The sequence below is a fragment of the Uloborus diversus genome, chromosome 3 (genome assembly GCF_026930045.1).
Source record: "Uloborus diversus isolate 005 chromosome 3, Udiv.v.3.1, whole genome shotgun sequence".
Taxonomy (NCBI): Eukaryota; Metazoa; Arthropoda; class Arachnida; order Araneae; family Uloboridae; genus Uloborus; species Uloborus diversus.
The window spans coordinates 10,457,062-10,515,907 of NC_072733.1; the positions used below are offsets into that span (position 1 = coordinate 10,457,062).

The 58,846-nt window shown below is 33.2% G+C and overlaps 1 protein-coding gene across 1 annotated transcript; it reads left to right on the forward strand.

Moving 5' to 3' along the window:
* Positions 1-17,747: 17,747 nt before the first annotated feature.
* Positions 17,748-51,684, forward strand: LOC129218269 (hormone-sensitive lipase-like). Its single transcript, XM_054852495.1, has 8 exons — positions 17,748-18,533; positions 18,612-18,848; positions 21,350-21,532; positions 34,263-34,367; positions 37,508-37,652; positions 43,709-43,927; positions 48,402-49,021; positions 51,137-51,684. The coding sequence occupies exons 1-8, from the start codon at positions 17,997-17,999 to the stop codon at positions 51,335-51,337; spliced, it is 2,247 nt and encodes a 748-aa protein (XP_054708470.1). The 5' UTR covers positions 17,748-17,996; the 3' UTR covers positions 51,338-51,684.
* The last annotated feature ends 7,162 nt before the right edge of the window (positions 51,685-58,846 follow it).

Here is a 58,846-nt window from a genome sequence, read left to right on the forward strand (position 1 = left end):
AGGTCGGATGTGGCCTGCGGGCTGTAGGTTGGGCATCATTGCACTGGGTAATATGAACTGGAATGATCACTAAAGGGTGCTATTTCATGTGCAAAGAACTCTAATAAAGTTAAAACAAGGTATTTAAGGGATCAAAAACAAGTTTTCTACACTAAATACAAAAAAAAAAAAATTATCTGGTTAGGAATAAAATTCACATATTGTAGTGGCGATTGGAACTAGATAAACCACAATAAACAAAATCAACTTGAATTCAAATAACTCTAAGGGCCTCCTTGGCAGAAGCTGAGTCTTCTAAGCCGGAGGCTATGGGTACGATTCCCACCTTGCCTTGGGTGTTCATTCATTCTCATGTATTGTAAAACTTTCATGTCTGTTGTCCTGAGAATAAAATTCGGAATAACGTTGCGGATTATTAGAGGTACAAAGTTTCACTACAATGAATAGCTAATGGTGTAATGAAATCGAAAGACTCTAAAAACTTCGATTACTGAAAGGTTATACAGGAAAATAATAAATTACTCCGCAATTCATGTTGTAACTCTGAGAAGTATGTGAGCAGAATTATTTTAACCAATATTCAAGGTATTAAAACAGTATGAAAATGAGTAAGGAATAGCAAACAAAAATTTCCATTCATAGGAACAATTTAGTACTACAGTCAAACCTCGTTAATAGGAACTCGACAAAGAAGCCCAAAATATTTCGTGTTAACCGATTTCCACATTTACCAGATTTTGTCGAAGCTGACAAGTTTTTTTTTTTTTTGTTTTTATGACTCAGAAAATATAGTAACCAAAGTACATTTGTACTAAAATGTTCGCCCAAGCATTTGTATTAATAGTTCAAGTAAGAAACACAAGTAATTCGAACCAGGCATTGGCTATTTGGGGCATTTCTTTACGACAGTGCATTTTCAAACATCTGATCGAAAGACTGGATTTTTGCTGCAGTATTGGCGGGTAAATAAACACAATTTATTGCTTTTAGACCATAAACCTCTACATCGGCAGAACAGTTGTCTTGAATCAAACTTCTTTTTTCACAATGAAATTTTAAATCTACGTTTATCAGCCACTTGGTAAAGATTTCACTGTTCATCCAAGTTTTTTTACTGTAAGCATAGTCTGCAGCTAAAGTTTGTTTTTACTTGAAGCAGCGAGATTTTCACAATTTCCCTACAACAAGGAGAGAAATTTTTTTCGCTGGCATTCATGTCGCTTGTGTCCAAGTGCAGATCTTTTAACTTTCGAAAGTAATTTCAAATAAAATGATGAGAATTTAATTTTTTCTTCTTCCTTTTTTTTTCCAAGACCTTAAAATATTCTTTGTCTTATGCGAGAATTCGTCTAAAATCTTTTCGTGTAAAGTGATAGATTTAACACTAATTTGTAGCTTTATCTGATGGGGAGTCGCATTTACTTCATGCGAAGCGAAATTTTGCGATAAGCAAGTTTGTGTTAACGGGGTTTGACTGTACTCACTATCACAAAGTAGTACATAACGTCTCATAGAACTGTTTCCAGGGTCACTACTTCAAATACGCCAGGCTGTCTGGGGCCAAGGCTGGCCCTTCATCAATTTGGTTCACAAGGGTCCCTCTCTCACATAAACTCATAAAATGTATAATGCTGTGATTCCGAGCCAGATCTCTAGTTTGTGACATAACCCTTCTCGGCGCTGCAAATAAGTTTTTCCATATGTAAACATAAGGAATGGCCAAGAGTAAATTTTGGCAAAGCTTTGTGCATTTTTCCAATTTCCATTATCTGTAAGAATTAAAATCTTCAAGGCGTTAGGTATTATCCTGGATGCCGGTCCGCAACACACAGAATATCAATCTCTTTTTTGTTACTTTTTACAGAAAACTGGATTGAAAGGTTTTACAAAGAATGATTCCGAAGCTGGTTTGTTTCAAATTTCTACATCATATGAGACTTTTATGTGTTAAATAATCATGACTTATTGGAACAAATTTCAAGCTGAATTAAAATCTTTCCAAAAAACAGTTCTACTTTAAGGCGGTATCTAACTTCTGGGCAAAATTAATGTGGAAGCAACACCTTTAACAAAGTGTTTAAATATGGCCAGTATAGTTTTGCTTTTAATAAATCACAGTAGTTTAATTTTCCTTTTTAACCCTTTTAGTACAGAACAGTAATGAAGATTAATTTAAGATTCTTGAAAAGTAAACAATAAAAATTTCAACAAGAAACATCTACCACTAAATATTTTGTACTTAATTTCAATTCATTCTCAACGAATTGATCTTTAACCAAAAGAAACTATGAAAAATGCTTTGAAACATTCAATGACCTATTTTATGAATGCTTTACAAATATATTATATATTTACTAAAAAATTAGAACTATGTACTTTTTTTTTTAGTTAAGCATTTTGAAAGGTAAAATATAAATGAAATAAAAGCATTCAAACTTACCAGATTAGAGATGTCAGATTTTCTGATTTTGTGTTGAATTACATAAAACTTACAATTTACTTACGTTATAGATTTCCTTTAATTTTTTGTATGTACCATTAAACACTTCCAACGCTAATCTATAGGCTTTCATTTTCCGATCACTTCGGGGATTTTTATTTTTCTTCCCCGATTAATTCAATGTAAAAATAGTTGTAAACATGAGCAGATTTATGCAATAAATTTGGTCTCAAGCTCTTTGAAATGTGATGCATCATGCATACATAATCATAAAAACATAAATAATAGTTATGAAAGCATTAAAAACACATCTGACAGATTTTCATAAATTTTTCAGCAACTTAATATCCTTTTCCGGCGAATTTCCTTTTCATATTTAGCGTTGCGGCGGCCATGTTGTTGTAAATAAACGTGTTTAAAGCAGTTAAGAGAGTTTTCGGAAGTCTCTTAATTTTAACACGCTTCCGAGCAAAGTTAAACTATCACATGACCGAACGACGTCATATTTTAAACCAACTTCGCAGTTAAACTAGTATAACTCGGCCAGTGTAAACGGGGTATGCGGTTGTTTTCTGGCGGTCGACTTGGTAGCAACCTGTGGCACCGCTATCTGGAAGCGGTTAGCGAGATCACAAACGTCACAAAGTCTATGTTGGCCAATCCAGTCGTGTTTCATGTTTTGATCGTAACACACGTGACTTGCCTATTATGAAAGTTACGCGTTGATTGGAGTGTCGTTTGCTGCTGAACTCATAGACTAATAATAAGAGTAGACCGAGCTTTCTCATTCTTGCTGATGAAGAAAATTGGTTCATAGATGTATCATGTGACTAGTGGAAGGGCTTGGCGAAGACTTTGGCAGCATGGTTGCTAGATGGCAGCATTATCTATAGTTTGGCACTCGACATGTATTTTAAGACAATGTGTTTTCATTGAAAAAAACTTCCAGGTGCAGAGATTGAACTGTTTTTCTTTTAGTTATGCATTATTTTGACATTAGTAATAGTTTTTGATCAGTTTTCGGTAACTTTTATTTCATTTCGAGCTGTCAGCGTTGGCGTGAACGAAATGGCGTAAACGTTTTGCGTTAACGCAAAAATGTACTAATCGGTATCTTAAATTGAAACTGTAGGTAAAAATCTTACCGTTTGCTGATTCTTCTTAGTCGCTTGCATCTTTTATTGCTTAGAGAGTTATTGAAATTGACTAAAGAAAATGCACAATACTATCTAAACGAAAAACTCACTATATTAACAAAATATTTACAACTTAGAATAACAAATTTACAAATCGGACTCCATAAAAGATCATTCTTCTGTGTTCCATAAATTCTATTTATTTTATTTCGCTGTGGCGTTGATCGTCTGCTACGATTAACGCCCGCTGTTGCTAGGATATCCACCAGTCACATGGTTTGGTTTATGAGCAGCAAAAGGGTTGCCATAGCTCGGTCTACTCTTATTATTAGTCTATGGCTGAACTAGAACTACCGCGGTTTAACCTCGAGCGTTCGGAAACACAGCTGTTCTACCGGAATTCCTGGAGAAATTCCAAATACGTCATAACCACACCGGACTAACGCGGTGTAACCACTGAACTGAATAGAACTCTGGAAGGATTACACCCCGCCGCCGCTCGTGGAGGAAATGAAGGCCAGCAACCCTAGAGGAAACGCCCCTACCCCACCCCAGCGGACACTCTTGACCATGGAGTCCTACGGAATTTTGCTCGACTTTAAATGCGGGCAGAACGTTTATTTTAATCTTTTCGAAAGTTACAAACGCAATAAGTGATTGAAAATTCTTCATTTTCTGAGCTACTAGGATTGATTTTTTTCTGTTGCCAACGATTTATTTTAAATTCTTTACAAAACGTAGTTCAATCTTGAAGATATTTTTGTCGCCAAGTTTTGTTTTTTCGTTTGCCGCGTCGCGAAGAGCGAAATTAAGTTTCGTTTTTCTTTTTTTTGTTGAAAATGGACTATGAAAAACAATATTCCGTAACCTGTTACGACATAACGTATCGACTAAATATTTTTTAATGACATAACGGATGTACTTTTTTTTAATGACATAGGTATAACATTCTTTTCATATACGAATAAATACCATGAAAGTTGATTTTTTTTTAAATAAAATTGGTATTATCACGCATTTCGATTTATATATATTTTGATATATTTTTATCACGCATTTTGCAAATGATTTTCTAATAATTTTAATTATATTTTCTTACATTAATTTTTGGGATAAATTAATAGTTTAGTTATTAAAATTAATTTATGATTTTAAACTAATAAAAAATAATTAATAATAAAACAATAAAAACATATTTTTAATAATATCAATTAAATTTTTTTTTAATTTTAAGAATTATTTGAAGCAGAATTTAAAGGGATTGATTTCATTTCTTAAAAGCAATATGATCTTCAGTTTAAAATTTAAAAAAAACCTATAATTTTCATAGAAAACAAATTAAAAAATTAAAATTTAAATCAAACTTTAAAAAATTTCAATTAAATATACAATTTAAATCTGCGCACCTTTGTATATTTTCATTTTTAGCTTACTTTCCCAGTAAAAGTCAGAGAAAGAAGAAAATATCATCAAAGGCTTTCTGCAACTTAAAAAATACATTGCGAAAAACGAAAAAAAGAAGTCAAAAGTAAATAAAATGGATAAATTAATATCGAAAAATTAAAAATTTCAAAGTAGGGTATTGAGATGGGGGAAAATGTCTGTCTGCTCTGTCCCCCCCCCCCCTATTACTTTTGAGTAAACGGTCCAATTTGAACAATTTTTTTTTTGATCGAAAGAGGCCACCTCATTCCCACATTTTATTTTTTATTTGAACAATTTTTCGTTCAGTTTTGAACAGTTCAAAAAAAAAAAAAAAAACTTCAAGGCAAATATAAATTTTGAACTTAGAGGCAACTTAGCTTCAATAAAACTTTGTAAGAAAGAGCTTTTGATGAGAAATAGATAATGTGTTTTGATTTGAACAATTTTCCGTTCCATTTTCAAACAGCTGTAAAACAAATTTTTCTTGAAAAAATAAAAACCTAAAAAAATGTTGGTGAGTGTTTCAGGGGGAATTAACTTTGCATAATTTTGGGAATTAACTTTGCATATATTTTCTTGTCATACGTGAAATGCTTCATGTTCTATTGTTAATATGATAACTACTTAAAACACACACATGAGTTATGAATTTCGATTTAAATCCACCTCAAGATGAAATCACCCAATTAAAAGTCCAAACTATCAAAGTGGTTACCGCTTACGTTTACCGGAAAAAAAATGTAAATCAATAATCCATTAAACAGCATTCATTATCTTTTTTTTTAATACATGGGTATGAAATAAAATTTAGTTTAAACTATTTATTAACAAAAGCTTCAAACAATTCAACGTGTTTCTTCCGAAAACTTAGCAGGATATCATAAAAATGCAAAATAAAAGAACTCACATGCTAGTTTCTTTGTAAAACAATTATATTAATAGAAACAGCAGGTAGTTTCAAAATGTCACCTCAACTGCATCATGGCTTTAAAAACAAATCTATATAACTGCTTTGAAATTCGCAAAAAAATAGTTTTTGCAGACCCGGATCTAAAAATTTTGGGCCCTCCCGCAAAAAAATCAGCAATGCCCATAATAGCCTACGGGATTGCTCACCTCCCCCTCCTCCTCCCCCTTAATAATGAAAAGAGTGATTGTTGTATATTTTTAACTGCTTTAAAATTTCTGCCTCCTAGATAGTTATGTGGGCTTTTTAAACCCGATTTTATGCACCTTGTAACAGGTATCTTTAATGTACCTTGTATCTTTAATGCACCTTGTAACAGGAGAATGGCCCTTTAAATGGGATGTAGAACATGCATAATTTCAGGGGTTCCGGGGGTTTCTCCCCCGGGAAAATTTTTGAAAAAGAGATATAAAAATCTGTATTATGAGGCCTTATATGGTGGTAATTGAGACTACAAATATGAAGAAAAATAGCCAAACAAAACGTTTTAAAAGTTATGCACACAATAATAATTGAGTTCACAAAAACGCGAGAATCGTCTTTTTGCATTTTTTAGGCAGGAAGGAGCTGAATTAGGTGTAGCATGGTAATCAGACACTTGCCAAATCGGAAACTAGGGGCTCGACCCTTGAGGAGTACTGAAATTGGAGTACTGTAAGTTTTATAAGAGTTTTTGGGGGACGAGGGGAAGTCTACCAAACTGACCGAGCACCTGCCTTGGTCCTGGACGGCTCTGAATTGAATTGGGAAAGAGAGCAGGAAGCCCTAATAAGTGTCGAAATTTATGTATGCTTTGCAGTTAATGAGAACTAATTGCTTATTCTGCATTTCTTCAAATTTTCACTCGTAGTTACCCAGTTAAGACTTTAAAAAAAAAACTTTCTTCTGTTTTACGTTGCAAAACGATTCGGGGGAGGGGTCCGCCCCCTCCCCGCCCCTGTGGATACGTCCCTAGTCTGCGGGTACGTAGATCCAGGTCAGAGTTTCTGAATTCTTCAATAAAACTTATGTATTATGATGTTATGATTTTCCTAATTACATGACATTTATGACATTTTACAGCTAAAATATAAATTAATTTATAAAAACTCAAATGAGGTATGGGTCTATTTAATAGCCTTGCCCTCGTGTTATAATCAGTATGACAATGTTCCTAATTAAAACCGTTCATTTTATAATATCTCAGTGATGTTATATTGGGTTTAGTATTTAATTCGTTTCAGGGGTGCCCATCCCCGCCCCCCAAGTTCAATGGCATAATTCCCCCCCCCCCCCCATTTTCTCAATCCTCTTTCCATTTTTTTAAATTTTTCACTTGTTTTTGCTCTTTTTTTATTGGATTTATTTTTTAAATTTATTTAATTTATTTAATTTTAAGTGCTATGGTGATTATTTTATCAGAAAAGTTCTGTGCTACGCCAATGACATACATACACACACACTAAATAAATAAATAAACAGAATGAAATAAAATAAAAAATTTAAAATAAAAATTATTCAATAAATTTAAGTTAAAAAAAATTAATCATTAAAAATTAATCAAATTCAAAAAAATAAATAAAAACATTAAAACAATCCCCCCCCCCCAAAAAAATCAAACTTTTGATTGCGCAACTTGCGCCATTATCCCCTCCTGTGGGCACACCTTCGCTTGAAATGTTAAAGATGTTTTACGTCCACATTCAAAGCATATTGGTGTATAATATTTATGTACCTAAAAGTAGACAAAAAGGCTCTAAGTGATCCTAAAAGAAACATTTAAAAATAAAGTCATGAAAACTTTGTTATGAAACACTGTATGCGGGGGGGGGGGTGCGCTATTTAATTTCCAGACCCCTCCAATTTCTGTATCCGCCCCTGTCACAGATGGACCGTTTTCTCTGAGGTTTTAACATTTTGATGCTTGTATAAGAGCAGTTATATGCACTACAAGTTGGTATTGATTGTTATAAAAAAAAAGGATTCGATTTAAAATCCAACACTGGAACCACATTGAACAATGCAACAATGAACAACAAAAGAGCCGTCGCCAAACGGCATCTTCGCCAAATATCTGCCAAAATAGCGATAAAGTAGCCACGCTAGAAGCTGGAACCACACCCGAAACCCTCTCCATGAAGGCGGCGAACGGCTTCCCCCGGTTAAGGGGAAGTGAGCTATCCAGAAATTCTAGTTCAGATCAGTGGGTGTAACCGGTGGATCGTTTCCGAACGCAGCCTTAATGTCTATCCCTAAATAATGTTATATTCTTCAATCCGATTGGTCAGAATAGCTGTCTGCCATTGGATAGGCAGATCTGAGCTAAGCAGACGTCAGGTAGAGTATTTCTTAAAAGTGCCGCCATTCACGAGCGAGCCGAATAGAGCCGAGCCATTCGGAGTCGTTCCATTTGGAATGGGATAAAATTGTAACCGCATTCACGACCGCATCCACACCGCACCGCGCCAATGTTTGTTTTGAAAATTGAAATAGAAAATCGCTATTCCTGCATTTATTTGAAATTATTTGGATGTCCTTGGTCAAATAACGTCAATTTAATGATAGCTAGTCCTCAAATAGCTTTGTATACGTTTATCTCCTGGCTTCATCAGCCAAATTTCTTCATTTATTTGTGTAAACGTGTCTTGATTTTTTACTAAGATGAGGTTAAGCATTTGTATTCACATGTTTGTATTCACAAGATTTTTCGTTGCAAGCATAGATCAGATTACCTTTTACTGAAATTCGCTAATCGTTCGCCACAACGATTGACGTTTCTCGAAATGTGCTATGCAAAACTACCTTGTTTAACAGACATGTGAAGGTAAAAAAAACTTACATTGCCCATTTTAAGATAATTTATTTCTTAGTTTTATAGCAACCAACAAGGAGAGAGCCATTAACTGAGAAGCATTTTCTAAGTCCTTATCGTGTACTCTTAACTTCATAAAAAAAGTCGTCTCTTTCTTTTATGATCTATTTGAAAAACCTGACACATGTGTACATATATATTTACAATTACTCAAAAAAAAGCAAACAGCTTGTCGCATTTGCTTTAATGCTGTAAAATATAAGTTTGTTAATGAGTTACTCCCCTAAATTAAAATTTTTCATTTCAACAAGTAATTATTTTACCTTCTCGTCCGCAGCAGTATTATATTTTTAATGGCAATTTTGTTCACTATGCATGCAACTGAAAAGGACGCATAACATGTTTATGGTAAGTGACATAAAGGGATAAAGAGAATTCGTCCCAATGGTCATACGATGGTGATTGCCTGTTAATTTAAATTTGGCTTTCGCTTTTGTTGGCTTTTAGGATGTATCCCTCAGTAGTGGAAGTAAAAAAAAGAAAGGTTTGTATAATTTTTGTTTTGCAATAATGACTTTGCTTTATCATGCACTTTCATCAGTGGCGCACACAGGAATTTTGCAAGGGGGAGGGTCCAAGGTCGAAAGCGCCATTCCTATCTCATACACCAATATGCCGTCAAACATATCGACTTGATTTTATCAGTGCCCGAAAATGGAAAACAGTAAAAAATAAACTTGAATAAGTAATTAGCATCATTGAATGAAATACACAAAATAACCAGAGAGCAAAATAATTTACACTTTTACATTTCTCATAATTAAAAAATAGATTCAAGTTCATAGAATCTCTTTTCAATTCTCTTTCTATAATGTCAAAACTAAAAACAGGGTTATTACAGTGTATTCATTTATAATCACCGTTGCACTTCTAAAAGGCAATGCATTATGTGAAAAGTGCATAATATTTTAAAAAATGTTTTAACACGAGGATTTTAGTTTTTCACTCATTGGAACTGAAACAATTGTTACCTGTGTTTGAAATTATTTCACATGCGGGGAATTTAATCAGGAAAAAAAAAACGAGCTATGGGAGGGGTCCGGACCCCACCCATACCCCCCTGGACCCCCTTGTGTGCGCCACTGACTTTCATACTACTTTTATATTTACTGTTTTGAAATGTTGAAGTTATGCAATTTTAATTTCTAGGAAAACAGTTTTTCTTCGTTTAATGATTTCTGCACAAAAAATTATCTTATAATTTTATGTTTCCTTTAGTTTGTGGTAGGGGCTATGATCACTTGTGATTGAAAATAGGACATTTATGAAAACTATTTTTATGCAATGCAATTTTTAGTTTTAATTTAAAAAGAAAAATTAGATTTGGTGTATGTACTTTATTATTTTTCTCTATGATATTGTTTCATTTATTACGGTCAGGAAAGGGTGGGGAATTGTCATAAAATCCTGCTTTTCAACTTATGTACGTAATAAATATTTAAGACTTCCTGTAAAAACTTCACATATGTTTTGAAACATTACATTAAGAGAACACATTGCATTAAGTTTTCAGAAGAAAAAAAAAATATTTTATTCACTTTCTTTTTCATATGTAGTTATGACTGCTTTACCCCATGTGGTGAGGTAAAAGGAGTGGTACATGGGGCAAGGTGGTCATAATTAAACAACAGATATACGACTATTTTAAAAGAACCATAAAAGTTAAAACGCTCGACACAGCTAGTTCTTTGAAAGAAATCGGCTTGATTTAATTAAATTATATACATTTTTAATGCCCTGTAGTCATAAGTTGGCTCATTAAAGATTTATAGATGGCTGATGCACCAAAAAAGATGCAGGAAGAGATGATTAGGGTAAACTCTTCATCATCAACTTTTAATGAAAATTTGACTATGTTGGATTTTAACGTGATTATTAATTAAATGACCTTCTCAAATACATTTGGGACATAATCTCAAAAATCGAGGTGGATGGCCACCAGTAGAGACTCCCTCCTTCCATTTCAATTTGTATAAAATTACATGAGAAAAATGTAAAACATATTTAAGTCTGTTTTTTTCTGTAAACACAATAGTCGATCTGTACTTTTATTTTACGATTAGTTAATAATTGTGAACTTAGAAAAGTGGAGACCAATGCGTCTTTACTTTTGAAAGTGTGGAAGCATTCGCTAGATGGAAAAGTAGTAAGTAGTAACTGATTATCTTGATTATTTGTAGTTAGGTAATTAATATGAAATAGTTTTTGCTCTCATGCATCACTAAAATCTCCCGCATAGTGCTTAAAAATATTGATTTCTGTAAGTTTCAGTTGTTTTTTTTCGTTTTGAATATGTTATTTTTTTTATTATTCATTTGCAAATGTTGATTCGAAAGTTTGTTAGCTAATATATTTTTCAGCTTGATATTTTCTTTAGACTTATGTTTGATTTTTTTAAAAAAGGAAGAAATAATCAATGGTTTTGAAGAAAAATTATAAATTTTTGGCTTTGTACGAGATGCCTCTGAGATTAATGATTTTATGGTACATGTGGGGACAAAAGGGGCGTCTTTTTATCCACTTGGAATTACGAATTTTCAAAAAAAAAAAAGGATTCCGATTTCCCTAGTGCACAAGGTTTACCCTAGGTTAGCCTGGTACACAAGGCATACTGATTCACGCTTTTGGATACAAGTTGGCATTGGTTGCCTTTGTTCACAGTACATGAAACTTTTTTAAAAAATGAAGCTTTCTACGCAGCCAATGTCATGAAAATTCTACAAAATTTGAGCGAAAATGAGAGTGTTCCGATTTTAAAATGTTGTATAAGTAAATAACACCATTGCTTTTTCTAAGTAAAGAATTGTCTGCAGTAAAATTTGGAAATTGAAATTTAATTCCTTATTGATAAAATCTAAATATATATATATATATATATTTTAACATTCTTTCGACTATTTATATTTTAGTAACATAGTCTTTTATTTGATGTGTGCAACTTTACACCACCTGGCAATAAATGTTCACTTTAAAAGATTAATGTATATAAATGCTGTATGAATAAACTTATTTTGTTATTACGAGAATTTTTCTTATTTCAATCTATGTTTTTTTCTGTAAAGCCAGTACCTTCATAAACACACACAAATAATAAAAAAAAAATCAAAAGCATTTGTTTTTGAACGAATAAAAGACAAATAATTATCATTAATATTTTCAGAATATTGACAATTAATGTTTTTAGTTTTCTCTAAAATTAAATTTTGTTTATAAAATTGACAGTGGTTCCATAAATCTCCTACTGAAAGTAGAACACTGCTACAGTGTATAATTACTAGTGAATTGCCGGATCATAAAAATGTAGATCCGCAAATACATATATGGACCTTGAATTTTTAACCCAATTTGATCCTTGTCCAAGTGTAAAATTTGAGATGAAAGGTATTCCCGTAAGGGTAAAAGCACGATTTATTTAAAAAATCAATCCGTAGCAGAAACATAATCAGGAATTTGATTTATTCTGAAAATAAGTTCTACGAAGAGAAGGGGAGTGTCGGTAAGAATGAGACTGCATTGCATTTAAGACGAAGTAAAATGTGAAAAATTATTTCTAGCTTGGTCTGTAGCTATTACTAGTAGCTGCTACATCTGCTGGCTAGAAATAATATTTCGGCATATAAATGCTGTTGTTCCATTCCTCTCGACCTGCCCTTACCGACATAGCACTGCCAAGAACATTTTTACGAAGAGTAATCGGAGAATTCTGTCTCAATTTTTCGAAGAATGGCTGGAAGCAGGGCCCGATCAAGCCAAACTGGTGCCCAGGTCCTGAGTAGAATTTGGTGCCCCTCCCCCCCTCCATGAGAAAATCTGCACAATTTTAAAGTCAATGTATCATACTAGAAGCCCAATATACTAGTAACTACACTGGTGTGCAAAAATTAAGAACGAGACGGTTTTTTCAATATAACTTTGTACAAAAGCTTTCCAAATCAACACATTTAATACCGTAAAATCCCCAATACGTAAGGACATGTGTAATGTAAGCAACACTTACTAAAAGAGAAATCAGAGGGATAAAAAGAAGCTTTATTGAAAAAGTAGCATGGAGCGCAATGCGACTGAAGGCCGAAACATCCCTGTGATGGGTGTCCAGCAAGAAACATCCGGTCTTTAGTAGGGGATATGATCTCCCCCGACTGCTAGGCAGGTTTCACAGCATCTGCCCATGCTGAGAATGAGGGTGTCAATGAGTTGCTGCCCATTCGTCTTGCAGCGCCAATCGAAGCTCCCGAATCATTACTGGTGGTAAGGTACGAGCTGCCAAGCGTCTGCCTAGAAAATCCCATACATGCTCGATGGGATTGAGATCCGGAGATCGTGCCGGCCAATCCATACGTTCAATATCCTCACTCTCTAAGAGCTGTTCGGCAGCTACTGTGCGATGACATGGTGCATTGTCGTCCATGAAAAGGAACTGCGGACCCATAGCGCCTCTAAAAAGATGCACATATGGAAGAAGAATCTCGTTACAATAACGGGTCCCGTTGACAGAACCTGCGTCGAAGATGTGAAGGTCTGTACGACTACCAAGCATGATGCCTCCCCAAACGAGAACATCGCGACCTCCATACCTGTCCCTTTCACTGATGTTCGAGGGATGATTGCCGGCTTCCCCGCTCTCTCCAGATGAGTATGCGATGAGAATCGCTACTCAGACTGAATCTGCTCTCATCTGTAAAGAGTGCTCGTCCCCATTCATTGTCTCTCCAATTCCGGTGTTCCCGGCACCACAGAGAATGCCTTCTCCGATGGGCAGGCGTTTAGAGGTACACACCGTATAGGGCGTCGTGCAAACAGACCACCACCGTGCAGTCTTCTGGCCACGGTAAAACGCCATATCGGTCGTCCAGTCGCCTGTGTCGTGTGTCTAGGGATTTTTCCCGCTGTCTGCCGCCTGTAAGGCAATATTCGCAACTCCAGAGCTCGAATACGCTACCTTGCGGTGATTTACAAAACTGCCGAAAAAACTAAAACATTGCGTTCCACGTGTTCATTTTGGGCAAAAGAAACAGTTTATGTTTTTTTTTTTTTACGTAATTCATCAAGCTGTGAATACACATTTTATTTATCTTGTTCTGAGTGAATTTGAATGAATATCAGTTTTTCAATTCGATGAAAAAAAGCGGACTTAACAACATTGACTGGACACTATAGGGCCCTACTGAAAAATTACTGCTTTTACTTAACCTATTCCACATAAATGATTTAAATAACCTTGTTACTATAGTATCCAACTGAAATGGACAGTATGCAAATAAATTTTCTTGAAAATATTTATCGCAGAACAGATTGAAAAATCCAGAAAGAACGTTAAGAATTTGAACAATAAAAAAAAGCTTGGAATTTTTTATTGCTAAAATATCGTGCCAAATTTACTTTATTGCTCTGCAAAAGCTGACATTATGGGTGGAAGAATTTCGCCAAAAATCTGTTTATAGGGTTATGGTTTAGTATTGTGTGAAAGAATAATGTATCTTGAAAATATTTCGCATATCAGTTAAATCATTTCTGTGACGAATGAATTAAATGCATGATGATTTCTTTTGATATCCAATCATATAGTCATGTAAATAAATTATCTACTGTTAAATGTTACTCTTGACATTCTGTCACGTATGTGCACTATGTGACAAAAATGTCAACAAATGCGGGAAATGTCACGAAACTGGACATAATATGTACTAATGTATAGAAAAAACATTAAAAAATGAAAATGCTGTTCGAAGCGAACCAAAAATTTATGAATTCAACATCGTGAAAATGGCTGCTTCAGAACAACTTACTGTGTGTTCTGCATTATTTTTTTTACTTTCGTAATACTTTTTGATTTCTAATCTCTTTCTACATGGGTCAAAATAACCAAAAGACTTTGAAAAATCTTTTCAAATGAATAAAGAACAAAAAATCATACCTGCCAACAAAAATTTCTGTCATTTCCTAAGTTTAGAAGCAATTTATACGTTACGGTGTGAGTTTGTTTTTAGTTTTTTCGTCCGCCATTAGACAGTGACTGCAGCGTCCCCTATAGTTTGTTGGAGTTGCGAATACCGGTCATCTGCGGGTGTGGTTCCTCGTGGACGACCACTACTGAACCCCCAGATAGCTGTTCCTGTAGTTTGAAATTGTCTCCAAAGTCGTGAAACGATGCTGTGAGCAATTCCGAACTCTGCAGCTACACTTGTCACACTGCGGCGTTCCTTCAACTTCCCAATGATTCGACCTCGGGTAAAAGCATCCAGATGTCATCTAACAGATTGATTATTCGCCATTTCTCGCTGAGGCAGCAACTCGGTGTGATTTTAACTGCTATACCGCGTTCAATCTCTTTGCCAGAAATACTGATCTTACACCGACAACATGCTTTATACTACTCAGACACTCCCCCATTACGTCTGCCTGCATATCTGCACATGTGCTACCGTACATCACCTTACTTAATCTCCTGATTGGTCTTTCTGTCCACTCTGCCTCTTCGTTCAGCTGATATGCTAATTTTTCGACTTCGTCCTTAATTTTTGCACACCAATGTATATTTTAAAGGCACATTACTACATTTAAAAGGAAACCTGAGATTTGAATGCCAAACACTTGATAGTCACCAAACTAATTACAGTTTAAATTGCCTTTTAATGCGAAAAAAATTAAAAAACAATTTGAAACTGCAAAAAAAAAAAAAAAAAAAAAAAGCTTACTATTTCTGACATTAAGCTTTAAAAAGGTTTCTGGCTTTAACAGAGGCAAATGTGTCGATCAAATAATCAAAATCTATGTTTGATGTCACAGCATTTTCAATGGTCAATAAGGAAAACACCTGTAAATTATCCTGAGAAATGCAGCTTCTCAAATGATTTTTGATTCTTTTTAAAAATGAAAAGGAACGTTCACTGGAACAGCTGCTGATAGGCAAGGTAAGAAGAAGCTGCAAGGGGTGAATCCACATTCGAAAATGTATGTGTAATGTTTAGTGATCTTATCCTTTAAAAACATTCTCTAGCAGAAGGGTTACCTTTTGCAAAAATTTGAAAATGTGTTAATTCTTCTGGAAAATGTCCATCTATGTCATCCGAGTAATTTTTTGAAATTCCAGAGCTAAGGGACAACGACTTCTTTATGCGAAAATTTTTTAACTTTATGAGTTTTTGAGCTGATTTTTTAAAAATTTCAAGCCCCCTCTCCCTTAAAGTTGAGAAAAAGTAAAATGAGCTTTAAAAGAAAGAAAGGAAGTAAGTGAACTTAGGCTAGGCTATTTTGGTGCCCCTAAATTTGTGGTGCCCAGGTCCGCGGACCCGCCGGACCGTGTGTTAATCAGGCCCTGGCTGGAAGAGTCGATAGGAGGAATAGTACAATTCCTAAATCAGTATAAAAAAAATGCTGAAATGTTACCTTATAATATCTTTAAAAAATGTAAAGCTAATTCAAATTTAATTGTATGTTATTTTATAGTTATCCACATGTAGAATTTCAAATATGTAATAAGAGTTTATGGCTAAAAATCCATTTAAGATCTACTAATCATGATATGGATACAAATCTTTATTTTCTTTTGGATATCTGGCACATCGCTATCAATTAAAGACATACAGTTAGGGCAAACCTAACCTGGCAGTATTGTAAAGGCTATGCAAATCTCAATCCTACCATTTCATTGCTGCCAGGTAAGGTTTTTCATAACTAGTGCTGCAAAGAAAGTCGTGCCCCTTCTCCCCCCCCCCAGGAACATTTGGTTTTAATATATATTGTCATTCCAAAACTGTTATGACCAAAAAAAAAAAAAAAAAAATCAATCTGCACTAGTGTAAAATTTATAGTACACATTTTTCTTAACATGAAAATATGCACTTGATTATTCATTTAATTGCAAGAACTTAATAAGGTCTTCGTAAGAAAATTTAGCTGAGTGCTAAGAACCATTAATATCTGCTCTTACTATTAATTTCAATGAAATCTTTATCACTAAGAAAAAAGAATTCATATTGTTTTGTTTGTGTGCAAAATATTAGAATGACTTTCTTTTTTTTTCTTTGAATTCAAGAATTTAGGCATGTAGGATTTTCTTTTTTTTTTTTTTTTTCAATTGATGAAATTGAAACATATCAGAATATGCAGTTTTTAGTGCAGCATTATGTAGCACTAAAAAATGCTTACATTACAGTTATGAAAAAGATATTTAAAGTATGCTGTAAAAAAAAAGTCAGCTTTAGTGGTTACTAACTAAAGTTGATAAACAGATACATATAAAATTTTTAGCTTTTTTTTTTTTTTTGACAAGTATGAATAATGTGCTGCACCAGTTGGTTTTAGCCATATAAAAAAAAACCTCACCTTGAGTACAATCTATTGAACCTAACAACTGTTAATAAAACCTATTTATTTCATATTGTTACTTTTATAGGCTCTAATTTTTGAAAGTAGTGAGATCATACGAGTTAATCTTTTTCATTTCCAATTTCTTGTTCTCCTACCTCTGTTTACGAAACGCATTTTCACAAACAGTAATTGGTTTAAATAATACTGCTTTTATTTTGCAATTTAAATACAAAATTCCCTAAGTATTATTCAGTTGTGAGAAAATTATTGAAAAATCTTTGACCCTTGTCAGATTCATTCTCATGCGTTTCATTCAAAACAAATACAATATGCATGTAGAACATATGACGCATTTCTTAAACGGCAACATTTTTATATTGAATTTGCTTTCTTTTCCAATTGCAGAGCTAAAAGTTGAAAAAAATATATCCATTACATGAGAGAACATGATTTCATCAACAAAAACAAATATTGCATCACGATTTTCACCCCTCTGTTACCTCTCTCAAACCCAGGGAGCTCAAATCTCATTGGTTGATATCAATTAGTCGCTTCAAGTACATACGATCTCGACTTCCCACTCCAAGCGGGTTTTCACATTCACGATGCGATGGAACGGTCGAAAATCGGCGCGGTGCGATGGATTTCAGCTCGGCTGGATATCCAGCGAGCCGCGCCACGCCATCCAAATGGATGAGGCGTTCGGCATTCACGACCGGATTTTGGAGTGGTGCCGCGCCATTCGGATGAATGGAGCGCCCGTGAATGGCGGCCCTAACGTTGATTTGTTTGTGTTTTGAAGCAAAATGTGTCGAAATTCTCTGAATTTGTTTGTGTCGAAATGAATGATCATAGATAGAAGGAAAAATGTGTGGTGTCAAATCTTTTGAAGTCCCTTGTGATTTTGAACTTTTACATGTGTCTGTAATAAACAATATTGATTATTTTTATTTCCTCCGTGACAAATACTGGTATGCGAATAAATTCGTAACACTTTTGAAAGAATTACTTGGCCATGTGCATTGGTACGAGAAAAATTTGAAATTGCTGTATGAGGAAGCACATCGCTACGACGTCAGCACTCGATCTCAAGGCAATGGTTTTAGAAGTTTTATTCTAATATTTGAACGATGTTTTTCGGATTGTTACGATTTTTGCAAAAGTCTTATCAATGCCCGAAATTCATACTTCTTCAGAGCCAATTTGTATCTTACAAAATGCGAAAGTCTAGTTGGCGTCTTGGATGGGTTGAGACCTGGTTTAAATTACTTAGAGAAAATACTAACCGAAAATAAAAGTACTGGAAATTTGATGGCTGACAAAATTTTTACTGCTGAAGAGTTAATGACTGAGTGTGGGGCGATTAACCAGTTAGGTTTTTATGGAATACACCAAGGTTTTTATGTAAGTTCTTTTGGGTGATACCCGGTATTTTCCAGTACTCACACTGTGAATAACATGGTTGTCTTTCCTTATTTCTAGTACTGTACTTCTATGCAGAGAATACTTCAAGGTGTTGGAATTATTATGGCGACTTTCAGCGATTTGTATCAGAATTCAGGTGGACCATTATCACGAGCAGTGCTGGCTGTTCTGAATGGTCTAAAGTACATTCTTAATCCTAGTTTAAGAGCTCAACAAATCGTCAATGTTGCTCAAAATTCGTCAGTAGAGTTTTTGAAAGCATTTTGGAGCCTGAGCGAGACTCATTTTATGAAAGTAAGACATATATTTTATGAAAAATACGTGCCACATGCAAAATGTACCACCACTCTCAGATGAAAAATGTATTGAAATGGAAATTTGATGTATTTAATTGAATGAATTTTTGTGTTATAAATTAAAATTTTCTATGAAGTTCATGTCAGGGTTGGTGTTAGTCATATTTGCAACTAAATATTGTAGAGACGTACCGAGTATTCGTTAACTACTCGGCCAATTTGCCAAGTACTCGGTACTCGGCCAAATTCAGATCAGATACTCGGCCAATACCAAGTAGTTGCAAAAAATTGAATATTGTCCAAGACAGATACTAAAATTTATAAAAAAAAAAGCAAGCATTATATTCTGCAATCATTTGCAATTAAAATTTATAAGTCAAATTTAAATTTTAAGAATAATGAAATTTGTAATGCTTTAACGGAATAAATCTTTATTTTAATGTCCCCAAAGTTAATAAAACTTATTTATTAAAAATTATGTAAAAAAGGTAAGTATGGAAAATATGGAATTTTTATATTAAAAATAGATTTTTGCTACAAACAAAAATTAGTTATAAAAAATATAAAAATACCTTTGCTTAAAAAATAAAAGGAAATAAAACAACGTTAAAAGCACAGTGCAGGAACACTGCAGACACATGTTTTGGCGTTACAAAGAATTCCTTTTTCAATGCACAAAATGGGAGCTCGTGGATTTGAAGGGCATCCAACAAAATTCGGATTTTTTTGTCGAATGTCTTTGCATTATTTAACTCACATGTTATGCACTGAAAAAGACGTTCCTTGTAACAGGGGGGGGGGGGGGCAAAAACACGTGTCTGCAGTGTTCCTGCACATTTGTTTTATCTGCTTTAAGAATTATTTATGTTTGGCAGACTAGAACTATAATTGATTGATATACAGTGAAATCCCTCCTAATGGACACCCCTCTTATGCGGACAATTTTTAATTCCCCAGTTCCAATGCAAATAGCATTATTAAAACCAGTGTCTGGCGCACACCTCTCTATTGCAGACAAAAAAATTTGTCCTGTTAGTGTCTGCATTAGAGGGATTTTACTGTAATTTGTTTTAATTCCAACTTGATTAATTATACCTTTTATTTATTTATTTTTAATCTAAAAAAATATTTTTTTGTAAAATTTTTGACACAAACAAAATTGTTTATATAATGTGTAATTAAATTTCAGCAGGAACTTAGTTTTAAAAACTATTATATGGACAAGGAGGTCTATACTACTATTCTAATAAGTTCAAAATTTTCATCACATGTGTGTCGGTGGTTCTTCTTAAAACATAATTGGTACTTGGTAACTTGGCCGAGTAGTGAAAGGCCGAGTACTCGGTAACTCGGTACTCGGCCGAGTAGTGAAAGGCAGAGTATTCGGTACTCGGCTACTCGGCCAAAGTGCTACTCGGTACGTCTCTAAATATTGTATTTTGATGAACAGAATTTAAAATATAGGCACCAAATTTGATGCCTATATTTCAGACTGCATCAAACTCTCTGTCTACTAACTAATTGCAATACACCATGAAAACAAGTTATTTTTTGCCACTAACTTGGGAGATCATATCTAGAACGAGTTGCCTTTTGGCATTAACTTTGGACATCACACCACTATCTTCAATACTCCTACTGTATAACATTGTTCATGTGTATTATGTTTAATGAATATAATAATATTATCTGTATATGCTTGTGTTATTAAAAATGATACCTTGATTTTTCATTTAGGCTTTTAGCTTTTTCCAGGTAGTTTTGATAGCTAATTTTTAACTAAGTATATATTGGTTCACAGCCGCATTAAAAAATTCATTATTAATCTTTAAATCAATTTACTGTGAAAGGTCATAGTTGGAAGACGTCAAAGTTCACCATCAACTTTTATTCTCTTACCGATGTCTTTATTATTTAAAAGTTGACATTTACCAGAATTTGATCTTGCACAGTAGCATTAAGTTAAACAATTCAAATTTATCATGATGTCATACTGTCAAAGTACTTTTAGCTGTGCCCAAAAAAATTATTTTCCATAGTTGAAATAATTTATTTTTTATACTTAACTGTTTTGTATACATTTCTTTAAAACTTGTTTTTGCTATTATGAATTTTCATAACTATTTGTGTATTTTTGTATGAACATTATAGGTAGTTGAACTAAATGCAACAAAAAAAAAAAAAAAGCAATCAACATTTGAGCTACTTTAAATTTAATTTTACCTTGCTAAGAGTAATCATGTGTTCAATTAAAACATTATTGTATTTCTCTGACTAATTTTTAATGCTAAAGCTTTTTCAGTATCCAAAAATTCAATTCTAACCATTATTTTGTTTCATATACATTTTCCTGGCATTTATTATCATACATGATGTCCCATTGACTTAATCATATTTTAATATTGATTCTACATTGCAGTTAAGTTGCCTTTTTTATATTGCTTATAATCAAAACCTAATGTATATCCACAAATTATAATGATGTCAATGTTTATTTAGAAGTTGCCTGGTTGGGTCTGTCCTAAATTAGATGTGAGAAAAGAAATCATTATTCCTTCTGAATCTATTAACCTCAACAGTATAGATTCAGGAGATATTGTTACAATACCAGCACCTTCATCACATATACCACCTGCTCCAGTTAGATGTTTGCTTCTGAGCTGTTTCCAGAAAGAAGGGCTGGTGAGTTTCTTTCTTTTTATTTATTTATTTATTTTTGTTTTGTTTTAATTTATTTCATTTATGGGGTTTTTTTTTTTTTTAAGTTTTAGTTTTCACTCTTCCTGATTCAGTGGTTTGTTTTCCCCCCACCCCTCTGTTTCTTTTTGGAACACATAAAACAGGGGCCCATCTCAACAAGAGCAATGAGCCCTTTAAATGCCAAAAACCCTGCCACCAACAAATGCTTTCCAAAAAAGAAAAATACTCTACACACTAAAGAAATGTAAAGTAAAAAAACAGTAAACCAGTTTTTTGACCGCCAGTACAATGTGTTTTCTGTTCATTTTTGCCCAAAAGCTGTGAAAAGCATCTTTAAAATTATACTGTACATATGAAGTTTGATGAATTATTGATAAAATTATGCCATTGTAACAAAAAAAAAATTTTTAATAAATAATATATGCTTGAAAATATTATAGCAGTGCTGTACAAATATCATGTAAAAACAACCATGTAAAAATTCATATTCACCACGGGTGCCCATGTGCAAAATTTTAAGGGATCAGTTATTTTTCTCTCTTTCTTTCTTTCTTCTTTCTATTCTTTCTTTATCTCTCAGATATTCTTGCTGTGGGTTTGCAGGATATTTTCCTCATGAAACCCATTTCAGTACATATTAGAGTTATTAAAATTTGACATTTTTAATAACTTATTCATTAACTGCTGGAAAAGAAATGTGTTCACATTTTTCAAAGAAAAAGTACAAAAAGCAAAGAAGTTCTAATTTCTAAGGGGGGAAGGGGGTTTGAGCCCCCACTTGCCCCTCCCCCCCATATGAGCGTCTATGATATTCACTGGGTAGAAAATTACCAGGATCACTAACTCATGAACTATATCATTTTGTGTGCTAAATTTGGAAAAAAGGAGCAAACAAATAATCATTGTTCCATTAATATTTTCAGGAAAATGAATCCTAAAAGGTATATTGAAGTACCAAGTTTAAGCAGGGGTGCCCACCCCCTGTAAAAACACGGGCGCTCCCCCTAAATATCACAAAAAGCTTCCCCCCCCCAAAAAAAGAGCAATATACCCCTCAAAACAACAACCCCCTAAAAAACTTTATGGCCCAGTCTGTGCCATGATCCCCTCCCCTCTCCTAGGTCGGCACCTCTGGGCATGATAAACATCTCAAACATAGGCTTTTTTATAAAATATTGTTCACACTTCAATTCTAAACTAAACATTACAAAATGTCTTCAATGTAAAAACAAAAAATATAAATTATATTTTATTAGCCGCCCGTCCCGACCTTGTTCGGGTTAAAAAGCAATCTATCTTTTAGAAAATATTATGCAGGTACTTTTAATTTAAAATTTAACAGGAAGCAACATTTTTTGTTTCGTTTTTATGAGGTTTGCAACAAATTGATTCACCTCATTTCCTGATCCAGAGAGACTACCACATAATTCTCACTGAGCAATATAATCTTACCATGTGTAAGGTTCATAAGAACTTTTCATTGGGAGTTGTAATCACTTAAATTGGAAAAGGAAATATGCAAGGACCATAAGGGTGCAAAGAATATTACCTAACTGATCTGCTGCAGGTAATGTTAGAACAACACTCTAAGTCTAAATCATATTATTCCCTAGTGATTTTCATTGGAGTTGAACTCCCCCCTATTGCATAGGTTAGGCAAATTAAAGTTACAAAATAAAATTATTGGGATATTGCCTTTATATGCATGCAGAGAAGAACTGGGAGTTAAGGTAATTAAGGCGTTGTTGTCAAAAACTATAACCCTCTTGCATACCCAGCGTAATTTTTTGACAGTCTTGGTCTTAGAATAAATATTGAGGATCAAATCATTCAGAGAGAGTTCCCAACTCATCTATTTCGATAAGACACCCTTTTGTATGTATCCTTATATATTATTTCTGTAGCCTGTTTTTGGTTTCTACGCGAGATTTTCCTCAATTCTTGATCGATTTCTTTGATTTACACCTTATTTAAAAGCTTATCATGCAGGCTACTGACGAAAAATAGACCCACGGTCTAAAAATTATATTTCGGGCAAAAAACCTGTTTTAAAGAACCAGAATGAGGTTTTCGGTTAAATTTATAACTTTAACTTGCACTGTTACCGACAGAGCTGAATAGCTTGATCGGCAAAGCGTTCGACTGGTAACCAGGAGAATGCGTGTTCTGGCCCACGTCTGGACAATCTGCATCAAAAAATTAGAAAAATATCGCGCATTACATGAGCAATGAATAACAAATATGAGGGAATACATGAGGTAGAAACGCTCCTAGCTGTTATGAAAACTTGATGCAACACAGAGCTCAAATGTACGTTTTTTTTTTTTTTTTAAGCTTTGGCTCCGGGAAGAGAATTAAAGCATAATGTAAGCGAAAATATAAGTATCAGGTTTAAGATTTCAGACTACATTGGAATTATTTTTTGTTCAGTAAAATATAATAAATCGTATGTGTTGAAATATAGATTCTTCTAATGAGTTTTTGACTCTTTGTGCAAATAAAAAAAATACTACCTCAATTTAAAGGGTAATATATATATTTTTCTTCTTTTTGCAAAAAAAAAACAAATAGCGTATCACATTTTTACTACATTTGAAAAGCTACGCTTAAAAAAGAACTTAGTTCAAATTATTTTGTATTTTAACCGTGCTGTTAAATGATGAACATGTGCTGCCATCTAAGTCATAACGGTTCAAACAGCCTGCGATAACGAATTGTAAAAAAAATTTCAGAAATAAAAACACTTCTCGGCAAGAAAAAAAATTTAAAATTACCTGTGTTTTTTTTTCGGTAGAGCGTTCGGCTATAAACTGTCTGAACTTTGGGCCAGTTCGGGCTGTCCGACATAATAGCAAATTTACAGTAATATTACGCATTACATGTACTCATAACATACAACAGATAACACACGTAATAAAATAAATGCAGTGGAAATGCTATTTGGTGTTTCGACTCCTTTATGCGGGCTACAGTTATCATTCAGATAAGTTGACTGCTAATCGAAGGGTGTTCTTCCCTTTTTTTAAAGCTTTGACTCCGTCCAGACCACTGAGCATAATGTAAGCATAAAAAAAATATTAGATATACCTCAAGGGAATCCTTTTTGTGCAGAAAAACATTTTCATTGTATGCTGAAATGTAGATTTTTCTAATAGCAGTGTTCGAACTTTTGTACAAATGAAAAAATACTTCGCCAAATTAAAACTACGAGTTTCAACAAGTAAATCTTAATTATTTATTCGAATACGATATAAAACATTAAAATTATTATCAACTTCATTAGTAAGAAATCATTTTCTACTCCTCTGCTTTCGGCTGAAAAAAAAAATTGTCTACGTTCAAAAAATTACACTTAAAAAACGGACTCAGTTCAACTGGTTTTGGTTTTGAATTTTAAGTGTTCGATTAAAAGAAAAACAAGTGCGGTCTTTTAAGCCGTACAGGTTAAAGAAGCCTGCTATGGGAAATTGTTAAATATTCAAAAATAAAAGCACTTATTTTTTCAACCAAATTTATTACTTCTCTAGAATGTTTGTTTCAATCGCTACGTAAGATATTCCTCATTTTTTAATCAAATTCCTTGTTTTACGAATAATTTTAAATCGTATCATGCTGGCTAATGACAAAACATAGATGCATGCTTATTATATTTTTTTCGGCGAAAAACTTTTTTACTGTGTTTTATTACGCATTCCTTCAATGAATAGCATTCGAAAAGGGAAGGCACAGTTGCTAGGTTTGTTGGAGCGTCGTACTGTTAATCAGAATGGTGCCAGTTCGAATCCGTGCCACTAAATATCTCTTTAATGTTTCTTTTTTTTTCCGTCAGATGCTCACATGGACATGCCTTCTCTTGTGCGCTTACTTTTTTCCGTTTACTTTTTTCGGTTTTTCTTCATAATATTCTTTCTTTGAAATTTTTAAAGAGAGAAATGCCTTATGAAACGATTCGAAGTGCAGTGCGGAGTTCCGCACGGGTCGACTAGTTTTTACTTACTTGTCATTAAAGACTCTAGTAGTGCTTACCTGGATCTCCTAAACGGGCTCTTATAGTTGTTCTTGAGATACAGAGATTGTAAAGGGGACGACTTTAATCAGACTTGAAGTATATATCTGCACGCGTTTCTCTAGGGTACCACAGGAAGATTTTGATGAATGTCATTGTCAAATACAAAGGTGACACCTCTTATAATTTTGTCTCATAAGTTTCTTGTGGAACATCCGTAGTCTTTCTGGAGGATATCTTCAAAGTAGTTTAAATGTGGAAGAGTCAGTTTTGCCCCCAAAGTAAAGTCCTGTCAGTTCCATAAAAAACCATTGCAAAAGCTTATTGATCAAACTTTGGCTTGCATTAAATTTATTAAGTTTTGCTATTTCCACTGGGAATGCCTATAAACATTAATTTGCATTCCTGGTTTTCATGCCTAAATTTTGTTTTTATCGAATTGTATTTGTCAACTTTCTACAGCAATTGCAAACAAAAATCCCCTATCGAGTTTCCGCTTCATTGACAAATGTTGCCTCTTATATAAATTAGACTTCGGTTTATATCGTTTGACATTGAACGACAATCATAGTATTTCTGCTGGCACTTTCCTTGCAATATGTTGTCTTAGATATATTTTTCAAATGTTTGCCATAAAACAGTAGAATCTAAAAGTTGACATAAAAGTTTAAAGGACCTTTAATTACTCCTTCATTGTAATGCGAGGCAATCTGTAGTTGTTTTTACGTGTAGAACAATAAACAGTACGAAACATAAACTGGTAGCGAGGACAAAATATTGGTTTTTAAAATTATTATAAATACATTGCATAATTTATGCCTTACAGGTATGTCACTCAGAACAAATGCACCTTTCATATACTGAAAGAATTTTTCAAATAGTTGCATTGGTTCCGGAGATTACCTCGAACATATAAACATACAAAAATCCGCTCTCTCTCTTTATAATATTAGTATAGATTTTGTTCATGCTTCCAATTTGTATATCTTTGTGTTCAGCATAGTTATTACCAGAATTATATGTGAAAGCAGATTGAACTGTGTATACAGCCCAGAATACTTTGCTGTTGTGTCGTTGATATTACCTCACAAATAACAGTTCTTCCTCTCATGAGCCTCTCTGATCGCTCTGAGGTAGATTCTCGAGCTCTGGATGCTCTCGTGCATTTATTAATATCTGCAAATGGCTCTGAACATTGTGAAGTTGATTCTTGAGATATTCGGGATGAAGAAGCTTTAGACATTTACACTAAATGAACTTGCCTCTCTTCATGTCTTTTGTCAGCACGTCTTCTTCTAACAGATCTTTTCATCAACGTATGTCTGCCAAGTTGAGATTTTCTCTCGGGCGTAGTTATTTTCGACACAACACGATTTATATTATGCGTTTATGCATATAGGAACATAACAATACGAAACTTAAACTGGTAGTCAGAGATTTTCTACTAAGCACAGCAATTTTCGATAAAATACAGTTCACATAAAAAATTTTACGTATAACAATAACACAATACAAAACTTAAACTGGTAGTCAAAAGAAGTCTTAAGTAAAAAAATTATTATAGATAATTGTATGCATAATTTATTGCCTGTGCCACTCTGCAAGAATGTGCCTTTCATACAATGAAAGAATTTTTTGAAAAAGTGCAGTGGTTCCAGCGATTACCAGGAACATATAAAGTAAACCCTCTCTCTTTATAATATTAGTATAGATGAAAAAACTCAAAGGATAGCCCGAAATGCATACAAAATTAGAACTTTTAGAAACACAGATTAATATTTGCTATCTGCACTAATTGAATTCAAAAGCTAATTTGCTCGAAGCGAATCTCAGTTACATTTCGTTTAAATAAATTTTGGTGCATAAACACCCTGTGACTCTAAATGGTTTGCAATGTCCACGGTGAATGAATTCCATATATCTTATTATCTGCAACTCTAAATGGCTTGCAATGTCCACGCCGAACAAATGCCATATACCTTGTCCTCTGCAACCTCACATACATGTTAAAGTTCGACGGTTCTTTTGCTGACCTCCTGAACTTTTTCTTTCTTCGAGTCGTTTCCATCCCTCAGAGTTCTATTCAAAGAGAATCTCAACTATTTTTTGAGTTCAAAAGCAGGATAACTGGTGCTTGTGTTTACGTTTATAAGAATAAAAAGGTACAAAACATAAACTGTTGGTGTAGACAAACTATTGGTTTTTAAAAAATAGTATAAATACATATATGCATAATTTGTAGCCTATGTCACTCAGTAACAATGCACCTTTCATATACTGAAAGAATTTTTCAAATAGCTGCAATGGTTCCGGAGATTACCTCGAACATATAAACACACAAAAATCCGGCCTCTTTCTTTATAATATCAGTATAGATCGTCTATTCTCATTTTTTTTTTTTACAAAATTAGGTTTGTAAAAAATATTTTGATATGGGAAAAAGAATAGAGCAGTATATTTTCTGTGTTTTGTATTTAATTTTCACTTGTAATGGTAGTTTAACCCATATAGTATGTGAAAGAGTTATAACATTTCAAAGCAAATGCCATACATATATATTTTTCAGTGATCAGAGTTGTCCTAAAACTACTAATGTTCCTGAAATTTAATAAAATGTCTTAAGTTTGACATTTTCCTCCTAATTTTCCTAAAATATTCTAAATTCCTTATCATTCCTTGCACAAAAAATTCACTGAATTCCTTGTCTGCTGCTCTGAATCTCCAGCCCCCAAGGTTTGAGTTTTTCCTCAACCTGAAAGATGTTTTCTTGTGAATAACAATTTTGTTACTAAATATAAATAATCTCTTTCAGAGTTAAAAATTTATTCCATTAAAATGTGAAGGTATAATCTGGCAATGCAATAACATCACAGATATAAATCACTAAAGTGATGATATGTGGGATCAGTGAAAAGATCTCACTAAAAATATTCAGCCTATTTGGAACAAAAGCAATTAAAAGTAAGGAAATACAAAGCAGAAGCAACAAAATTGCAATCAAGTTGAAACTCTCAAACTCAGTTGAATTGTGAAATCTGCTTAATGAAAAAAACAAGTTATTAAGTGATTGAAATGCTGTCCAGAAAGTGCTTAATGAAGCAACTACAAAATTAATAAAAGCAATGATAATGATATGTCTGAGATTTAGATTTCTCAGATAAGTGGTTCTTTCATAGAGAAGGTAATGGAGGTAGTACCATGCGAACCCAAAACCATTTTCCTCTAATTCAAGCAAAAATATGTATTTAGCTTACTTCTTTTATTAAAATTATCAAAAAGCGTGAAAAAAAATGTAATATGTCTTAAAAATATCACTAAAAACAAACAGTTAAGGAAAAATGTTAACAGTTAATGGAATAAATCAATATACAGTAGAACCTCTCTTATCCGAACCTCTATTAACCGAAACTCTCCGTTAACCGAAGTCGGTTTCAATTCTCTTTTTTTTTTCCTATTATTATCTAAAATTTTCTCTAAACGAACATCCATTTTTAAATTTTTTCTCCCCACATTTCTTTTGCATGTCAGCCGTTTTTTCCAAACTACGAGTGCAGATAAATAGTTTGGAATTCCTTCTCACTAGCTCAATTCTTGGTATGAGTATACTCTCCCCTACTTTCAAGCGTTCCTGTTCTAAACAAAAACACATGTCATTTCGAAATTTGGAAGGTCATACTGCCGAGGCCCAGAACAATCAAATGTTATTGCACCGTCTGATTGTAAGCAAGTGCAAAGAATCACCTCTTTTGTAATCTCAAGAGTTTTCTTCGCAGCAGAATTTGAAAAGGGGGAGGTCACTCTGTGTCACTTATCCTTTGTGAACCTATTCCAGTAAAAGGGAAAAGAAGGAAAACCCGTTTGCTGTTCTCTGTCGCGTTGGGCTGGGCAGCTGGCCAGAATTCAAAATTTCCCGGAAATTTCGTGCTAATCTGTGGGTTCTCTTTTTCTGCTCCTACATTTTCGATCAGAATTTTCTTGAGTGCTATTAGTGAAGTTGGTAGTTTTGACCTGCCGGGGGATCTGATAGAACTAACGCATTGTTTTTCTTATTTTTGAAACTCATGTTTTCTTCTTTATGATGGCTTCCATTAAGAGAAAAAGAATCGTATTAACCATACAGGAAAAATATGATATTGTAACGAGACTAGAATCTGGTGAAGCTGTTAAAAAACTTGCGAAAGAGTTTCACGTTGGTGTGTCAACCGTGAGCGAAATAAAAAGAAACTCGGAAAAAATTAAAAAGTGTTTTGCTGAGTTTGATATCACGAAAGGTGCCAAATTCCGAAAAACAATGAAATTAGCCGATCATACAGATTTAGATGCGACTTTGTACAAATGGTTTGTGCAGAAAAGCTGTGAAGGAATACCCCTATCTGGACCAATGATTCAAGAAAAAGCTTTGATTCTCAACTCGAAGCTTGGTGGTTCTGATGACTTCAAAGCCAGTAGTGGCTGGTTAGAGAAATTCAAAATTCGCCATGGTATAAGGCAACTCAATATCGAGGGGGAAAAATTGTCTGGAAATGTCGCAGCAGTTGATTCATTTGTTGCAAAGATTGAAGATTTGATAAGAGATGAAAATTTATCCCCAGATCAAATTTAAAACTGCGATGAAACCGGACTGTATTGGAAGGCCCTTCCTGAAAAAACTTTAGCTGCGGTAAATGAAACTTCTGCTCCCGGAAGGAAACAAATGAAAGATAGGGTCACTGTTTTAGCCTGCTCCAACGCATCGGGTTCCCACAAGCTTGAACTAGCTGTTGTTGGGAAAAGTAAGAATCCGAGATGTTTTAAGAATGTAAACAGATCTGCTCTTCCTGTACACTATTTAAATCAAAAAAATGCTTGAATGGATTCCAATTTGTTTTCCAAGTGGTTTTTTGATATTTTCGTGCCTGCAGTGAAATCTTGGCATGAAAAAAAACATTTGAATGGAGCGCTTCTGTTATTCGACAACTGTCCAGCTCATCCGGAACATAACTCTTTAAAATCTCGTAACATCCGGTGTTTATTTTTGCCCCCCAATACAACATCTCTGCTGCAGCCTATGGATCCGGGAGTCTTAGAATCTTTAAAACGACGTTACCGAAAGCAGTTTATCAGAAAATTACTTTTTGAAGGAGATTCTGAATCTGGTGCAGTTTCAATAGTTGAGTTTTGGAAAACTATCAACATCAAAGACTGCATTTATATGATTAGTGACGCGTGGGAATCTTTGCTGCAATCGACACTAAGACGAAGTTGGAGAAAACTTTTGCCGAATTTTTCAAGTGGCACAGATGAAAATGCTACTGACATTGCGAAAGATATTGTTACTGAGTTTTCAAGCGTTTTCAGCACAATGAAAGGCTTTGAAAATTGTGGTGATAGAGAAATTACAGATTGGTTGAATTGTGACATGGAAGATGCAGGCTTCCAGTTGCTCAATGATGAGGACTTAATAGCAGAAGTCCGGAATTCTCCAAAAGAAGATGATGATGATGAAGATAAGAATGATTCTGGAACAAATAAGATAAGTAACAATGATGCATTTGAGAGTTTTGCAAAAGGTCTTGTTTGGTTGGAACAACAGGAACAGTGTGATTCCTCTGAACTCATGATTTTAAGAAAACTTCGGGATAGAGCTGCACGGCAAAGGACGGCGAAATTGCACCAGATGAAACTTCCATTTAAACCATTGTAAATTTTGTTCCAGAAATAAATTAATTTTCATTTATAATTTTAATTTCTTTAACAGTAAAAATAGCCATAACAGTTGAACGATGACTCTACATATTAAACTAGATGATTATAGATGAATTCTCGATTATCCGAAGTTTTCGATTATCCGAAGTAGGTTCGGTCCCGATTACTTCAGATAATCGAGGTTCTACTGTATATGGAAAAATTGAAACTAAAATTACCCCTCCATGCCTAATACCCTTTGAACCAAACTTTTGCTACAGGACTTCTCATTTTCATAGTTTTTTTTCTAACATTTTGCTCAACTTTGAACAATATCAAAAATGTTAACATTAGAGCCTATAGGAATGTTTTTTTTTTTTTTTTGAATCTATATGAGTCATTGTCAAAGACAGGTATAGTCAGTCTTTGACAATGACTGACTATACCTGTCTTTGACAATGACAGTAAAATTAGACCAAACAGTGGCCAAACCCAAACATGCAAAAAAAAAGTTGAAACTTGTTGCAAATTACTTCTTACCCTTTGAACAAGAAGGGGTAAAAAATCCCAGCACTTTGCGCGTCGAGTTTTGGGGGAAAGGGGGGCGAAATAATCCTCTTTTTGAATACAAATAATTTCTATTACTTAAAAAAATACTCAAAAGTCACAGAAATCACTCTATAATACTAAAATAATAAACTCTCATAGAAAAAAATGCTAATTAACCAGGGTGCACAGGCGTGAAGGGGGGGGGGGGTCCATGGCGCAGATTGTGTCATTAGAATTTTTAAGCCAGTTTTCTAATTTTTTCAAGGGGTATTTCTTTTTTGAAGGATTTATTCTGGATGGGCACTCCGTCACACTTCAGGGTTGCGCCATCGCTTGGGGAGGAGGGGGGACCAAGAATTTGCATTCTAAAATCAACGATTGCTGTGAAGTTCATGAAAAAATTTCATTGATTTTAAACTTAATGCATACTTAATAAGTATAGTAATATTATAATACATTAAAATAGTAAAATATAGTAGGAATAGAATAATGTAGTAAAATGACATAAAATATTTAACAGCTTCTGTAGCTAATATGCTACGATAACTAGTTCAGTCTGCAACCATAACAGAAAATCATCTTTGATTATAACTGATACTATACTTCACAGATGATCCATAAACAAGGTTAGTGCAAATGAAAACAACGAACTCCCAATTACTTACGGGTGGACATTATTTTTGCGGATTTTTTTATTTATTGTTTATTTATTTATTTTTTTTATTTTTGCATTTGTAAATTACTTAATATATCGAGAAAATACTCGTTTTAACATGTGCAAGATCTAATTTTAGGCATTCCAAGTTGTTTCTTTCTCTTTTTTACCACATACATCAAACTCTCCTCAGTCATCAAAACCTGACTAGTTGAAACCTGATTTTTACATCCAAACTCCATATGCCTATAAACGAGTGACCGAGCCAGTTTTGCTTGAAAAAATTCTCCTGCTTTATACGTTTTTGGTGTAACCTAAGTTGATTTGATCTGGTTGATCTGTTTGCAGGATTTTCTGTGTCCTTTTGCAGTAATGAGCAATTCTTTTTTTTTTTTTTTTTTTTTGCATTTACGTACATTTTCTACATAGTACAATTGTCACTTTTAGTCTTACTAGTTTAATTGTTTGCCTCTAACATCGTTTTGTAAATTTGATTGTATGTCAGTGTTCTTGATTTTCATTTGCTCTTGTACGTACTAGTTTTTTTTAACCTAATGTGCAACATCAAACAAATATCCACAAAATTCACTTATCCACGGTTACTGTGGCACCTTATTCCGGGAGTAACCAGTTTATTGTTCAGGCATGATATTTTAACTACCATTTTCAGCGACTGTTGCAACTACCTTTCTCTGGATTACAAAAAGGATGTTGCTTGCGTTTTTAATTTACACCTCCAGTAATGAAAGTCCTGCGCAAGTTTGACCAGGAGGCTCAACTCACAAAGGAGAAGCTACAGTCTCTGGCTAATGACGGCTAAACAGGTAAAGTCTAGACAGATCCACTCGCATAGGATACGATTTGTTTAATGAGACATTTGTCTTCTCTGAGCAACATTGAACTGCTTTACCTGTTTGGCTGCTTTCTCAAATCACCGCAAGGGGGCCTAATCAGGCTCTAGAACAACAAATTTTGCAAATTTCATACTTTAATATGAAAGTACGAAAGATATTTTGATTCGCGTTTTGATCTTCAAAAATTTCATTTTCTATCTGTCTATAAGTAAACAACGAAATATTTCCGATGAATCACCGGTGAGAGTCGACATTCTCCAATTTCTATATTTTACTGTAACAAATATATACATATAATATTTATTTATATGTGTTTTTATTTACTGCACTGCTGTTATAGATAAATAGGGGCAAGGAGTTTCTTGGGGCTAGTTATTCCTCGTAACAACTTGCCCCACAAGCACAAGTCCTTGAAAAATTAAATTTTAGGTTTGATAACGAAAGGTAAATCATTTCAGCGCAATATTTTAGAATGCACAATAGATATTTGCATAAAAATACCGAAGAACTAATCTCTATCATTTAAATTTCGTATAAAAGAACAAAAAGTTAAAAAACGAAAATATCTTCAAAAGTAGATCAGTGATGCACGTGCTCAGCTTTTGATATTCTGGACGCCACTGGCCTATCTAATATGACTGCCATCAGGGCGCTGCAACATTCCATTTCAAAGAGCTTCAACTTACCAGCGGAACTTTTAGCCTTGCCCTCCCCTACATAGTATTTTTGTGATTATTAACTGCTGGCCAATGGCAACAGGCCAAACAACTATGTTATTTATAGCCCTTTCAATTGTCCTATAAAGTGTCCTAAATTTTTTGAATTCCCACTCCTACCCCTGATTTATTAAGCTGAAATAAAACAGAATTGAATGAGTGAAGTTGAACGGAGATTTTATGTCTGTTCAATTAAAAATCTTTTCTGCATCAGATGAATTTTTAGCTAGCACTACTTACTTTCAGTAACAAATTTATTTACTTATAGGATTTGAATACTGAAACAGAGTCATCAACAAGGAAGAAATCTCCTTATTTATTATTCCATGTTCATGGAGGTGGCTTTATTTCTCAAACTCCTGAATCACATGAAGTAAGGTTTTTTTTTTCTTAACCCATTCTTTGCCCCGGCCGATACAGGGTCGGCCGCGCAGTTTGTGTTACTACTGCCCCGGCCGATTCAGGCTCGTCGCAAGAAAATGATTCCTAACTGCCTTCGACGAACCTGTGCCGTCACGGCGTTTCTAGCAGTTTTTGCCTCGGCCGAATATGTGTCGGCGATCCTTCCAGGGGCAGAACCCTGTTATTGCGCTTCTCTGTTGGGTTCTGGTGCTTTAGGGGAGCGGTAATCAAGCTCTTTTCCTTAGACAAAAGGGAAGTAACTTATAGTATTTCACGAAACTTGTTGTAATTTATTTTATTTTACTAAGATATTAACCTTTCAAGTACTCCTGGGTGGGACATGTATAATGCTTCAAATAATCAGGCATTATATTTTTAGCTTTTCGTGGAAGCTTTGTTTCTTAGCACCCTGGCATTTGAACTCCTGATGAACAAGTGTGAAAATATTTCCTTACACAATTAACAATATTTCTATGCCTGAATAAAGCAAATAAACAGAATTTTTTTTCTTGTTATCAAAAATCCACCTTCTTACACAAGCAACCTTCACTAAATTGTTCATAATCCTCAAATTTTATAATTTATTTTACACAACATTTTTTAAAAATTATCTTACACATCTTAATTTTGTACGAGTATGTTTTTTTAAAATTATAATGTGTTTTACTACGCTTTTTATTTATTTGTATACTATTTTTATTTTTTATTTATTTATTTTTAAATCGTGATATTTTCAAACTTAAATTTTAACTTTTTATACTCGCGGCATCCTTTGATGGATTTTTAGTGATACAGTTTTGAATATTTTTAATTTCACAAACAAAAATTATGACGACCCGCGTTGATTATACGTAATTGGTGACCATGCAAAACATAAAATATGTACAAATGAAATGATAATATCTTGAGTTCTTTTCGCTTTACTCATACAAAACGAAACATTCCTTTTCTCCCCTTCTTTTTCACATTTTATTTATTGTTTTAAAATAGCTCCAGTTGCACCTTCTTTTATGAGATTTTAAAAACAGAAATAAAATATTTGGTTTCTTTTCAATAATCAAGTTGCCTTAATTAGTAAATAATCCTATGAAACTAACTAAAATTTATCCAAATATGTTTTAAAATAAGAAAAACAATCCGACTCGATTTCAAGCAAGATTTTCTTTTTTTCTTCTGAAGACATGTCCTCAAATACAAGCAGTAAAGCTTGCTTTGAAATTCCTTTCTGAATCAAGCTGTTTTGTTGTAAGAAAATAATGTGGAAGGGTTGACTACAAGACACCAAGCGGGACATCTCCTTAGGGAATCCGCCCAGGCAGTCTGTGTTATTCCTCTCACAGCTGGGGGCTTTTAGTTGCATGCACAAAAGTATCCTTTAGGGGAATAGGGTATTAGCCGCAAGTTTTGATCTTTTATAATCATTTATCTTTAAAATACTTCCCACGCTTGAGCAACTGATATCTGGACACTCAAAAGGGATTTAAAAGTCATTGCAATTACGATAAAAGAACCGAAAAGCAAAGAGATGTCTCTGTGTTTATTGGTCATTTTGAAGGGTCACAATGTATCAAAAGGCACCGAAGAATTCTTTTTATCCGCTTAGAAAATCATTCCCACAGTTAAAGCGTTTTTGTCCATTCAAATCCCTTTCTCACTCACAGGTTGGATCGATCAGTCAATTGTTTGAAGAATGTTTTGTTGAACCCTTTTGAAAGGTAGATCGTCTTATATTTAACAGTTTTGATTTCTTAAGTGTATAAAAAGAAAAAAAATGATATACTGAGATAAAAGCAAAAAGAAAAATAAATTAATAAAATAATTAGTGTTATAAAAATAATTGCTTTTCGTCCTATCCTCTATTGTTTATTATTTTCCCGTTATGTACTGTGTAAATTTAATGAATATTTCAGCACATATTAGGAACCTTGTATTTTATTGCACTATTTAATTCAGTGCCAAAAAACTAATAACGCGAAACGATTTTCCAATGCAAGTTGAACAGCAAAAACAACATTAAAATCCCGAGAGCAAAGTGGGGAGAAAAGCGCATTACAACGTAGCAAAAAGCAACTCCGTTCGTTATCTGCAGCATATGCGTTAAGGGGTTTCGGACTGATCATGGAATGGGTTAATTTCATTTTTTGTTAGGACTTACATAATTGACATAGTCTTTTCAATCATGCTTTTGTTTCACAATATGTTGCTCTTATTTAAAAATTACACTATGAATAAAAAAATATAAACTGGAGAAAAGGGAACTGAGTGGGAATAAGAATTGGGAAAATTATTGTGAGGAAATATTGTTTCTGTACTTTAATAAGCATTGTAGAAACTTTGCCTCAGTTAGTAAGTGATAACTTGAGGCAGTATGTATTGGCCCCTTCCTGTGATTTTTTTTTTTTTTTTTTTTTTTTGCTATTCTTTTCAGAGCTGCTATAATTGTAGATATCAAATATATTCTAATATATGAGTGTGTAAAAATTAAAACTTTTAGTAAACAAATTTCTAAAATAGTAATAAATAACAGATTAAAGGTTCTTGTTTTTGGCCACGAAAATAAATACCTCACATGTCTGACACAAAGTTCTCACTTTTGGTTGGTACAAGACATTGTTTCTTACTTCTTGAGTAAAGGATTCCAAAAGTTTGTTAAGGAACTATATTTTGTAGTATTCATTTAAAGTATTTTTCTTCTTGTCGCAAAAAAAGATGATACCATCATATTGATCTTCCATGAAATGAAGGGAAATCACAGCTCATGGGGGTAGACAAATTCTTATTTACATCATTCTGAGAAGCAAGAGAAAAAATAGCTAAATTTTGGAACTAGGCTTGTGTGTATTTTCATCACTCATTAAAGAACATCTGCGTTTGTGATCAAATGTTTAAATTCCAAAGGGCAAGGAGGGCACATAGAAAGATGCAAAACAGGAACAGGATATATTGAAAGCCCTCATGAAAGAAGCTATGTGCAACGCCCTAAATGCCTCAGAGAAACTCAATAATAGAATTTTATTACAGTTAAAATATATTTTCTGTTAAATTTTTGATGTTATTTATTTGTAGCTACAAAATATTTTGTTCCATAAGAAATGTTGATGTACTTTACAGATTTATTTGCGGCATTGGGCCTATGATTTAAAAGTGCCTATTCTTTCTGTTGATTATAACCTTTCTCCTGAAGCTCCCTTTCCCAGAGCCTTGGAAGAAGTGCTCTTGGCATATGCATGGGCTCTTAATAATGCTGAGAAATTAGGTATGTTCATGTCTCTTGTAAATAAAACCTTTATGTTTTCAGTTGCATTCTATCCAAACTTGGGGGGAAAAAGTTTGTTTATGATTCTTTTTCTTAAATGGTTTTACATCTGAAATGTGATTTTTTTAAAGAAAACAATAAAATATAATAAGTAAGATATAAAATATAGTTAAGATATAAAATATATAATTTTATATCTTAACTATATTTTATTATTTTATTAAATTAAGTTAAGATATAAAATATATAATTTTATATCTTAAAAATATATATATAAATTGCATAAAAAAAAGCTTAAATCTGTTTTGGTTATTTGATTCCTTTTGGAAAACACATATTAGCTTTCATCTTGAGTAGGCAGGACAGCTAGCTAAACTGAAACATTATTTCTCTATTTGCTATACATTGAAATTTGTGTATGTTTCTCTGTCTCTAATGCTATTTCCTCCAGATTGTCAGTTTCTTCAAGGTTCAGAGAGATACTGTTTTATTCAGGACATTTGGAAGATGCTATTCTGCTCCTTATCATCCTTTTAAACCATAATGTTGAGGGATTAATTCAGATAATCAACATTGGAATCAATGCAAATCATCTGTAACTTACAGGACATCATACTGGTTGCTGCCAAATTCGAGAGCATATTGTCGACTCTGTCACCAAATTTGGTGATAAATCACTATTCACTGTTGCCAAATTCAATGAAATATTGTGAAGTTCATTGCCAAATACCAAACAAAACCAAAGATCATAAATAAAATCAAAGTTTTAATTTCCCTCTGGTACTAGGTGGAAGGTACAAGGCTTATAAGTGTATGGTGCTGTGAGAATTGAAAGAGTTCATTGCATTTTTATAAGCATTTATGTAACCTTAGACTAGTCAGAAAAAAAGAGCTACTTGAGAAGCAAATTAACATTGCACATAAGATGCAAGAACCTGGAATTGTTTTTATGTGGAAATTTTGGAATGAGATTAAACAGCATTTCAAAGAGTAAGCAGTTTTACAGAATCAGGAATTGAACTTTAAAATGTATCCAGATTTTATATATTATTAGCTGCTCAACTGTACTCTTCACGAATTTTTTTTTTTTCAAAACACATCAGTAGGAAATGTACTACCTAATGTACACCTGAAGCAGAAGATTGCCAAACCTGAATTCTAAATGTAAATTTCATTTTGCAACTTTTTACATAATTATTGACAATCTCACACAACTGAGATGAAAACTAGAAATATTTGAGAAAATAGCAAGATTTTTATAAGCAATGTGCTTTATGATGTTGTTCCATCATTAGCTACTGATGAAAAATATTTTCAGTACTTGCTGCCAGTGTTTGATAGTTACTTTCCCATAGACTTTGTGCCATAAGTTCATTGCCATAGAAAATACTACCCTAAACTTAATAAATTATTGCAGAAGACAATATTGAGTGTGGTTTCTAAATGTAGACAAAGTCTCATATATTACTAGTAACAATCACCAGAAATTGCTCAGCTAAATGTTCATCTTCACAGAGGAAAAACCTAAAAACATTTGTTTATGGAATATGCAATAAGGCAGGCACAAAGATTATATAGGATTGATTTTGGGGATTTTATCAGGCACCTCACAACGAAAAAAAGGCAGAGTTTATTCAACCCTAAAATAAAATTTTACTCGCAGAAATAAATTTTATTTTCTTCCACAAAAATTGATTTAAAATTTTACATACTTTTTTTAGAAGTTTTTATTCAGAGTTATACTAATGTATAGAAGAGCACCAGATTTTAATCAAACTCTGCTTATATTTAAGATATTCCTCTATTTACACCAAAAATAGGTTCTGCATAAAATTGCATAAATCCAAATCTTTGATTTTGCTTGAGAAACTATGTTAAATTTTTAAAAAAGAAACTCTAAGATGTGCATAACTCAAACATATAGTTATGTTAAAGAAGCCTAAGACATCCTTAAAAACATAAAATTATACTTAGGTCATGAATTATATGTAGGTAATATGAATACATATTTAATTCATTTTACATTAGGAACTGAAAAATAAAAGCTTTAAAAAAATTGTAAGTTAAATTGCTATCATCTATTCCATAAACTATCAACATTTAATTCCCGATTGGTATGATTTCACTTTCATCTCTTGCACATTCTATATATGTTTCTGATATGATAGTTGATGAATTAGGGAATATCTCAGATCATTAGGACTTTGTAGAGAAATTTATCATAAATACAGGGTGTCAGCGTACCTGGAAAATCAGGATGTCATGGTTTCTAGCAAAAAATGCTCAAAAATCATCAAAACTTACAACTGGTCATGTTTTTTTTTTGGGTTCAGGAACGTGTATATGTATCGAATTCTGCAGATTAGGTGCAAAATTTAAGCATTAAAGCGTCAGTTCCGATTTTTCACACATTTCGCAATCCGATTGCATCCACTTCTGTAATTAATACTCGCTCATTTTTCTTTACTATGTGGTTCTGCCATTTGGACATTTATTATTTTGTGTTTAGCCTTATTTTTAAACCTCCTTTTATGTCTAGTTGTGGACTTGTAGACTTCTAATTTTGCCACTCTCATTTGCCTCGAAAATTTAAACGTGTTGATTCAAGAGACTCATAAAAATTATCATTAATTTCCTGCAGTGTCTTAAGTGAATGAAATTTTAGAATATAAAATTGGTCTAAAGAATTAATTAAGAAGTTTTGATATCGATAAAATGCAGGAATCGGGGAATTTTCAAGGGTAAAATTTTTTTTATTAAAGTCCGAAAATATTTCAAAAATCACAAATTTAGGAAATTTTCAAATATTTGTAGTCTATTCTTAAATTTTGGCAGTAATTTTTCTGGTTATGTCTGGCAAGTTAATTATTAAGTATTCTAATTAAATATTTCATTTTCTTCTGATTATTTATTTTTATTCAAAACTTAATTTTAGTTATTGCTAGTCACAGATTGTTTTAGAAAACTTTAGCTTTAAGAGAAAGCTTTAAAAAAAAAACAGATTCATTAATTGTTTATAAAAATAAATATTTATTTGAAAAAAATCAAAAGAAACAAAAAATAAAAGAAAAATCAAGCTTAAATGTTTCACTGTTCACCAGTAGTTTTACATCACTATTGCTGTATGTTTAAAGCTTCTTTTGTTCTGAAAAACCATTTTGCAATTTTCAACCTTTTTTCAGTATTTTAGTGGTAGAAAAATTATTGAGTATTATATCAGATTTTTTTGGAGAAAAAATAATAAATTTGTTTACAGGTAAATTCTTACCTATAAAAAATTTTATATAATTTATTGGAATCCAAAAAATATTTTCAAAAATTTTCAATCTGTAAATGGTAGCAAAATAATTGAGTTAAAGCTCTGTAACTATTTCATGTGTATCGCGAGTAGTTATTGCAAAAATTGTTTTTTTTTATTTATAATAGTAGCTGATCTAGTTACACTTCACTTTAATTTAAATTTTAAGAAACATCTGTCCAGATCAGATGGTTGCCATTTAATTTACACAAAACACTAATTTAGATATTCTTGTGGAAAATTAATGTTTTTTCTGCAAAAATTGCATCCTGTTAGTCATGGAAAAGTTACAAGCAGAAGTCACGGAAAGTCATGGTTTTCAAAACTCAAAACGTAGCAGATACCCTGTAAATAATTGTGAAGGTTTTTTCTTTTGAAAAATCTTTATAGAGCTCCTCATCTTAATTTAAGCACTTGCTGAGATCCCGCTGGAGTTGAAGAGCTTCTTCAGCATTTGTGCTCTATGCAAAAAAAAAAAAAAAACTGTTATCCAATTTTCTTCCCAATTCAAGTCTGAAGCTGATGTTTTGCTGTGAATGCTATTCGTAAAGATTTCTCTTCATTTGCATCATTGTCTTCATCATGGTTATTTGCTTTATATCACATTGTCACAACAGTATGACTCTAATATCAATATGCTTTGGCATGGGAGAGTTCATTTTAGGGATGAAAGAGGAAGAATTCTTATATTGGTACCATGTCTATAATCAAACTGGCTTTCCTGACCCCTGTTTTAAAAATGGAATCATTTAATCTTTTGTTCATAAGATTTAAAGTTTCAGAGATTGACTATAAATCATCCTCATTTAGTATTTTTTCACACATCATTTTTTTAATGTCGTCCTCAGCTTTATCCTAAAACATTCTCTTATTGTACAGGCCAACTCAGTCATGCTAGAGAAGCGGCAAAAGTATCATTTTATGCAATTTTTTAAAAGAAAAATAACAATATTATATTAAAATGCTTTTTCATTTCTCAAAATTTCAATTTAGATTTCATATTTTTAATTGGATGTAGTTATCAAGGAAAATATTATAACCAAAAAGATGAGATTCAAAAATAACTTCAGGTGTATGTATATACAGCTAAATTATTATTTGTACAACTTTTTGAAGTAATTTTATGTATGAACCATGTAAAACCAAATTCATTTGAAATAAGTGCTGTGTAAATTGAAGGTTTAAGCGTATGTGGTTTTTTTTTTTTTTTTTTTTTTTTTTTTTTTTGTCAAATGTATGGATGTGTCTGTGCTCATTTGCTTATTTCGATAATTTTTAATGAAATACTACTGGATTTACTTAGAGTACTTTGCGTGTAATAGCCTCATGTTATTTTTTCTTATTTTTATATTTTATACTGAAGCATGTTGTTTATTCAAACTTGAAACATTGAAATTAATTGAACTTGGTGTTTTAGAAAAAAAAATTGAATAAATATTACTGCAGAAGTTCTTAATATACTTAGGAGTTGTTCTCATATTATTAAAGTTAAGTGATAATAATTGAACACACTTGCAAATTTTTTAATCAGCATTATGTTTGTTTGTTTTCAAAGAATAACAATTTAGTTGAATATTTTACGTTATAAATAATTTTAAAAGGTTGTAACAGCTTGTATTTTTGAACATAATTAGAAGGATAAACAATTATTTATAATTTTAGAATTATTGCTTAGTATGTTTTACTCTTTTAATGTTAAGAATAAAAAAGTCCTTCCTTATTATTGCTTTGGTTATATTACTACACCAGCAAATGAATCTTTTTCTTTTTATCCTTTATAATGATTATTACAATCACCTGAATGGAAATTTTGTACTCAACATTTCAAATATAATATAGAAAAACAGTAAAATTTCTCAAAATATTATTAGAACCACTTGAATTTGTACAGTAGTACAGTAGACCTTCGTTTTACGTGGTTTTATTTTACGCAGTTTCAATTATATGCGGTTTAAGATTTGACTCCCTTATTTCATTTTACGCGGATGAGTTTCGGTTTTACGCGGATGCGGCAATGCAAACAGATGAAATTTTCCCCTCTTTCAAAATCCGAACTCCTAAAGATTACAGAGTACATGTAATCAACTGCATTTTGGCGTGCTTGGGCCACTGGAGACATTTTATGCGATTGGTTCCAGAGCTCTTTCCAGAAGTACAGTTATTAAACTCACACAGTTCAGAACTCACTGGAAGAAGAACTTTTAAGAGTGAAAAGGGAGGCCAAATCCAACTAGGATACCGACGTTGGTGACGCACAACCAAAACGTTCACATTGAAGATTTTGAGCTATTCCTAGACAACAGAAATGATCTTTCTGATCTGTTTGTGAAGGAAGATTCTATCATGGAAAGGACGCAAGTGATTATGGATGTGTTAATGCTCCGCAAAGAATTAGAGAAAAATTCTTAATTACTTCCAAAAGACTATCATAGCCAGCTCCTCTTTATAAACAGGACACGAAAGTAATTTATGTTCTCTTTATGCATGTCGTGCATAAAAGTCGATATAAGTGCACATTAAACTTATTATACAATTAGTCGTCACTAGAATGAAGTATTTTGTTATCTATGGAACCAAACCCTTTTTTAACATTAGTATTAGGTCTTAATTTACGTGGTTTTGATTTACGCAACATTTCCGTAGAACGTAACCCCCGCGTAAAACGATGATCTACTGTATTGAAAATTGATAGCTTTCTCTTTTCCCAATTATATGTATTTTTTTATTTTGTGTTAACTTATTTGAAACTTTTGGTTAGGTTGGACTGGGAAAACTATATGCTTTGCTGGAGATAGTGCTGGTGGTAATCTTTGTATGGGTATTGTATTGAAGACAATTTCCTTAAATATTAGGCGTCCAGATGCTGTATTATGTGCATATACACCTCTTATACTTGATCTAGTGCCATCTCCTTCCCGACTATTGTGCTGGCTCGATCCTCTTTTACCACTTGGATTTATGATTAGCTGCTTAGATGGTACTGCCAAAACTTATTTTACTCACAATTTATCAAATTGTATGAAACTTTTGTTAAAATGATGCATCTCTGTGTGTATGATGCCACATTCAAATGTGACCTTTTTTTTGCCAATTTTCTGCATTTTGAACTAGTATTTTTTTCCATGCAATAAAAATATCACAATGCTGTTTTCTTAGAAAATTAAATAAGTCATTCCTTACATGTTCGTAAGTTTTAGATTTCTCTCATGTAGAGTGAAAACTCGAAACAATGGCCACTGACAAGCACAGTGACTGCTGGTCATTATTTGGTGGATCTGAAATAAGATAAAAATAAGGATTTAATGTGATAAAGTGAGAAATTAAAAGTAAACTGGATTATATGTTTATGATAGTGTTTGAAAATTTGAGTGCTTTTTAATGCACATTAATTGAAATAATATTTTATTGAACCTTGTCCAGCTTTTTACTTTCCATAACTATTTTTTTGCCCGTAATGCAAGTATTCAAGGAGCGTCTGCCTTTTCAATATGTAAGAGATTGTATTCTAAACTAATGCTTGGACCTGCCTTGATTTACTATTCTTTATACTTTCATAAATACAGTGCTGGCCAAATTATTAGACTAAGACTATTTAAAAGCAAATTCTTTATTGATTACATAACTATAGACACATTAACGAACAGTGAAATAATTATCTAATATTTTGTATGCATTCCCTTCTTCTTGATGAGTATTTTAAGTCTTTTTGTCATACTTTTCACAAGGTTTACACCATTTCTTAACTTTTTAAAAAAGGAGGTAAAAAATTGTTTATACTCACTATTATATATACTCACATACACATACTCACTAATTACCTAAAAGTAACTTTAAATATAACAGAACACACTAATAAAAAGAACTAGGGAACTGTTTAAGCTGATTGAGGTTATGTTCCTGGTAGGTAGATAAACAAAGAACATAAACAAAGCAGACAGTGCTGCTACCTGCAAACATTAAATTATGCTAAAATAATGTAATAATCAGTGTACAGTATGTACTGTACGTTAACAGTAAAATAAATTGTATTTTAGTTCAAATAGTGTACAAAAAACAAGAAAAAAAATCTTTAATCTAATAATTTGGCCAGCACTGTAAATAGATTTTTAAGTATCAATGCTAATAAATCAGACTTAGTTATTAGAACAGCAGTTTCCAACTGGTGGTATGCGAACCCCTCTGGTTTCGCAAGAGGTGTAAAGAGGGTCTGCAAAAATAATACAGTCAAACTTTGATATCTCGAAACCCTTGATGCCTCAAAAAAAAAAAAAAAAAAAGAAGTTTTCCCTTGCATTTTTAATGAAAATTTGTATGTATTTTCCATAATTATCTCAAAATTTTTTCTTTGAAACCCTTGACAAGTTGAAAATTTTTACTCTGAAGCAAGTTTCAATTGTTGCTTTTATTTGGCAATTTTTGCTGTAAAACCAGCTCCAGAGACAATTGCATGAAGGTTTTCATCCCTTTTCTGGGAAATTTTGCGAATAAGAGATTGGGGCAAGAGAATAGAGGAGTGTGGGTATGAGGATGGTGCTGTAAATCTTTTTATCTAAGTGTCTCCCCCGGGGTAAAATCTTTGCATTTTTTTTTTTTGAGCATGTTGTCTGCTTTGAGGGCAGGGGGTCAATTTTTCATCAGTTTTCAAGCAAAAACGGAAAATGCATTTCTCATTTTCATCATTCTGCCTTTTAAATTCCTAAAAAATTGCTGTTGAAAAGTTTTTGAATGTAGGGGGTGCGGGATTGCTACTGGTTGAAGATAAAATTAGAATTTTTAAATTTTTAGATGAAAAAACAAAATCAAAATTGTTGTTCATTTCAAAATCTCATCAAAAACTTTCAACAATTATTAAATTTCAAATTTAGTAAAATATTGAGGAGTAACTCATTGATCCTAATTCAAAGTGCTCCCTTAGTACTTATATAAATGTATATAGGGTATGTGCGTGCTATTGTGAGAGTTACTAGTGTATATTTTTTGAAAACCTTGATAACTCGATATCTAAAAAAAATTCCCGTCTCGATAGATTCGAGATATGGAAGTTGTACTGAATTGTTATGGTGGAATTTTAACATGATTGTTTGAGATGAAGTCATAAGTCAAAGCAATTTTTCGTTCATCATTTATTCTTTTGTCTCTCACACATTCGATGCTCGTATGAAAATGTTAGCAGACTTGCTAACTTATTTTACATTTAAAGTATTAAGTCTGTTAACTTGTTTTACATTAGAAGCCTCGGATTTTACTGCATTTATTGATAATGATAGAATTGAAGCCATACCGAACAGGTTCCACTTTTGAGTGCAATGTATTCAAAAGAATAATGTATACTTTGGTTTTCTCAATAGTGTTTGAAAAGAGAATTCGATTGAACTTGATGGAAACATTACATGGAGCATATGGGAGCATTGTAATGTTTAATTAATTTTCGATGCTCAGTTTCTTTGCAATTTGAGTGTGACAAAGAACTATCGAAACTCTAAATGCGTAACAATGCGATGACCCTGCTGTTTGTTTCCATAATTTTCACACTACATCTTGACTACAATTTACCTGGAGCTTTGTTTTTGAAAGAGAGGAGGAATGGTTGCAACATAAAAAATACCTGAGAAAGTGAAAAAATAGACTATTGTATGTAAAAAAGAAACTCATGAAATTTGGGCAGAAAATATTTTCTGTAAATGAGCTTACAAACATTTTTGTTGTTAAGTACTACATTTTGTGAGCTAATTTGAATTATTATAGACATTCCTATTGCTTTTCAATGTATGCATTTGGTTCTGCACTTTTAGTATAAAGACAAGAAAATGAAGGGCTATGGGGAAGAACGATCAAAGTTCATTTTTCTAAAAAAACTCTGGTTAACCTATGGGAACACGTAGATTATTACAGACAGTATTCAAGAGAAATATTATTCAGGCAATAATCATCATGGTGAGTGAGTTTTAACACGGAAGAATGAGGCTGACTTGGAAACAATTCGAGATTTCACGCTCAAAAACGTAATGACGGAAATTTGAGCATGGTGGGCTATGATCATTCTTCCCCATGACCCTTCAAATGTTTCAGCACTCAAACGATTAATGTACTCTTATCAAACAGTTGGACACATAGTCCATGAATATAAAGACCTGTGTAATTTTATTGGAAGAAAAAACATCATTATTTTATCTAAGACAGTTCTTCGAAAGGTATTTTTGAAAATCATTCTTTAATTGACTTCTGATTTAATGATACAGGTACATGTATGTTGCCTCAAAAAAAGACATTTTAAATGTCATAATATTTTGGACAAAGTTTCTATGTGAATAAGGATTTTCAACACATACAGTGACAAATACAAAATCAAGTAAATTGATCAACCTAACATATGACTAAAACTGTCAGCTATTTTAGTCAAACTTTGAGTATCTGTTTTTTTTTTTTTAAGTTGACTAAAGCTCAACAAAGAATAATCACTTCTTTTTTTAATTTGTTTTGCAGTCCTTCTGTAGACATCATTTTAGTTTGTAGCAATGTTTGTACTTCTATATTTTGTAATTACTTTTTTTGTCATGTTATGAACTATTGAGCAATATTGAACTAAAAAAAAAGAAAATCTCCCAAATTTTATTGTGTTTGTCCAGCCCTCTGTGTGTGTGTGTGTTTGCTTGCTAACTTATTACATACTACGCAAGGGATTCTCTAACTTCTTTCAGATTTTGGAAGGGGGTTGCAAGGGGAAAGGTTGAGAACCGCTGTATTAGAGTAATTTGGAATAAATCTGAAAATGTACTGCTACTAAATTATATATATATATATATATATATATATATATATATATAATAATTTTAACACAGAAGAAATAATACTTCATTCAATTGGTTCCCTTTTAGTTTCAGTCATTGAAATTTATACTGTCACCATTTTACTGCCAAATCACTAGGCAACCATGTTATTGACTTGATTTCCTCCCTAAAACCCAACTAAATGTTGAAAGTCTTCTTACAAATTCGAGTCAACATATTGCACACAAGAATTATTAAAAAAAATCTAAAATCAGCAATAAGTTTTATGATGCAATTATCTTCAAACTAATGTGTGTTATTAAGAACAACCCCTAAAATTTCATTTTATAGTTTTCTTATATGTGAGTGCTAAATATTTTGAGAAAGTTGTATTTTCCTTAATCAAATGCATATATTATATTTTCTGTCCAAAACATGTTAAGATGTTTGTGTAGTAGCCTGTTTTACAATATACTGAATTAATCTTACATAACAAGTGAACATCTTACATAACAAGTGAATTGCTTAATTGGTACATAAGTGTACCAACTACAATATGAAACTCATTATTTGATGGCTGTCTTTAAATCTGCTTTATTGTACAGAATGTTATGTAAAGCTTTTTTACATAACAAAATTGCTTAATGGATATGAAATGAATGTTCTATTTTCAACTTCTTTCAGCATATGCAGGAGATATGCAAACGGATGGGGACGAATATGATGATGAGCGTAGTCGTGCTTCTTCTGCACCAAGATCTAGAAAAATATCTTCCATTAGTGAAATACTGGATTCCAGTTTAATGTTTATAAGACAGTGTGATTGGATTGAAGTTGAAGCAAATGAGCCTCCTGTGTCTGGTTTAGATATTCAAGAGCTTGTTCACCGAAAGAAATCAGTATCTAATTTTTTAAATGATTATATTTGTGAATTCTTCAAGAATTACAGTTCTGAGACAGAAGATTATGAGTCTGATGATGCAGAACATACAGACTTTTCTATATTCAGTATTCCACAAGATATAATTTTTGATTTGAAAACGAAATTTCGCATGCTATCTCATATTGGCTTGAATAAACTCACTAAGGCAGTGATGTCTACTACTTTGTATCAAAAAGTCATTTCACCATTACTGCCTATTCAGAGCTTGAATTTTCAACCAAAACTACAATCTGACTGCTCATTTAAACCAGACATTTTGCAGAAAATCAAGAAGCTGAAAATAATTTCAAGGAATCCATTTATGTCTCCATTGTTAGCGCCAGATGAACTTTTAAGACATATGCCACCACTTTATTTTATAGTGAGTTTGTTTCTTTACTTTTATGAGATTTAAGAAAAAAATTTCAGGTGTTCCCTTAGAAAGGTACCTTTTACGCCACTTATTATAAATGTGTACTAAGCTAGAGACAGGAATCCTCTCATTAAAGTTAAGATTACCTTCCCACTAGAATCTAAAATTAGGCTAGCTCTTTAGAAAGAGTATAGCTTAGCCATAACAAAAGTATAGCTTAGGTTGTAATGTGAAGTTAAAAAAGGATTGGGTTAAAAGCTGTGTGTGTTGATCTTCTTTGGTCTGTTTCAGCCATCGTTACGTCTCTAGCTTAGTTATGCCTATTCCAGACTGATCAACCCAAAGCAAGACTGAAACTGCATTCTCTGGATGTCATAACCATGCTGTTGATGTTTGCTTGTAATTTTGCTTTATCATGGGCTAAGAAGCAGAAACTTACAACTTTTAATTTCCACTTTACTAGTCGAGCTGTACCATTGTTACAGACTTTGCTGGTGGGATAAATTCTTTTTAGCTACCAATGTGAAGGTAGCCTAAAGGGGACGACATCTGTCTTCTGCTTGATTATGACTATTCCAGATTGATGAGCTCAAAACAGCTGTCTCTGGATGTCATAATTGAACTGTCAGTATTTGCTATGAAACAAAGTTAGAAATTATAAATCGTATTTATTAAATACAATTAAGTATTAATTTATTGTAACATTTACCAAATGCATTCACTACTTGTGCAACTGCTCAATATCACTTCAATTTGTGATGAAAAATATTTTTGGGGACTGGGATGCACAGATTGATCGGCAGTACTTCTAAATTGGCCACTTTGCCAATTATTTATAATTAGACAAATTTTATTGATTAATCAGTGGAATATATATTTTCCAATATATTTTGTTTAAGCATTCATTACCTCTAGCAAGAAACTATCATGAATACATTTGTTAACAATAAATAAATGCAATTTTCTGCCAGCATTAATACAACATCTAGTGTGAAAGTATGCAGAGTAAAAACAAAACATATAGTTTAGAAAGTCTGTAAAACTCAATGAAATATTAAAGGATCATTTCCTGAGTTTATGTCCTTTTACCCTCACCCCAGCTTTTGATGACAACATTTTTTTTCCTTCTAAATATACAAATGATTACATCATACATTTTATAACTTACTATTAAAATAATTAATTTTTGATTCAAGAAAAAATTAATTATTATTAAGTATTATTTGGTAAGTCTTGGATAAATGACCACAAATATTTTTTTTAAAAAAAATCAAGTTAAAAGTGCTCCTAATTAGCTTGCTGGCCATAGGCTACCCTCTGATATTTTAAAATTTTGATGTGTAGTTAACATAATATAATTTTATTAACAGTAAATTAAAAATTGGCTCAAAAAATTGTATGACATTTTGAATTAATTTTGGTAAAATAAGGAAAGTGGAGAAAAATAGTCTCTCAGAAATAAACTATTAACTATTTCTGAAATTGAAATTACATCCAAACCTCTTTTTGTGCAGTGGATAGGGACCACATAAAAAAAAGTTTGTTCGTTTTATAAATAACTTTGTCCGTTTTATAAATACTATCGTCAATTGTGTCCCAATCTGATTGAAATTTTAATTCACGGCACAAAAAAAGTTGCACCAAAAGCATTGCACAAAAAAAAAAATCATACAAAAAAAAGACTGCACAAAAAGAGGTTTGGGTGTATAAAAGAAAAAATATGATGGAGAAATTAGCAGTGTTAAAAATAATTATTATGATCATTAAGTGGCTCTGCCGATTATCAACAGCCAATAACGGTTATAAACAGCCGACAGACCGATAATTCAATATTTTCAGAAAATGGCAAATGGTTAGAAAAAGTTTAATTTTTTTGAAAATATTACTGGTCAAATATTTTAATGTATATTTTCGTTGAACTTGTACAAGATTTAATTTTAGTGTTCTCTTCATATTAAGTTGTAAAAAGCATTCTAATAGTGATAACTCTTTGTGTGAACAAATGTTCTAAAAATGCTTTTTATTATTTAGGTATGTTAAACAGCTGTAGTTACTTTATTGCTATTTCAAATATTGTAGAGATTATGTTTAATGTAAAAATTGTATTTATTTTTATTTTTGCAGTCTCTGAATTTTGATCCTTGCCTTGATGATTCGATAACATTTGCTAAGAGACTCAAAAGCTTAAATTGCCATGTGGTTTTGGATGTGCTAGATGGACTTCCACATGGATTTCTCAATTTTCTTCCATTCAGTCAAGAAGCTCACAATGGCTCAAATCTTTGTGTCAAACGACTGCTTGAAGCAATGAAATTACATTCCTAAGAAATATATTTATAATTGCTATAAATTTATTTATTTTAACTCTATTATTTTTTTAAACTACTTATTTACATGTTATTTTTTTAATTATTTTATTTAATAAATGTTATGATATTAAAGAAAAAATAAATTTCTTTTTAATCGTACTTTATGTGGACGAATTTCATATAAAAAAAAACCTCAAAAAAAGACTCAAAAGAGGAAAAGTGTAATTTATATAGTTAGAAAAAATTACATAAGTAGATTGCTGTCTCAAAGTCTGAGAGTATCAAGTGTTGGTTTAAAAAAAAAAATGCTGCTATGTTTACGCATTATGCTAAGACAGGGGTTCTCGAACTTTTTCGACTTCCGGCACCCTTTGAAGGTTTAGAATTTTCTCACGGCACCCTAGTCCATCTCTATCATATAAACAACTAATAAGTCGTTATTTTCGGGGGGGGGGGTCCCACACCTACGAACTGTTTGTGTACATATGTGCAACCTATCGACGCCTCATAGCAACAGTAGGATATCTTAGTGTTATTTCTGGGATTAGATGTCTTAGTGTTGCCCTGAGGCGATGATATGCCGCACAGGATCATATCCTCCTCTCCAATACTCTGGTGTTATATTATAAGGACAAGTGTTAATGAGGCGAACCAAAGTCATATTGTACTACAATCTACTTTTCTAGGTTATTAAATTTCGGGGGGAAATGACGGCACACAGCGATATATTTTCTTTTTGATTTTGTTAACTACATAGTTCAGGTTTCAAGAAGAGTGCAACTTCTTTCACTCTAGTTAAACTTCAGGGAACCATGTAGAAGCAAAATTTACCGTGAAGTAAGATCAGTTGGTTTTGACATCACTCTTCTGCAAGAACTTTTGCTACACTGTTGCATGATAGTTGAAAATGGCTTGTTGATAACGCTTTATTATCAGTTAGGCTTTTTTTGACCATGAAAGAGGATTCTTTACTGGTCAACCAGGCATTATTTGGTGCACTCACCTTAACTACAGGTATAGGCAGGGCTCCCAAATGGTCCGCTTTTCCCGCCAAAGTCCGTTTCTTAGAGTAAAGTCCGCTTTACACCGCTTTTTAACATTTTGTTCCGATTAGTCCGCTTTTATGTTTTTACTTCTCAACATTGTTGGTCCTGCGGTCATGATTTTATTTTTTCTTCCGCCAAAGTTATTCACGAGTGTTCGTCCATTCATGATTTAGATTTTTGGGAGTCATATTACATATGGAAAAATGCTAATTTAATCGTCAATGATTTGTCTAGCACTCCCCCTTTTCCTAATGTTTGAAGTCTGTTATTTGATTTATTTTTTGTTCGTGACGTTTTCTCCTGAGTGCAACTGTCCTCTGCAGTTCTGACGTAACCTTGACGTCATCGTTTCCGGTACTGCTCTCATATCTTTTACAACTCGTCTCTCATTCCATTCTTTGCCTCGACTGTGTTTTAGTCGGGTGAACCTGTCTTTGTTTTTAATGCACTGATGATGGCACTTGTATTTTAGAGTGCCGAAACAGCTGTTTGCTGGTTTTTTAACCTTTTTTCATTCTCAATTTGTATTTTATGTACGTTATCATATTTTATTCACTAATAACTTGTACACTTATTTCCATGCCCTAAATGTAGCACTTGACATTTCCCGCTATTAACAGCCATACCCCATTTATCAGCCCACTCCGTAGTATGATCTAGATCCTCTTGCAGCTGTTTTGCTTGTTCTTCATTTTCTACAGTCCCCATAACTTTGACATCATCAGCAAAACAATTCATGTTCCCAGAAATATTTTTGTGAATATCGTTCATAAAGACAATGAACAAAACAGGCCCTAACACTGATCCTTGAGGAACCCCGCTTAAAACCTCATTCCAATTAGAATAATTTTCCCTTACAACTACCCTTTGTTTCCTTCCGATCAGCCAGTTTTTTATCCAATTGACATTTTCCCTCCTATTCCTATATCAGCTAATTTGCTTAGTAGAGCAACATGGGGTACCTTATCGAAAGCTTTTTTGAAAATCAATGTAAACAACATCTACAGGCTTCTTATTGTCCAAAGTCATGGTAACTTTGTCATAGAAATGTAATAAATTAGTTGCACAAGATTTACCTTTCCTGAAACCGTACTGAAAACTAGTCAATAGATTATTAGTCTCTAGAAAATTTACTATCTTAATTTTTATCAATGTTTCAAAAATTTTGCAAACCACCGAAGTTGGACTCACAGGTCTATAATTTCCCGCACTCCATTTAGACCCTTTCTTGAAGAGCGGTGTAATGTTAGCCAGCTTCCAGTCCTCTGGCACTGTCCCCGAGTTATAAGAAGCATTGAAAATATTACGATTACATCTGCTACTTCCTCCGCACATTCAACTAAAATTTTTGGATAAATATTATCAGGTCCCGGAGCCTTAGTCTCTTTAATTTTTTTAAAATGAAGTAAAACGTCATCCCTGGAAAATACAAAGTCCTCAAGCTGTACTATAGCTTGTGTCTTGTTGGTGTCAACTGTTGAGATACAGTTATCGTTAAAAACACTCGAAAAAAAGTTATTAAGAACATTAGCAATATCACTATCGTCCTGAATTAAAATTCCGTGCTCATCAACCAGTTGCCCAATATGACTATTTCGAACTTTCCCCGAATTAGCGTATATAAAAAAACCTCTTGGGATTCCTGTTTATGTTATCTGCCAGTCTTTGCTCCAACTCTCTTTTCTGAATCCGTACCAAATACTTAAATTTACGCCTTGCCTTACAATATTGGAGCCTATCTGCTCTGTGACCAGTTTCTCTAAACCTATGAAAAGCAGCTTGCTTGTAATTTAGAGCGTCTTTAGTTTCCCTGGAAAACCACATTGGCCAAATTTTAGTGTTGACACCCTTTCTTCTAAAAGAAACATGATCCCCCAACCGTTTTCGCTAGCTTTTCCTTAAACTCTGCCCACTGAAAATTCACATCGCCATTGTCCAATATAGGAGAAAAAACTGCTTTCAAACTGTGCCTAAGTGCCACAAAATCAGTATTTCTGAAATTGCGCACAAACCTAAAATTCTCTACTTTGTGCGCATCAAATTTAATCCCAAACCTAATACTGTTGTGGTCACTGTCTCGAATGTGTTCGTGATACGTTTCATATTAATTGGTTAGTTTTCCAAGTCATTGTCTAAGTAATTGCATTAAGTGGAGACTACCGTATGTGTATACGTGTACACTAACATGTATCTTGTTTTGTGATTTATAAATGACAAAAGTACTATGCATTGCAAAATTGAATTGATAAACTTGTATTTGAAAACTCCAAGCTTTTTTTATTATATGCCATACATAAACATATATAACTGAACTCCAATTATCCAAACTTCAAATTACCGATTCGCTTTAAGAATTTGAGCAAAAAATTTCAAGTGAGTTTATTAAAGCACTTGTTACAATTCGCAAAATAATGATTCTGACGAGGCACGCAATATCCTTCCCTCCTGGGCAGCACTTGTTAGTACGCTTAGCATAAAAAGCCCTGCCTTTCTACTGGATTAATTGTCCGCTTTAGACCGCTTTTTAACATTTTGGTCCGATTAGTCCGCTTTTATGTTTTTACTTAAAAATTAGATGTTAAAAGCTTTCATTACTTTAAAAGATTCTCTGTGCTGATGTTTATTGCACCCAAACACGTGGTCGCTGCGTCTTTTTTCTATTGAACCTGACTTTCCCGTATTATTTCGCTTCAGATTGACGTCATTACTCCTCCTTCAACCACTGCAGTATAGAAATCTAGCGAATAGAGAGGTTCGGGAAAGGAGTTATGACGTCAGATCGAAACAGAGTGCTACTGATTAGAGCTCCTTGAAAAAGACAGGCTGACTTATCCGACATTTTGGTTCCAAGGCAGAATTGGATCCAACCTCGTTTCTAGTATTTATAAATACGTTATAATATTCGCTGGTTGCTAAGTCGTAAATTAATTGATGATAAGTTGAGTAAAATGTGCCTTAAGGTAAATTTAGAAAGATAACTTCGTTCTCAAATTCAGCAAAAATGTATCGAGAAATGTTTACGGTAATAAACCTCATTTTCACACCTTATTTGTTTTTAATTTGTATTAATTAAATTGTCTTCATCTACAGAATAAAATAATCAAACGTCAATCGGGCAACACACTTAAAGCTTTGACACCAGTTTTCTGCAATGAGGCTTTTGTACAAATGTTTATTTTTTCCCCCGACGATTTTGGAACCAAAATGTCGGATAAGTCAGCTCCCCTTATATAGGAGCCTTATAGTACAGTGCAATTAGACATAAACCCCAACATCCAAAGTAAAAGTTTCCCGTTAACTCCAAATTGTTGCATACTGTCCACACATTGTTTGGTAAAAAGTTACACTGTTTACAGCGTCGGGTTTTGGGGGGAGGGGGGGAGAAGTTGGTAAATTAGTAGTTTTTATCAGATTTTCGGAAATATTTAGAAAACTATGGCATTTAGCGCAAAAAGTGCAATGTACAAAATAATCTGCACTAAATTACGAACAAAATGGTTGTAAGCATTATTTTTTCAAGCAAACGGTTCCAGAGTTACGGCTGGTGTAAAAGTAGAAAATTTTCGATTTTTTAAGTTTTTTGGAAAAATGAAATTCTAACTGTTACGTAAATAGAAATAACTAAACAATTTTATTAAAAAGTAATATTGTACGATCGTATTGTAGTCTAAAAGAAGCTAAGAGGCACCACATTGGGTTAGAAACGAAGAAATACCGGGAACGAGAACCAGTTTATTAAAAGGGCGGCGCTGGGCGCTGGGTGGTCGTATCAGGGTTGCCAACTTAATGGTTTGACTTCCAAGTGTAGGGGAGAAATTTTGAAATAAGGTTTTTAAGGAGATAAGTAATTCTTTTTAGGGTAAATTTTGAGGTTTAAAAATAGGGTTTTATCGTGTAAAAACGCGTTTTTTTTTTTTTTTTTGAGAAATTGAAAAGAAAAAGGTATGATGTAAGAACGCAACTCGACTAAAACAAAAATTCAAAAAAGGTTTCAATTAAAAAAAAAGAAAAACCGCTTTATGCAATAGTGTATATTTCACAACATCATAGTGCCCGTAGTATGGAATGATATGACGAACAGTTAAACGATTTTATTTTGTCTCGAGTAACATTGTATGAATATAATTTTATCGATTGCTACCTTTATGGAATGCTTGTTCGACTGTTTTTTTTTTTTTACTTATATGTATTTTTGGATCACATTAAAACCATTTGTTTCGATCAGAAAAGACATAAAAAATGAAAAAAAGGCTTTTACTCACTCACCGTTGGAAATTATCAATGGTCACGTGACCTTTCAATCTGCCACATATGGCGTCATTGTAAAAGAGTCACGTGCTCATTTGTTATGACGTTATATGAAATTATCCAATTGTATTTTGGGATTTTTTGAGTTGAGTTTAAGGGGAACATTTTTAGGAGTTGGCAACCCTGGTCATATCGAAAGACCGACCGCGTTGCTGAAGTTTTTCCCTCTAGTGGAATTCTGTTTTGGTTTTTATTATTGTTCGTCTTTAGAATACTGTGAGAACAAAGAGATTCACTCACACTTTTAATCGCTTGAAAGTGTGAATTATGGCGGAGTGTGTGTTGAAACCTTGTAAGGACAAGGGTGGTGAACTAATTACTTTGTCTGGAAAGGCGGTGACCAAAATAGTTCAGTGCAGCGAAGTTCGTAAAGATGGTGTTAAAGACCAGTTCCTGCAGAACGACTCGCTTCGAGTACATAGTAAGTGTCGACAAACTTATATATTACGCCCAAAGCCACCTCAACACGAAAACGAACCTCTGTCAAAGATTCCCCGTGTATCATTTGATTTTAAAACTTTGTTTTCTTTGTGGTCGCAAGTGTGTAGATGTATCTAAATGCAGGAACCCAGCTCCAGAAAAGTGGAGTTTAGTACAGAAACTTGAACTAATTGAAAGCATCCGAACGGAAGCAAACAACAGGCACGACAAGTGGGGAGATGAGGTAAGTGTGAGGCTCTCTCAAGTAATAGACCTTGTCAGTTCTGATGGGAGATACCACTGGCATTGTTACCAGACATTTCAAAAGCCAGGATCATCACTAACCGAAAAAGGAGTAGCACCAACCAAAGGTGGGTCAAGCGTCGATGTGAATAGAGAAGACGCTTTTGAAAAGCTGTGTGATTATTTGGAGGAAAATGATGAATGTCAGTATGGTTTTGAAGAATTACAAAATATGTTCCTTCAACTGAGTCCCGAAGTAAAGCCATATACTGACACACATTTGAAAAGAAAGCTTATTCAGCGCTATGGTAATAGCTTGAATTTTGCAGTTTTACCAGGGAAAAAAAGTGTGATTTGTTTTTCTGGAGCAACTACAAATATTTTATCAGACAACTGGTATAGAAATCGTAACTCCGATAATCAAGCTCAGGAGGAACTGAGAGTGATCAAAACTGCAGCAGCTATTATTCGACGTGAGATCAAGTCCAAAAGCTACGACTATTCTCAGTTTCCAACAATTGAAGAAATTTGTAAAGGTTCAGCTGAACTGGTACCTGAATTGCTCACTGTCTTGATAACTGAAATCATACAGCCTACTTTTAAAAGACAAACACCAGAGAACATTGAAAGGACAAAACAAAATACTGAAAGGAAAAAAACAACAATATGTCACAGTATAATAAGCGCTGCACGACCAAGATCATTTTTGTCTCCTGTCCAACTAGGAACGGGCGTTTCATTGCACAGAAAATTTGGTTCAAAAATCTTGATCGATATCCTGTGCAATTTGGATGTCTGTGTACCTTATAAGGAAGTTTTAAAATACGAGAGATCGGTCACTTCCCAAGAGAGCACACGAATTGAAAACGGATACGTGCAATTTGTTTTCGATAATGCAGACTACAACGTCCACACTCTGGATGGCCATAACACGTTTCATGTCATGGGAGGAATTGCTTGCATAACACCTAAAACCGCTGTTCATGTAGAGGTAAATGTACCTCGAAAGAGTGTTAATGCTCATGCTGTTGAAAAACGAGGTCTGTTTGATTTGAAAACTTACAAAGCCCCAAATACTTCTGGCTATTCCAAAATAGTTGCTACAAACTTAGCTTCTCTGGAAATAAAAGCACCATCATATGAACAAGGCCGAACACTTAATTTGTTTTGGTTGAGTGGTACCTGGTTGGAAGGTCCAGAAGAATGTAAACCTGGTTGGAGTGGTTGCATGGAAATGCTGTATGCGACGACAGAGTTCCAAACTTCCGCTGTAGTCCCGCTTCCATTCATCAACTTGGCTCCTTCAAATCCTTCCACAATTTATACTGCTCTTCTTCAAGCTGCCACAAAAGGGACCAGCAATGGACAAAGTATAACAATGGTGACTTTTGATCAGCCATTGTACGCTAAAGCTCGCGAAATAGTAGCAGCAGCGCCAGATGACAGCCCATTGAAAACACTCTTCATTCGACTAGGAGGATTTCACTTGTTAATGTCTTATTTGTCAG

Bases quoted from the DNA above. Each gene is read 5' to 3' on its own strand.
- LOC129218269 (XM_054852495.1), top strand. From the start codon at position 17,997: ATGTGTGGTGTCAAATCTTTTGAAGTCCCTTGTGATTTTGAACTTTTA. The intron at 43,928-48,401 runs GTACTGCCAAAA...AACTTCTTTCAG, and splicing joins TATGATTAGCTGCTTAGATG to CATATGCAGGAGATATGCAA. The intron at 49,022-51,136 runs GTGAGTTTGTTT...TTATTTTTGCAG, and splicing joins TGCCACCACTTTATTTTATA to TCTCTGAATTTTGATCCTTG.